The sequence below is a fragment of the Erythranthe guttata genome, chromosome 11 (genome assembly GCF_056151865.1).
Source record: "Erythranthe guttata isolate IM_541 chromosome 11, IM_541, whole genome shotgun sequence".
Taxonomy (NCBI): domain Eukaryota; kingdom Viridiplantae; phylum Streptophyta; class Magnoliopsida; order Lamiales; family Phrymaceae; genus Erythranthe; species Erythranthe guttata.
Window position 1 is genome coordinate 5294554 of NC_142543.1, and position 72089 is coordinate 5366642.

At 33.9% G+C, this 72089-nt stretch overlaps 4 protein-coding genes and 1 long non-coding RNA gene across 5 annotated transcripts; 4 read left to right on the plus strand and 1 right to left on the minus strand.

Annotated features, from left to right (window-relative positions):
• The first annotated feature begins 672 nt into the window (after window positions 1-672).
• NAC083 (NAC domain containing protein 83) lies at window positions 673-2438 on the plus strand. The gene is made up of 3 exons (XM_012992345.2): window positions 673-1254; window positions 1350-1627; window positions 1861-2438. The coding sequence occupies exons 1-3, from the start codon at window positions 1071-1073 to the stop codon at window positions 2107-2109; spliced, it is 711 nt and encodes a 236-aa protein (XP_012847799.1). The 5' UTR covers window positions 673-1070; the 3' UTR covers window positions 2110-2438.
• Window positions 2439-6847: 4409 nt separating this feature from the next.
• Window positions 6848-9285, minus strand: LOC105967730 (uncharacterized). Its single transcript, XM_012992346.2, has 2 exons — window positions 9058-9285; window positions 6848-7101 (listed from the first exon to the last, which is right to left on the minus strand). Exons 1-2 carry the CDS (start codon window positions 9202-9204, stop codon window positions 7012-7014), a joined length of 237 nt encoding a protein of 78 aa, XP_012847800.1. The 5' UTR covers window positions 9205-9285; the 3' UTR covers window positions 6848-7011.
• An 18223-nt stretch (window positions 9286-27508) lies between these two features.
• LOC105967722 (pyruvate dehydrogenase E1 component subunit beta-1, mitochondrial) lies at window positions 27509-36715 on the plus strand. The gene is made up of 14 exons (XM_088825634.1): window positions 27509-27691; window positions 27874-27927; window positions 28633-28713; window positions 28817-28843; window positions 28974-29036; window positions 29465-29551; window positions 29676-29801; window positions 29898-30031; window positions 35447-35519; window positions 35629-35694; window positions 35794-35832; window positions 35908-36032; window positions 36177-36291; window positions 36493-36715. Exons 1-14 carry the CDS (start codon window positions 27653-27655, stop codon window positions 36559-36561), a joined length of 1098 nt encoding a protein of 365 aa, XP_088681760.1. The 5' UTR covers window positions 27509-27652; the 3' UTR covers window positions 36562-36715.
• A 2160-nt stretch (window positions 36716-38875) lies between these two features.
• On the plus strand, window positions 38876-45622 carry LOC105967727 (hydroxyproline-rich glycoprotein family protein). The gene is made up of 10 exons (XM_012992344.2): window positions 38876-39319; window positions 39965-40037; window positions 41627-41701; window positions 42325-42386; window positions 42469-42537; window positions 42986-43014; window positions 43121-43328; window positions 43435-43707; window positions 43871-43912; window positions 44417-45622. Exons 1-10 carry the CDS (start codon window positions 39209-39211, stop codon window positions 45407-45409), a joined length of 1935 nt encoding a protein of 644 aa, XP_012847798.2. The 5' UTR covers window positions 38876-39208; the 3' UTR covers window positions 45410-45622.
• A 10495-nt stretch (window positions 45623-56117) lies between these two features.
• On the plus strand, window positions 56118-56856 carry LOC148766854 (uncharacterized). The gene is made up of 3 exons (XR_016034354.1): window positions 56118-56161; window positions 56270-56477; window positions 56584-56856. It is a non-coding gene; the product is annotated as an uncharacterized LOC148766854 (long non-coding RNA).
• The last annotated feature ends 15233 nt before the right edge of the window (window positions 56857-72089 follow it).

The window sequence follows — 72089 nt, forward strand, 5'->3', positions numbered from 1 at the left end:
ATATTATTTATTTCGAAAAAAACATACAAATATTTGGAACTAAAATCGGATCACAAATCGGATTTTCTAGTACCATTCCAATTCCGGTCTAAATAAATTCGGAAGAATTGGAAATCATAATGAAAAATACAATTTCCAAATTTGGATATATTGATATCGGAATTCCCAGAATTCGGAAATTCTATTCCGATTTACACCCCTACATGTGCATAAGTATTAAGATAACTAGCTAAATGCCCCCAAATTCTGAAACGCATACAAATAAGGACAAACATACTCTCATATTTTGCAATAGACCCTTACAACTAATTAATTCAACTCTAATTCTATTCACTCACACCTTAAGTATCTTAATCCAACTTTGAGTACAAAGCTTAATTAGTTAATAATTCAACTTAATTAGGTAATTCAACACCTGAATTTGCTAAACAATTCTATGATGGAAAAAAAACATACATACATACATAAAATTCATTAGTGTACCAAATTAAAGACAAAAAAAACAGAGCAACATAGTCCAACAATTCTAGAGAGAGAATAAGGCGTTGAGGATTGGTTTTTTAACAGCTACGGTTATTCCCATAAAAACCTATGCTCTTGAAAAAAAACACTAGGGGGTGGGGTGGGGGGTGGGGGAGCAATTTAAATATTATTATTTTATTAATAACATTTGCAAAAAAAAATGCGTCAAAGAAGGAGATTGAGTCTAGTTCACGCCAATTGTTTCTCTCTCTAGCTCCTCTCTCTCTCTCTCTAAAACATATTTTCCCAATTATTTTATTCCCACACCTCTCCTCCTATTACCTTCCTCATCAACATCTCGATTTACTATAAAACAAGTCTCACTTCTAATTTTCTTGTACTAGTGGTTTCTTGTTCTTGTACAATATCAAAAATACATACATAAATACATACATGTATGATGTATACATACACATGTGTGTCTCTATATATATACTTGTCCACTTTTTCTGATGGTTTATTATAAGAGCTAGTACTATAGTGCACGACTTTCACGAACTCATAACCACTTAGTTTTTTTTTTCTTTCTTTCTTTCTTTTTTTTTTAAATGGAGAAACTCAACCCTGTGAAAAATGGCGGTGCTCTGAGATTGCCACCTGGATTCAGATTCCACCCCACTGATGAAGAGCTCGTGGTACAATACTTGAAGCGCAAGGTCCAATCATCCCCCTTGCCTGCTTCTATTATCCCACATGTTAATGTCTGCAACTCTGATCCATGGGATTTGCCAGGTTTCTTTTTTTTTTTTTTTTTTTTTAATTAATTAATTTTTTTCCCAAATTTTTTTTTTGAGCAATTATAATAATAATAATTTGGTAAACAACAGGTGATTCAGAGCAAGAGAGGTATTTTTTCAGTAAAAGAGAGGTGAAATACCCGAATGGGAACCGGTCGAACCGGGCCACCGGGTCGGGTTACTGGAAGGCAACCGGGTTGGACAAGAAAATTGTGAGCTCCAAAAATAATGAAGAAATAATTGTAGGGATGAAAAAGACACTTGTTTTCTACAGAGGGAAGCCTCCAAAGGGCTGCAGAACTGACTGGGTTATGCATGAATTTCGCCTCACTACTCAACAAATACAACCCAATAATTTATCCCTCCAGGTAATCAATTTTTTTTTTTTTTTTTTTTCATAATTTTAATCCATAATATATAAATTAGTTGCACCTCGATAAATTAATACCCTCGTTTAAATAGTATTTTTGTCGGTTCTAATTTGGTGGGAACGTGGTAAATTATTAAGTCGATAATTTAATATTTCGCCGAATTAATATAATTTTTCTAGTCCCGACTGTATTAATTTATTGCAGTACTGAGTGAATGGGTTAAATTGCAGGAGAATTGGGTACTTTGCAGAATAGTATTGAAGAGGAGGAATAATAAGAAGAATGGTGATGACGTGGATGCGAGTAATTCGGGTCGGGTTTATTACGATTTTATGGGGAAGGAGAGGGATGCTGATTTGACGAATTCGAGTTCGGGTTCGAGTGGGATTACGGAGATTTCGAACCGAAATGAATCGGATGATAACGAAGAAAGCAGCAGCAGTTGCAGCACTACTTTTAGAAGGAAGGAATTTCCTTAAATGAAATGGATAAAAAAAAATTATCCACTAATTAAAATTTAGATTTTCTTCAGGCAATCAATCATCAATCCCTTTTTTTTAAGATTAATAACCTTTGAACACCTCTGTCACTTCTTGAGAAAATGGAAAGAACAAAAAGAAAAAAAAACAGAGGAGAAGGGGATTTAAATGGTAGTTTAAATTGTTTTTTTTTTTTTTTTTTTTTTAATGTGATGTTAGAAGGTGATTTGTGTGTTGTTTTCTTGCACTAATTCACCACCTGTTGTCCCCACAATCTTTTTACAGTTTCACTGTTTCGCAACCATAAAAAGGTAATTTTATTTTTCTGCTATTAAGTTGCATGCAAAAGCAATAAGATTGGAAGAAAAGTTGTGAGAAAAAGTTAAGTTAAAGAGGGAAAAAGAGGGTGACGACCATGTGCAAACATTCAATTCTAGTTTAATACATAGACTTTGATCTTTTGTCTAAAAGAAGGGTAAAAGGGGTAAATTGCAGCAGCGGATGAAGTCAAATTACGAAAAAACTACTTATGTTTGGATAATTACAGTCACTCATCAATTATGAATTTTCTTATACTTCCATCTTGGGGTATCAAATTCAGTGGAATTTTCTAGATTATGTGGAATATTCTCCACTTTGTTCCCGTTTTACCCCATTCGAGCTCCACGTTTTGAGAAAAGATTATCATAAGATGTGTGTCTCTCTTAGCTTGTAAATATCAGTGTATTTTTGCACAAAAACGAGTACAAACTAAAAAACATTCAACGAAATCTACTAGATTACGTTGAATTTCGCACCATAAAGGTGGACATTAAAGAAGACTCCTAGTTTGAGGGATGGTTGTAATTACTCAAACATGAGGGATGTTTTCGTAATTTGACCTTACCTCAAGGGGTGGCTGTAATTTACCCGAAAAAAGACATTCACCAAGAACAAAAATACAAACGGTCGTGTAGATATTACATCGATTGTAGTTAATGTGTAAAATACATATTTAATATAAACCCAAGGTAAACGAATGAAGTTTACTAGATAGTAAATCACCGTGGATCTGCATACAATCATACACATATATATACTATATATATACACGTGGATACGTGTAAAACATGTATTGGACGATGCATATACGAATAAACCAACAAGAACATAATCTTGGCAAAATCAGTGTATCGTTTTCGAATGAGGTTCACAAGAACCTCAAAAAGGCAAATTTTATAAGGAATCAAATTCCATGTCTCTCAATCACTGTACAATCTCAATTTTAAACCTCGAAATATTTTCGAAAATTGCCGAAGAAAGAAGCTTTTGAAAATACAGCAAAATTCTTGAAAACCAAACAATTTTTCTTTCTTGCAAAAATTAATTCTTGCAAGTAATTAAATTACTTCATTTTACAAACAAATTTGATTGGCTAAGGTAAGCTGGTTTATCAGTTTCCTCTGGGCCATGTTTGGTAGAAAAACAATAACAAGGATGAAGCCAAAAAATTCCTGAAAATCATCCAACTGCTATATTAAACTATGACTTGTTTTTTTTTTTTTTTTTTTTTATATAATATTATTAATTAATTAATACAAGAAAATTGACCTAATTAAGCACGACAAGGTATTTTTATAATCATTACTTAATTAATTAAAATGGTCTTTCATGTTACGTACAAGCATCATCTGACATGCAGAGGCATCGTATGTATAAGCACAGTAGTGGTTGACCTCACCTCCACCACGCTCCTCTTTAAAATTTACTATTCTTTTTTTTTTTTTAAGACAAAAAAAAAAAAAAACAATTATACTTTTGTCCTAAGTTCTTTTTTATTAAAATCTGACTGTATTAGATTCTGATCTAATGTTGCTATCTAGCAGGTTTTATTGATGATTTCAGGCTGTTTAAATTAAAAGACATTTTTATTTAGCTTAAATTACGACCATCCCTACTGAAAACTCTATTCTATTTGGATAATTACAACAATTTCCATCAACTGCGTATTATCTTGCACATACATTCTTAGTGTCAAAGTATAAATTTACATACTGAAAGATAAGTTTTTTCGTAAGAGAAGATTTTTTTTTTACAAACAAAAGAAGTATTTTTCGTAATTTGACATTACTTCATGGAGTTGGCCGTAATTGGGCCTAATAATAATATGTGATTGATGATATCATATTAAGTAAAAAAAAATTGTAGAGAAGGTGAAACACACAGGTCCTGCCACGTGGACGCAGGAGAGATTATGGGCGGCGTATAATAAGTAAAACACAATTAAGAGTGTGATTTGTCTATAATCATTAATTTAATTGACATGCCATTACAACAAGGAAAGAAACCCTTGTATCTATCTCTCTCTCTCTCTCTCTCTCTATATATATATATATATATATATATATATTGTATTCATTAAAAAAGCAAAAACATATAGATAGAAACAGAAGAAGAAGAAGAGGAAGAAGTATAAAAATTGCCGACCAGAGTTCCTTGTGACAGTGGTACAGAATTATATAAAGGCCTTGTTGAAGTTCTTCACGTCACCCATTCTATAAATACATATCACTCTCTCCACGCAACTCTTTTTTTTTCATGTCATTTTATCTTTTTAGTAAGATTGGCTATTTTCATACGCCTCTCTTTTTCATATCTCATTTCCTTTTCTCTTTTCCAATAATATTAATAAAAAAAAATTAAAAAATATATATGTAGTCACACCCCAAAGTTCATTAGACACAAGAAGAGCCCCTAAACTCAATTTACATCTCCAATCCGGTTTACAAACTATTACACGAAAGCGTAGATAAACAAAAAGCCTCTAAATGAAAAAAAAGTAGATCATATAGTTTTTTTATTATTTTGTAATGAAGGAACTGACAGACAACCGTATAGATTTAGGCCTCGTTTGGTTGCCAGAATAAGATTAGCCAAGATAAGATTGAATAATCTAATGAAACCCAAATTTATTATTGGACCTTTCGTGATCCAATAAAAACGTGCCTAGAAAGCAAGATAAGCCATGATAACATAATATTTGTGGGTCGCACTGTATAGATTTATGCCTCGTTTGGTTGTCAAAATAAGATTAGCCAAGATAAGATTAAATAATCTAATGAAACCCAATTATATTATTGGACCTTACGTGATCCAATAAAAACGTGCCTAGAAAGCAAGATAAACTATGATAATATAATATTTGCGAATCGACCTGACAAGTTATTGGGATACCAAATAGCAAACAAAGTCCTATTATTTAGTTAATCATGGCTAATCTCCCTAATCAAACGGGCCTTACTGGATTAACCTGCATTCTCGTATAATAGCTTGTAAAGTAGATTATATAATTGGGGTATGATCAGATTGACCAGAAGAGAAATAATTGATGCACATGAACACTTAATATAAGTTTTTTAAATTGTTTTGAGACAGCCCTTAGTGGTAGACCACACACACACACAAGGAAAGTTTATACTTTATAGCATCACCTGATTAGGTCAATCACTAATTGAAGAACCCCACCACTCTTGAAAAATGTATGGTATTGAGTACTCTGTAAAGATATGGGGGGAAGGGCATTTTGGGGTTTTCCACAATACAATGGGAGTTGCAGGCAGGGAGTTGTGAATAAATTTTGCTAATTATGTAAGTTGAACAATATAAATAGGAAGGGCATTTTGGGGTTTTCCACAATACAATGGAGGTTGCAGTCAGGGAATTGTGAATAAATTTTGCTAATTATGTAAGTTTAACAATTTAAATAGCAACCCACTTGCAGTGTTTTTTTTCCGCAACAAAATAAAAATAAATGGCAAATTACGAAGGAAAAAAAAAACCATTATGTTTGTGTTATTACAACCATACCCTCAATTGCGTATTGTCTTACGAAAAATCCCATAATTCAATAGGTAAATTTGACTTCGTAAGATAATATATAATTGAGAGGGGTGGTTGTAATTTCCGAAACAGGAGTGGTTTTTTGTAATTTGACATTACTTCAGGGGTCTGGCCGTAATTTGCCCAAAAATAAATGAAAAATAAATAAAAGAAGGTTGCTTAGAATCTATGCAACAATGACACAAGATTTTGGGTTTGGAAACATTCAAATAATACGGCCCCTCATCAAATAAATACTAACAAGTCTACCCCAAAAACAAAGTGTAGGTGTTAAAGATGTGGGCCCCACCTTCAATTTTGAACTGAAGGATTTCACACGCTGCCTCCTTATATCAACCAAACTCATTTTGGATTCTAATTTCACAATCAATAATAATAATAGTATAATACCACTAGTTTTATTCTGTCACACAATCACACACATAATTCAACAGATATGATAAGTAATCCTCACCGTTCAAAAAAAAAAAAGAGACCCCTCGACTGCGATCGAATAGCAGCTCCAGTTTTCACAAACGAAAAACGTAGAACAATATGGCTTATCAAGTTCATTATTGCGCTGTATTTTCTAAAATCCTAATTCAAACTTTCTACACAGAAAGGGACTGACATGGAATTTCAGACTTTGCCATATCCGTAATGGACCACATATTAAATACGAAGATTCAGTATCATCCTTAATACGATTTATGACCCGCGAAAAAAAAGAAAAAAAGAAAAAATCGCTTTCATAATCTAAATACAAACTTGCTTCCAACCATATATGTATAGACAAAGCCAATCAACAATAAAAGGATCACGTAATTCTGAAAATAGGGAACACACAATTAAAAAATATAAAATAAAAATAAACCGCATATGCAAAGCTAAATTTTCTTTATCGTGCATGAAAGCGAATGGAAAAGTCTACAAAGCAAGTCGAAAATTTCAAATAAAGATAGCAGTACACTTTACGCATAATGTTTTCGCAATTTCTTTGTGCCTAGTCGGAAAGTCTAACAGAGGGTTGATTTATTTGCTTACTCATTTCTCGCTGGCAGCAATTTTTTCAGCTTGAGCATGCAACGTTTCTGTGGGCGACGGCTCGGAGCAGGCCCTCAAAACAGCCTCGTTCTGTAACGAAAAATATTATCAGACATTCGTTCAAGATACTGATGCATAAGTCACCAAAACCGAATAAATAGTAAACACTTAACAAAAAAAGGTCAATTAAAACTCAAATTCATCGCCCAACACAAATAGTGGACGCTCTCCAATGAATTATGGAGTTTTTACGATGGGATTCGAACTTCAATAATACTTGGGTGAATTTCAAATTGAGATTACTCGACTTAGCTAAGTTTAAAATAATTGGAAGTAGTTCCTTTACTTGTTTATTTGTATTCCCTCAAAGTACATAAACATATCTTGGATCGGTATGTGCCATTCGAGACAATTACTAAAAAGGCGTACACTTAGAAGAATATCACATTAATTAACACATAACTAGCTGAAGAATAAAAGTTTCAGTGTAGTAGTATTCTGATGAAACAGGAATATTTCTATTAAACAGGCTATTTTCACAGCATAGAAATTTCTAGTGAACTTCAGATCGGCAAGCCTAAAATATCAAATGAAGACTCAATCTGGTGGAACCAATGTAGTCAAAATCGAGATCTAAATCGTAAAATCGTAAGACTTTAAGATTTTACACACCTTGGGTGGAACCGATGTAACCGATTTTGACTACCTTGGGTGGAACCGATGTTTCATCCAAGTAAATGCTATAAGTCAATCGGAATTTACTGAATTTTGGCTGTATGGCACTTTACTTCAAATGATGGAAGGCGGAATGAAAAATCGAGAAGAAAAACATTAACACTAGTGAGTAACTAAAGATGATCCTCATGCTTTCGTCATCACTATTGTCATCGCTAGAGTTAGTATCAATAATTCATTATTATTAATCTATATAGCACGGAAATTTCAACTTCCTAACGTTTCCACGTTTCGTACACATTTTGTGTTCAACAATCGAGGACACCTGTCGGAAACCTTTATGGGCCATTTTGCAATTTCTAAAAAGTTGAAAACATGTTTGAATAGCAAATTTTCAGATATTTTTGCTACTTCCCTAATTAATTACATGATTTATTGATCAACTACAAATTTATAAATGTTTATGTAGCATATTTATAAATATACCTCTATACTTTTAATATTTATACGTTTCCCCCAAGTTCCCGCACCCTCTTTTTTCGAACATGTCGTTTCCCCGTGCCTGTTACCCTAGTTTCCCGTATCGTCGTTTCTGTGTCCGTGTGACATAGTTATTAATACTATGTATGGATTGAAAAAAAAATCTAAAATATGGCAGTTTTCCTTATTTTTAAGGTGCACATATTTTATGATGTATTCCTAACATGTACGTAAACAATATATTTCAACCATCCGCGAATCCCCAAAAGCATTGTACAGTAGTAACCTCAGTAAAGGACTAAACTTGTGTCATTGAATACCCAACTCGGAATCCAATTCCACTTCCACAATGTAGTTTTCACCAACGAAACACGAGCATAATTTCTGCCGTTTGCAATGACAACTCTAAGATTACATCAAACCGTTGCAAGAGAAAAGATCCTTCCACTAGACCAGATTTAATATTCAAATGAAGTATCTATATCCGAACGATTAAGAAAGAAAAGTGGCAAAAAAGAAGCAGAAGAACAAGACTTGCAGAAAATGAATAGAATAGATCAAATGAAATCGTTATAATATCAACACACATAATCTCCCAATGAAACTATGACTTCAACAGATGGCATTGTACCCAGAGGTAAAAAGCTAAAACCTTTTCATAAAATATCTGTTCAGGACTTACATCAAACAGGTGGTGTGCACCCATTTAAATCATTTTACTGTACACCTAAAACCCTAGAGAGAAAAAAAACATTTGTTTCTTCTAGAAAACACCTAATTCACGAAAACCCATTACCAGGAGACTAATTATTTCACAAGAGACGATTTCAAGATCGATATTTTTGAATTTAAATGCTAAAAAAAAGTAAACAGATAGAACAAAATTAGTACCTGCCAAACGCGACGGAGGCGTTTCTTGGCATTGGCTTTGCGGGTAGGGGTGAGCTTAATTCTTTTCCAGACAAGACCACCGGAATCGTGTTTCTTCACTATCTCCATTACCCTGGTTCCCCAGAACGCACCCCATGCCGTCGACATTATTTTCTTTGTTACCAACAAATGAAAATTTTGGTCGGGGAGCTTTTGCTGGGTTTTGTATGGGCTGTTTGTTTGGGTTTGGGATCTGAATTTTGGGCCGAGTCCAACTTTGCTTCTTATAATTTCAATTCGGCAAAATGAGTTTTTTAGTCACGTAAGAGTGCTAGTTGGGAGTTTTAGTCCATTATGTTTTAAAATTAGAATTTTAGTCCTGTAAATTTCAAAAGTTGAGAATTTTGGTCCTATGACCTGCTATAACAGGTTAGACAATGGTTGGTTGAATGAGTTGGCATTAAATTTATAAAAAAAATATAAATTAAAAATAAACTAGATGATGTGGCTGATGAGTTGGACGATTTTGGAGGGAAATAAAATATACCATCAAATTATTATTTTATTTGATGAATGAAAAAAGCATTTTTGTAGTAACTATTTTTTTATTTAATATTTCATAGTTTTCAATGATAAAAATAGTAATTAACTATATTTTATTACTCGTTATGTTTATTTGTTACTCTTCTAATGATAAGGTATTTTATGTTTGGATGCTCTAGAATGTTTTTTTGGTACATTTAATTTAATAGAATTTTGAATGTATTTTATTATTATTTTTTTTAATTCGTAAATGTGTTTTTGGTTTTTTTATACTAATTATGAATGTGCATATCATTTAACTTTACAACAAGTTTTAATGTAAGGTTTTTTTTTCTCGTATTTTTGTTGAATTTGATTGTTGGTTCAATTTTATTGTGATCACTAAGTATAGATTTGAAGTGAAATATTTAAATAAATATGAATTTAATTACTATTTTTACCAAATAAAAACTAAGAAATATTAATTAAACATTAGTTATACTTATTTATTTCATAAAAAATATAATGGTATTGGGGCAGAAAAAAAAATTGTTCGAAAAAAAAGGTCAAAACATTTTTTTGTGATCGGAATTGATGAAATTGGGGTTGAATTATGATTACAATTAGGGTTTAAGAGATTAAAAATAATTTTTTCATAAACATTAAATTTACTTTTGAAATAATATATGTTAAAGGATGCAAAAAAGAGATAAAACAGTAAAGGTAGATTAAAGATTGTTGATCAATTAGTACCTTGTCAAAAAAACTCCAATATTTAAAGGGTTTTCAATTTTTTTTTTTTCAATTAATTCAACCTTACCTCAATGATAAGTTACGTACCCTAATATATATATATATATATATATATATATATATCTTACTATAGAAGAAAGAGAAGCCAATAATATGAATTGGATAAATGTGCCGAGTTATGGATAAATTCCACGTGGACTTTCTAAGTTGGCAATTGCCATTTGGCAGGGCCGGCCGCAAAAAACGTCGGCTTCTCGTGGGCTTACCAATTATTAATGATGTATTTCACATGGCTTTTTCTCTGGACCTATTCTCCTTCATCATTTATTAAATCAATAATATAATTAAGTCCAATTTATTAATATTTTTTTTCTTTCTGTATATCAACTTGAAGAAATATATTATAAATTAAATTCCAGCATTCCAAGGCTGAAGTTTGCATTTCCAACGTTATCTCAACCCCACAATTTTCTGTGTTCCAGTTTTCCTTTAGAATGTGCATGCACTTATACATTGTACTATAATTAGTATAATCCTATATATGCAGCTCTCTGTGACTTCTTCATAGTGTGTACGTTCTAAATTGTAATAGAATTGAGAGAGAGAGAGAGAGAGAGAGAGAGAGAGAGTATATTCCATATTGCATGATGGTTGAAGGAGATATAGTTGAGTGAGAGGGGAAGGCGTTTTGGGCGTGCAAAGCGTGGCACTATCAATAAGTTATGCCAATATTTGTTTTTCCTAATTTTCCTATATACTACTTTGCAACTTGTCACACACACACAAATCATTATAATCAATATTTGTATAACATGGTGTTTATATAATTGATAGTGCCACGCTGTGTGCGACCGAAACTCTTTCTCTATGTAAGTCTTAACATATTCAGCTCTCTTATATTACTTTTGTGTTCCGATCCTTTCACCAGTTTACTTATATATATATGATGTCGGATCGGGCGACGACGACGGTAGTACTTGTTGTATTCTTACAGAGGCTCTTAAGATTTTTAATTATTTATAATTAATCATTGTTGTTTCCGTATAGTTATCGTCCGTATAATTTTTTTCTATATATAATTAATGAGATTAAGAACTAATAGAAAAAATTGGGGGTTCAGGACGACGATGCCCTAGTTATGTTATTGTTAGAGGTATTCACACATTATTTTGTTAAAGGGAGAGCATTTTGATTTTCGACTTTCTTCTTTAATTTGTTGTTTTCTTTCTACGGGGGAGGCCACCGCTGCATCTACATAGATTCGGCATGGTAAGTCTAATTTTTGTTTGTTAGTCCACGATTATATTAAATATCAGTAGATTCTAAATAATGATAGTTTCAGCTTCTTCATGTGGTTCATATTGTACAAAATAGAGGTTATTTTTATACTACATCCGGTAAAGATTGCATTGGGTGGATTTTTACCATTGATCTACACATTAATATGGATGTGTGGGTATTTATGTGAATATGAATGTCAAAGATCTACTCGATGTTTTTGATCCGGTGTAGCATACAGAATGAAAGTGCTAATATGAAGGTTTTTAGGTGTTTGTCATTGTCACCATCGATAAGAATTTTATCTGTTTTAAGAGACGTGCTATTTCCACCAAATATCTTATTTCACCACCAAATTAAATATGTTTCTCATTTTACCCCTTTCTTCTTCTTTCACCTATATTTTTTTACAAGTTTATAAATCATCTACCACTAAACTAATTTATAAAAAAAAACCCACCATTTTCATTGGAAATCTGACCCTCTCCACCTTAAGTGAGTAATACTTTCGTCAGAGAAAAATATTTTCAAAGGTCAAAAAGAGCAGGAATTCACGTTTTTTGAGAAATAAATTAAGATTGTTTGTACGAAAGGTTCTGAACATCCTCCAGAATTGGCCAGTTTCGCTTAATATAATTTCGTTTCCAAAAGAAAAATTACATAATTTGTAGATCATCTGGTATGGAAGTTTAAATATTTTGTAATAAATATTTTATTGTAAAAAATAAAATAAAATAATTAAAAAAATAAAATAAAATAGAAATAACTTAGAATACACGAGGATTAAGTGAATATAACGAAGCGTGGTGGATTATAAATTAGAGGGGTATTTAAGACATTTTATATTTAGTGGTGAATTGAGATACTTTGCAGGTGGAAATAGCACCACTCTCTTTTAATTGTAGTTTTTTTTAGGGGATCTTTAAGAAAACCCCCTCATTACTTCTTTTAATGGAAAGGGCCCCAAAATATTTCTCTTCATTTGAGAAAAGCCTACACCCATTTCGAGGTATTATTTTTTTCAATTTTGTCCCCGCCTACCACATCATCATTGCGTCACACGTTGGTCAACAGCGATTTTTTTTTTTTATTTTTTTTCTCCCTTTTTTTCCCCTTTTTTTGTTATGTATCAGTTTTATTAATCGACTATGACGCATAGTCGATTAACCTTAATCGACTATGCTTCATAGTTGATTAAGGAAATTCTTTTTTTTTTCAATTTTTATTTCTATATAAGGTATATTAATCCACTATGATGAAGCATAGTCGATTAAGAATCTGTTACTAAAAATAACAAATCACAACTGCAAAAAAATGCAAACAACTATATTTTAGAAAAACAAAAAATATAAAAACATTATAATTAATTTATACAATTGGAATACATAAACGAAAAATTCAAAACAAAAATTAAAAAAATTGGAGTCGATCAACCTTAATCGACTACCAGAGAATAGTCGATTAGCTTAATCGACTATTGTGAAGCATAGTCGATTAAGAATCTGCTACTAAAAATAACAAATCACAACTGCAAAAAAATGCAATCAACTATATTTTACAAAAACAAAAAATATACAAACATTATAATTGATTTATACAACTGAAATCAATAAACAAAAAATCCAAAATAAAAATAAAAAATTGGAGTGGATCAACCTTAATCGACTACCAGAGCATAGTCGATTAGCTTAATCGACTATTGAACATGTACATAGTCGATTAAGGTTCCAGCCTGCGCGAATTTCTCTATACACGCCGTCCTCCGCCCGATCCACCCAAAAACCCTTAATATGCCTCCCCATCGTCACCATACCGCCGTCACACCACACTATTCAACCAATCCCTAACAAGAATAAAATAAATAAAATAAATAATTCATACAAATAAAACACAAATTAGAATTTCAATGTCCACAAAAAAAAATAGAAACGATTCACGGTATTTGTCAACCATTGCTGGTCACTCCATAAACAATTTCTGAACACATGACCAAACCAACACTAGAAAAATAATAAATAAAAAAACAAAAAGAAAAAAAAAACAAAAAAACAAAAACAAATATATTCATCAACATCAATCGCAACAGTGATTTTCTCATACCTCATCCTCGTAGCCGTCAACCCACTGTGTCCTCGACGACGAGCGCCACTCATCAGCTTCGACGTCGTTGGTGGAAACCACCACCGTCAACTGCAGATCCGTCACCACCCTTCACGCGGCGGCGGGAGGCGACGACAAACTCTTCCACCATCACCACCATCGGTCGCCGTCAATTTCCAGAGTGGCTGTCTGATCTCCTTCTCCGACAACGTCTTGCTTTTCCTCCGAGTTTCAGTCGAGAAGAGAAGTGACAAGAGAGAAGATGAGAAGATGAGAAGATGAGAAAAGGAGAAGAGAGAAACGGCAAATGAAATGGGTTAGGATTTTGAAACGTGAAAATGAGATTTAATATTAATAAGGGTGGTTTGGAAATTATTAAAATAGCATTTGAGAGGGATATTTGATAAGGGGGTTTTCTCTAATTTTTTTTGGGAAGGGGTGTTTCCTTAACTCATTTTTTCTAGATGAGGGGATACGGTTCTTGCTAATTTCCCCCCTTTTTTATGTAATACGTATTTATATACAAAATGAAGTACATATTTATATAAAATAGTATTTAAAAAAATATTTGGACAAATATAAAATAAAAATAACAAGAACTAAAACTAATAAAATACGATAAAAAAATAGAAAATAAATAATTTAAAATTGTAAGGGGATGAGTCCTAAAAAAAAAGAATTAAATTGAACACTATAACTTTAGGGTTTATTAGGAACACCCCCTCAAAACACAATTGTCAATAGTGCAGGCTCAAACTATGTTTACCATTTTTGTAATATTCCTCATATAGTTTTTTTAACTTAACATAACCCATAAATCTATAACAAACTCAATTATGCCCTTATTGGATAAATTGTCAAACCCGATCAGGGTTTCTCTCACTCTCACTCTCTATCTCTCGATCTCTCATTCTCTCATTCTCGATCTCTCTCTATCTCTCTCTACCTCTATCTTTTTTCTCTCCTCCACCACCGTCCTTCGCCACCGCTCCTCCATCGTCGCCGACGCCCTTATATCCGCTCCTTACAAAAAAACTAGAGCGATCATTCGTTGTGGGCCTAGTATGATTTGATGGAGAATTTCAGTTCATAAATTGGTTTTATGTAACTTCAGTCAAAGGTAAGAATATAATCCCACCATTGTTGGAGTTTCGAATTTCGTTGATTCAAATCGTTGAATATTTTGTGGATAAAAGTTGGACATTGAAGATACATGTGATTCAACAAAATATTGGTTCCGGCAACGATGATTTCGCGTAACGGCTCTAGGATTTGGTATTGGTTGCTATCTAGGGTTTGGTTGTGGCCATTCTCTTAAGATTTAGTCGCGCGTTACAAGATACAATTATTCTTTTGTAGTTGATTTCGGTGATTGTAGTTGATTTCGCTATTTTCGTAGTAGATTTCGATAATACTGTAGTTGATATTTGATATATCGTAGATGGTTTTGATGAATTTGTAATTGTTTTCGATAAATTGTAGTGGACTATTATAAATTGTAGCATGTAGTTGGTTGCTAAAATTTGTAGTTGGATTGATATGTTTTTATAATTGTTTATGTTATAAATTGTAGTAGTGTCATAATTTTGTAGTTGATTACTGAAATTAGTAGTCGATTACTGTAATTTGTAGTTGATTCTGAATTTAATAAATAAAGAAAAATAATGGTAATTGATTATTGTAATTTGTATTTGTTTACGACGTGGTAAAACTGCCACAAAAAAAATGGCATATTTATTAAAAAAATTAATTTTATTAGAAAGAAAAAAAAAGGGGTAGAAAATAGAACCAAAGCTATGCTTGATCAGGGGTGATAGGTTGTATATTATCAATTATCCCATGTTTGCTTGTAATTTGCTCAATGTGGACTAATTGTGGGTCCCACACACCAATCTCACAAGGCTATGATAATGCTGTTCCAGGGGAGGTGAGATTCTCCAATCCCCTCATAAATCTCGGTAGCCCACATTGAATTAAGACAAGAAACCCCCCAATTTAATAGATGATAAGAAGATAAAATCCTCCAATTTCTTTCTATTTACTACCACCCACATATATAAAGATTGTTTTCCATTTTATCAAATCTGAAACCCTAGCAGCTGAAATTCAGGGTAAATTCTTTAAATCTTGTATCTTTCCTTATCACGCGTTTTCTTTAATTTTTGATAACCGATTCTCACTCTTAAATTCTTGTCACATTCTGTAAACATAGATCGAATAACAATTTTTCTGCAAGTGGATTTCTGCGTTTTCTGGCGTTCGTTTTTTGAAGAAGTTGGTAAGTATGGTTATTTGGTCTCTGTGATGAATGCCCGAATGTTTGTTGTTTGTGTAAAAAAATCGATTAAATTTTTGAATCATTGTGCAGTTGAGTTTATTATTTGGGTTTTATCGATTTCGGGTTTTCCTATACATTATTTTGGAAAAAAATGTAGCGTCGATTTTATTGAAGTTTTTTTTAAAGATAATTTTATTTGGGTTTCCGATTAAATATTTTTCAAGTAAACTCATATATGAATGGTATTATGTGGTTAGAATGTATTTGCTCAACTATGTGTAAATTCATTCTGGTAAATAAATTGTCGTTTACTATTTATTGTGGTTTTAAGGTAATTTTATTAGATTTTTTGATTGCATTTTGTTCAAGAAATTACGAGCTTAAATTAATTTTTAGTGCGATTTATACAGTTTCTGATTTCCAACCTATGGACACTGTCACCGATGAGGGAGAGGTTATTGTTGTGTTGGATCAAATTTTGGACGACATGAACTTACGCTTACTGTTGTTACTTCGTATTTATATGTCTGTTGGGCGTCGTCGTTTAACTAATACAACGAACAATGGGAGAACATTTTGGATGACATCAAGTTACGATTACTATTGTTTCTTTGTATTTATATGTCATTTGAGCGTCGTCGTTTAACTAATACACCGAACAATGGAAGAACATACAACTTAATAGCAAAGATAGCTAAACAACTAGAAAAATTGCATGGTCTGGTGAGTATTGACGATGTCACGTGTAGGGATAATCTTAGAATGAATATGGACACTTTCAAACGCTTATGTTATCTACTTAAACATATGGGTGGGCTTTAACCAACCAAAAATGTTCAAATACTCGAACAAGTAGCAATGTTTTTGAGTATTTTGGCTCACCATACAAAAAATGTTGTTATTCGTTCTTCCTTCAAACGATCTGGATTCACTGTTAGAAAACACTTTAATAGAGTTTTAGCCGCACTTCTTAAGTTGCATTCTATATTATTGGTCACCCCCCAACCAGTTTCAGACGATCCCAATAACCAAAGGTGGAAGTTTTTCAAGGTATAATTTAATATTCATATTGTGTTTTCTTGACAACTATATTTGAAGATAAAATAACTATATTAATAAATCATTGTATAATTTTTCCACTAAGGGTTACCTTGGTGCACTAGATGGAACATACATTAATGTTAGGGTGTCTCGAGCTGATAAGTCAATGTATAGGAATCGAAAGGGTGACATAGCCGTCAATGTCGCTGATGTTTGTGATGTTAACATGAATTTTGTATATCTCTTGACTGAATGGGAGGGGTCCGCTGCGGACAGTCGAGTCATTCGTAATGCTATTACTAGGTCTAATGGTTTAAAAATTCCGACGAGTATGAATCTTTGTTATTGTTGGAAATACCTCCACATTCATGATACCTTAAAATTAGAATACCTAAAACTTATTTGATTTGTACGTACAAGTCATTACTATCTTGTCGACAATGGTTATACCGATGGAGATGGTTTCTTATCACTTTATCAGGGAAAAATATATCATCTTCAATATTATGGTCAAGGTACTGATGCACCTAAAAATTAAATGGAATATTTTAGCATGACAGATGCAAAGGCACGTAATGTGATAGAAAGGGCATTTGGTATTTTAAAGTCCAGATTTGCGATCCTTAGAAGTTCTGCATATTATCCTATCAAAGCTCAAAATCGAATTGTAATGGCATGTAGTCTTCTTCATAACTTCATAAGGACTACGAACGATTTTGATCCCGAAGAAGCCGTAGTTCCGGAAGACCTAGAAGAATCTGATGATGAAGAAGATGACAATATCAATGATGTCATTGACGTTGAATACATCAATGTTGTTGAACCATCACAAAAATGGACTAATTGGAGAAACAACCTAACTCAAAACATGTATAATAAATGGCGTAACGGCCATTAGTTTCTTGTTGATTTGTTATGTTTGATTAATATTGTACTTGATTATCTTTTTGAATTTGTGTACTTTTTCGTGCTTCTGTGTTTGTTGTACTTTTCTATTGGTTGAACAAATTTAATTCGGTTGAAGTCTATGTATTGTTGTACTGAAACTGCCGGTTTATTTATGAGTGTATTAAAAGTTATATTCGTACTTATGAAAATGTTTTGGATCCTAAATATATGCAACAGTTTGTTTTGAATTGTAGCATCATGGATCAAACTGGTTCATCGTCTAAGGTTGCCCAATCAAAAGGGAAGTCTACTAACACACGAAGGGCATGGATTGCTTCAGGCACTGAAGGACATTGTTACACGCGGGTGGAAGTGCGATAACGGTTTCATAACGTGATACCTTGCCACACTTGAGAGGGCTATGTCGGTGGCATTTTCGGGCACGGATTTGAAAGCCGAACCACACATACATTAAAAAATACACGTGAGGAAGAAATACTACAGTTCCTTAAGTACTATGTTTTCACGGTGAGGCTTCGGTTGGAATGATTCATCGTGCACTATTGACGTGCACAATGACCAAGTTTGGGCAGACTACATTAAGGTAAGCTATTATTTCTATGAAATTTATTTATTTTCATTCACATATGCTTGATTGAATACGTTTACATAATATAGTCAGACACCCACGCACGGACCATGCGTTTCAAAGCATGGCCATACTACAAAGATTGGGCAATTATATTCGACAAGGATCGTGCTATTGGAGAACATGCTGAGGCATTCACTGAAGCTGTCAACGACTTGGTGCATCCTACGAAGGGGAATGAGCACACTGGTCTTGGAGGTGACGATTATTCCTTTGTTGATGCATCGAATGATGAGTTCAGCAACGAGTTTATGTCAATTGCCGGGGCAGACAGTGCATCTAGTTCGAAGAGTAAGCCTAAATCTAAAAACAAACGAGGCCAGAACAATGACATCGATGCCCGCTTGGTTGACATGATGTCCACTTTCTTTTACAAAGCAGATGACAAGTTGGGCCGTATAATGAATAAAATTGGATTCGAGATTGTTTTGCAACATCCTTTTTCCTTTCAAAGATAGAAAATCGTAATTCTTATGAAAAGAAATACTGCAACATGTGAATTTACCACCGAAAAAACCACAAATAAACATTAATAATTAGCATGACCTAACACATAGGGATAGACAAAACACCCGAAAGGAAAATAAGTCTAAATTAAAACAACATATAAACTAATAACAATAGAATGGGAAAATGAATACAACAAAAACTAGTTTATATAAGATGAACCCATCATTTGTTTGACGATTTACACCCAAAATCCGGGTGGTTAGATCCAGACGAGCTCAACAACTCGCCATCCAGATTGATTTTTTTCGTGTAGGCGATCCTTTTGTTCAAATGAGAACGGTACCCGGCTTCACGATCGTTTTTGCGGGTCGAATTTGTTGTGCTAAATTTTATGCATCTAGAACCCTCTGAATCAGAAAAGTTTGCCAAGTATTCTGCCACGTTAAATTCTACACTAATTGATTTTCCAGACGAAATGTTTACAACAAAAGTTGACGGGGTTGGGTTGAGGGGCGCGGTGGGCAGTGTTGTTGGGTCGTCCTCACCATCCGATGATACAACAATTAGTTCGGTAGTGACTAGGGCTGTTTCAAAAAGGTGTTTCAGATCCTGGTATTTGGGCTCCCCCTTCATTGTGTATGCAACTGCGAATTTTTTATGTTGCATAACACATAAATATCACATATAATGTTTATATCTAATGACTTACATTTATTTTGGAACATTAAAATTACATTAATTTACTTATACATAATACGGGAACCTTCAAAATGGATTCCATCGTCTCTTTCAAGGCTGAGATGCGGTTAGTCGTTGCATCATAAACAACTCCGTTGATTAATAACATTCATTGGAAGGTTTTGAACCTTTTCTCAAGAAAGCAACACATTTTAGCTATGTATGCCAAAGATAAAAAAAGCCCAATTTTTTTGTGGATTGCTCCTTGAGCAGAAAATAATGCCATAGTATTTTTAGCACCACTTTTAAAATTTTCCAACCGAGATTCAAACAACAAAACTTCAATGAAGTAGTTATCAATTTTTTCATTCCAACCTAATTGAAACTGAAAGTCTTCTGGTCAGACAATGGGTTTCATTGTCGGTGGCATATTTTTTTAGTGTATATGCAATTGCAACCAATGGATGTTTAATATAAACACCAATAATACTTATATAGATGCAATTGGTAATGTACAACGATCATAGCTGCATTGATTTTTTACTTGTACTCAACCTACTAAGCACATATGGTAGTGAATGCGATGGGCATGTTTGATTGACCACTCAAGAATATCCATCAAATTAAAAAAAAAAAAGTTTTTTTTTTTTTTTTTTTTTTTTTGCAATTTTAGCAGTACAGATTTGATTTTAATTGAATTTACCATTAATAACATTATTTTACAGGTACACAGATGATTTTTTTGTATAGTCATCGGTGCATTGGAACTACACAAATTTAGTAATTGTTACTTGTGTGAGGTTATTAAAGGCTGAAATAATGACATTGAACTACCATAGTTGGATAAATGTCTCATCATGCACATCAATACTCTATTAATGCATGAGTATAGTCTCATCAGTTTTGAAATACCAACAGCCATAATTATTATCATAAAACGTGTAATACTAAACTTACATAATACCCCATTTAATAAACCTCAACTACTAGTTTCATGCTATTTATACATGGTTTCTCATTCAAATAATCCAACACACATCATATCTTCCATATTCTATATTTTCAAAGTGCAAAAATAATGCCTCGTACCAGAAATCAATGCATCAGTGACCTTTCAATGGTATGGATTGGGTAGTATGCTACGATCAAGTACTAATACGGTCAATCTATGTCCATACCAAGAAGATGGAGAACCTCGAATCTTTTGAGGTGTTCAATGGAGTGCTTGTGAGTGTTACAAAGGTCCTACAGGAAAGGATATCAAAGAAGATAACTCTTGAGGAGGTCAAACTACGTGTTCATGCTCTTCGAAAGCGATTTTATGCATTTCTAAAGTACATTTCAAGCAATGATGTCAAATTTAACCCGTGCTCAAAAGAGCTTAAAGTTGATATGCCACTATTCACCAAGGACAAGGCTGTAAGTTTCTAAATTATAATTATTTACTATTTACATTACATCTTATTGAACAAAAGAAATTGAAATGGTTTATACTAAAATGGCAGGAGACAATGAAAGAACGTTGGTTTTGTGTTAATGGTTTCCCTCTCTACGACACATGCATGGTCGTATATCACTTCAAGAACATTGCCCCCGTTGATTTTAGTGGAATGCCAGGATATCACATTGACGAATCACTGGTTATCGATGATGGTGAAGACAAAGAAGAAGACGTAAACATTGGTGCACAAGAGGCAAAAAAAATAAGGCAATTGAGGCTACTGTGAACGAAGTTGGTTGCTCGGTGGGAGCAGATGTAGGTGGCTCGGTGGGGGCAGATGTGGGTGGCTCGGTTGAGGAAGATGTGGGTGACTCAGAGGAGGAAAATATGGGCGGTTCGGTTGAGGAAGATGTGGGTGACTTGGAGGAGGAAGGGTCTACCAACAACAACAACTCGTTTATCATATAACGGGATCGTAACGTTTCTACAGCAAGCCTTAGTATCTAGAATGAAGACGTGTTGTTTTTTAAGTTTATCTACATAAGTTATTAGTGGTTCTACCTAAGTACATTCCATGGACTGTTTGCATTAAGATAATCTAGCGGCCATTAAAGACAAATTTTGAAGGTTGGTTCGTAAGATATTATGTCAACCCTTAATCTAGTAGTAAAATATTCTAAGTTTAATTAACATTAGCTATTTTAAATGCATATTTACTGTTAAGTGAAACATTATGTTCAACATGAAGCAATGTTTTGCTTCACAACGTCAACATAATTGATGAAACGCCTCACATGATCCCAAAAAACAAAAACCACGTCAGACGCAATCAACAACCAAACAAAACACAACACACAAACAATATTGTTGAAACCATGAATGTAATTTTAATATAGCATAAGATTGATGCGTTACCAACATGGTTAGGTGTACTGTGATTTGCTTCGGAAAGCTCTCTTCTTGCCATTTCCGCAATCTCTCTTTTTGTTGCTTCCGGAAGCTCTCTCATTGCAACTTCCAATTATGTTTCTAAAGTTTCGATTTTTTCGCAGCAAACCAGGTATTATTTTCTTTGCTCGTTCACAAATAGCTGGATCACACCATACAAATAGTCCACAACTTTGTTTCTGCAATCAAATAAATATCATTACCAATTACATAAATTTAAGACACTAACGTAGACCAATATGCCATAAAATATGAAAATGTATAACTTTTGTAATTACACCAGAAAAAATTCGAATCTGGAATAGCAGGCCCATCACTTTTTGTCAACAATTCCAAAATCAAGTTTTTATTTATACCAAAAATATTTTTCTAAGGAGGAAAAAATAGAGGATTCAATAAATTTACACCTCGTTGTGGGCAGGCAATAAAACGCCGACCATGGTTGTTCGTCGTCCAGGACGTTTGCACCCGCAGTTTCAGTTGGCATTTGCAAAACTCTGTATCAGTCGACACTTCATGAAATCTACCAAAATTGTTGCGATTATAGTCCCGTTCACCTCTGTTGTTTCTAGAACTCGTAGACATGACTTCACATGAGCGAGGATGAGTGGGTGTTTACCGTGTGAGAACAATGGACGAAACCCTAGTTGATAATTTGGGGGAACATTGAACGCAATTTCTAGGTGGGGAAGCAAATAATAATATGTAATGAAGTGTGAGGGTATTTTTGGCCTTTAATGTTCAATCCATGTGAGTCAACGAAATCAAACACGGAATTCACTATCACTCATATTGTCTTCGTCAAAACCAAACATGAGGTTCAAATAATTATATAGTACTATCTATCCCAAAATTGTGTAATCAACATTTTTTTGGCAATAATTTCATACAAAACAAAAGAGGCCTAAGGGTAAAATGAGGTTATGAGAAGTTAGGAGTTCTCTCAAATGAAGTGGATTTAGTTCAATTAAAATAAGGGTTAATGAGGCGTAACCCTCTCATTAGCAAAAATATTAGAACTAGGTACCAAACATTTTTTTTAATATGGTGCAACCCCCTCCACTTTACATATTCCCATACTGTCCCTACATTTTTCTTTTGAACTAGATCCCCTCCCTTTTAATATAGGATCGATCAACCAATTTGTGCGCTCTCTCTCTCTCTCTCTCCTTTAATTATTTTAATTTTATTTTTTATTATATTTTGATTATTTTTTACTTTTACCTTTTTTTTTGTTTGGAAAGATTTGCGAAATTGTAGTGAACAACTAAATTAATAAATTTAACTACTGACTTTAGTAGTCAACTATAATATTCTACTAGTTTGCTGTAAAATTGTGTCAGTCAACTATAAAAATAGTGAAAGTCAACTATAAAATTGGGTCAGTCAACTTTGATGCCGCCATAAATAGCCCTGAAGGTATTATTGGTTTTGGATTAGTTGCGAGAAGTCACACTGGTAGTGTGGTGGGATGGTCTACGAGTTGTCTATACCAATATCTTGACTCCAATTCAGCAGAGGCCAAAGCGGCTCTCATGGCAGTAGAATTTGCGCAAAGAATGGCTGGAGGAAGATAGTAATCGAAGGCGATTCTAGTACTGTTATAGCGGCAATAGTTGGAGGTAAAGAGGATAAATCCATGTATGGTTCAGTTGTGAGAGATATCCAAAGAGCAGCAAGCTCCTTTCAATCATTCTTTGTTCGCCATGTTCGTAAAAATGGGAATCAAGTCGCGCATGAAGTGGCTCGACTCTCTTTCAGAGGTTTGTGTATTTTAACCGAGCTACCTTCACCAATTCGAGATACTGTAATATCTGATATAGGTTCTCTTGGCTTGTCATGAATATAATTTTATTTTTCAAAAAAAAAAAGCTATAAATTGTGATAGTTAACTACTAAATTATAGTAGTCAGTGATCATTTATATACCATAATTTTATGACCAAAGCTCACCACCGTCAAATTATTCAACCATCGGCAAGTAATTCCAACACTTCCACAAGTACGCCCAAAGTCCCAAACGATCTCAACTATAATATTCTACTAGTTTGCTATAAAATTGTGTCAGTCATCTACAAAATAGTGAAAATTAACTATGAAATTTTAATAGTTAGTTATAAATTGTGATAGTTAACTACTAAATTATAGTAGTTAATGATTATTTATGTACCATGATTTTATGACCAAAATTCAACACCGTTAAATTATTCAACCATCGGTAAGTAATTCCAACACTTTCACAATTACGCCCAAAGTCCCAAATGATCTCAATAGTCTGAAGCATATGAATGAATACCTTCCATCTAAATTCAATTTTCCTAAAATAGGAATTTCCACAATACAACTATCACTAGCCTTAATTTTGCTTGAAAAATTAGATCTGAACCAATGAAATGAGTATAAGGATTCGAGACAATAACGCGAGACTCCGGCGACGGAGATTTTTGAGTTGGAAAATCAGCGATGGGGGATGCGTTAAGAAAAAGCGGCGGCGGATGCTGCTTCGTCCGAAAACAGATCTGAATGTTTCCTTGTTACTAGACCGGGTGAACCAATGGTAGCCATGAAGATGCGGCGGCTATGGATCCGTCAATTTTGGTAGAGAAGATATACAAGTCGATTTTAGTAGAGGAGAGAGAGAGAGAGAGAGAGAGAGAGAGAGAGAGAGAGAGAGAGAGAGAGAGAGAGAGAGAGAGAGAGAGAGAGAGAGAGAGAGAGAGAGAGAGATGATTCGAGAGAAAGAAAAGAAAAGAGAAACATAAAGAGATGTATCAGGAAAGAGAGAGGGGGGGGGGGGGAGAAAGTGAACGAGAGAAAATAGGAAAAAAAAAGATACGTTAAAAATATAAAAGGAGGGGGAGAGAAGAGAGAAATAAAATGATGGTTGAGAAGAGGGGAAGAGAGAGAAAGAGTGGGAGAAGAAAGGACAAGACTAGGATAATAAACACGTGAGGGGAGTCTTACAATTCCTAATATTAATTTTAAATTTCTTTACAAATGACTAATATTAAAATGGGTCTAAACGCTATTATTTTGTGTATTGAAGGGGTTATCCCTCATTTTCCCTTAAAATAAATATTGAGGGGGTCTTGCTAAGAGACTCGTAACTTTACCCAAATAATTTATTGTAAAATGGAAATTAGTTGTAGAATAAATAAAAAGTTAAATTGGCTTTATGGAATATATGAAAACTAGTGGTGGAAACTGGAAATTAGAATTTTTGTTGATCCCAATAAAAATATAAGTAAATACATACGATTTTGGAACAATATTTTCCAACTCCGAATTTAAAAAAGTTTTGGTTTTCAACTTTGGTCAGATTTTCCGTTGAAACAAAATTAAAATACATATTAGCTAGCTATTTACGATACGATGTTTAAGTACAAAAAAATCGATTTCGTTACGAAGATGTACTTAAATTTTACGAATTCCTTAAATTTTAATTCGAAAATTTCACACTCTTAACTTTTTCAAAAATAAGTAATGACAAGGAATATACATAGGGCACGGCTAAAACAAATATCATTTATTTATCACTTCAATACCACCAACAGAAAAAAAAAAAAAAAGGTAATAACGTCAATACCCTTAATAAAATCAACACCACACAATTTTATGTATGATATTGATTTTCCTTAATAGTAATAATATCATTACCTATTTATTATCTTTTTTTTTTTTTATGTTGATAATATTGAAGTGAGAAAAAAACAGTATTTATTTTACGCGGTGACTATATGCAATCGCAAAATTTACTTAGGGCAAAACCATATTAAATTTTATACCAAATTAAGTGTAAAGAGACTATAATGACCTTAGTAAAATATAAACAAAATAAAACTTAATTCTATCAATTACTCTTGCAAGACCAAATTAAAAAGAAAATGAAAACACAATTGAAAACCGGGAGGGAAGAAAGAAGAGGACCACTTGCACATTCGCCGCTGCGCCGTCGCCGATAAAGTCGACCACAACCTTGTAAAAATTTGACACACTGGTGTCAAATTTTTCACTAAATTTCAACAATAAGTTGTTGTCGATTATTTGCAATTTTTTCGACATATGTGTGTCGATATTTTGTTCAAATTTCGACATCAATGTGTCGATTTTTAGCAATAAAAAAGAAATATTGGCGTCGATTTTTTCAGAAACTGAAAAATTCGACTCTATATTTGTCGTTTTTGTAGCTAAATATCGACCTGTAAACGTCGAATTTTTGTGTACATGAAATTATTTTTGAAAAACGAGAAAAACGATCACAAAGCTTAAAAAGGTACAACATTTTCTTATCTCATTGTGTTCTTCGACCTTAGAATCATCCATATTGATGTCTTGTGTGTCCAGGGGCGGAACCAAGATTAAAATGTAGGGGGGGCTAACTAAAATTTTGGGGTTCGGGGCACGATCTCATCACAAAAAAAATTCTAAATCAATTCAAATTATTCTAATAATAGCTGCACTTAATATTTCGGAGATTCATGGCACGATCTCATCTTTTATTTTTAAGGCGTTAGATAAAAAAAAATTCAAAAATAAGTAATATTCATAAATTTTATTTAAAATAATACAAGTTTTAACCATCTTATTTTATATTTTATATTAAATATAATTATTTATCTATAATTTATATAAGATTTTGGAGAAAAAACAAAAAAAATAATGGGTCAAGATAAATATTTACAAAAACTTTGGGGGTCAAAATTAATATTCAAAAAAATTAGTACCAAATATCTAAAAAAAAATTCTTGGGGGGTCTACGGCCGCCCCATGCCCCTTACATGTTCCGCTAGTGTTTGTGTCCATAATGTCCTCATTTGTAAGTGTTAGTAAAATTTGAGGGTTTTTATTTGATGAGGATTTTTGGAGAATATGAAAGAGACTTTTTTTGGAGAATATGTGTCGAATGAGTGTGAAGAAGATGTTGGGTTTTATTGGTGAAGAAGAATGATCAATTTTTCATATATCTTTTTTAAATTTTGTTTTGGTCTTGCAATAGCAGTTAGGTCTTTTTTGAATTAATAATATCAAAATTAATATTAAATTATATTTATAATTTTCAGTCTTACTCTTAATAAATTTATTTATATTTCGCTATTGCATGAAGTAAGGTCTTGCAAAATTTTGAGATTGGAAATAGATATGGCCCTTATTTTAGGCGCTCCCTTATACATATTCACTCTCCTAATTATGACCGGAGGATTTTCTTCATCAACTTTCTAACACGTTGCACCAAAGAGGATTTGCTTTACTACATTACATAAACGTGTGTCTTAATTCTGGCGCATACACGTGTCCTAGTCTTACGTCATCACCTCTTCTCCTGAAAGCAGTACTCAAAAATGTAAATTAAATATTCTTAACAAAGGGTTTTTTTCCCACTATACGCTCACTACGTACCGTGATTATCTGGTAATTGTTTTGATCGTGATAGTTTTGGCAATATTTAATTTAAATTATATGAATATTCATTTTGTATGCATGTATTTGTTTTGTCTTATATGTATATTTAATGTATTAAAATTTTATTTTATTTTTTTAGTACAAGAGAAGAGAGTTGATGTTAAATTAAAGTTGAAGAACAAGAAGGAAAGATGTTGAAGAATCTAAGACGAGCAGTTGGTGCTATGTCGGTATATTTCCAACATATATATATATATATATATATATATATATATATATATATATATATATATATATATATATTTCCTTTTTATCCTTTTGTACTAATTCTTATTAATTATTAATTGCTGAAAGGTGAACATGTAATTAATGTATAAGAGATTAATTAACTAATAATGATGTTTATTTTCAGTTTATGAGGAATCCAGCATTGGCATCCAGAAGTTACTCTGTTTCAGTGAAGCAAGTACTTTCTTTTAATGTCTAATTACTCCCTCCATTCCATTTTATATGTCGTTTTCTGTTGTTTGCGTATATATATCAAGAAAATCAATAAATGTGCACAGGTTGTTTTCTATTGTTGCGTATATATATTAAGAAAATCAATAAATGTGCACAAGTTGTAATAAAAAAACATAATAAATCACTAAAATATTCTTGTGATTAATTATTTTACTCTTTATTAATTAAGAAATGTAATTAATGTTTTATTGGAACTGTAAAGTGAAAAAAACTCTTGAAGGAGACAAATAATATGGGACAGAGAGAGTATATTAGAAGGCCTAAAATAATAGTAATATATTAATTTGGTTATTTTATTTTTAGTGTCCTATATAATTATTGTGGTTGAAAATAATGAAATACTCCTCCCATTCCTAATTAGAAATGTGGTTTTTCAACTCTGGCATGTATTAAGAACTCAATAAATGTATTTTTAGTTAGGAAAAACACATTAAAGGATTAAAATAACCTTGGTTATCATTATTTAATCATGAGATAAAAGAGTTAATATTTAGAGTTGAATTAATAAGGTTAAAACAGTAAAAAGATATACATTTAATTCAGCATTGGAAATTTAAAAATATTTTTAAAAAATACAGTTATTATGGAACAGAAAGAAAGAGTAGCATGTAGGCGAGAAAATGAAAGTTAAAAGTAAAAATAAATGCAGATGATGGTAAGAGAGGCTTTGAATTCTGCACTTGATGAAGAAATGTCTGCTGATCCAACTGTTTTCTTGATGGGCGAAGAGGTATTGTTCTTCATTAATATATACATATGTGTTATATATTGTTCTTCATTAATATTTCTCATTTTAATTTTGTACTCGTTATTCTCTTTTTTTGAATTCCCAGGTTGGGGAATATCAAGGTGCATACAAGGTCTCTCTCTCTCTCTCTCTCTCTCTCTCTCTCTCTCTCTCTCTCTCTCTCTCTCTCTCTCTCTCTCTCTCTCTCTCTCTCTCTCTCTCTCTCTCTCTCTGTGTTTGTGTATTTATGTATTTCGTTATAGGTTACGAAAGGACTGTTGCAAAAGTATGGTCCCGAAAGAGTTGTTGATACTCCAATTACAGAGGTACGAAATATAATTTCATATTTCTGTTTTGTTGAGCTAATAATTTTGAGTTTGTTGTTCGGATTTAAGAATATACTCTCTCCGTTTCTTTTTGTAGCCATAATTTTATTTTTCATATTAAGTGTCACTTTAAAATTTCAAGATAGGACAATATTTTTTTGTTTAATGTTACCTACAATTAATGAAAGATTAATGAACTAATAAAGAGAGATTTAAAGTCAGGGTTAATTTTGTCAAATATGAACTATTTTTCCTAAAATCAAGAGTATTTATGAACTTTCTTCGTTGATAGTGTGCATTAACCTTAAACAACACTTATTTTGAAACAGATGGAGTAATTACTAGCTACCATATTGTTTTAGAAATTAATTTCCGCAAAATTTCTCTCTCTACACGTACTTTAAACAATTTTCTCGTTTCATATATAGGCTGGCTTCACAGGGCTTGGAGTTGGTGCAGCTTACTATGGACTCAAACCCGTGATTGAATTTATGACTTTTAATTTCGCAATGCAGGTAAATCATTCTTGCATGCATCCATCTTTTAGTTCGGTAATATAATTAATAAATTCTGTTTTTCGAATTTTGAAGGAATTTCTTTTGAATTTATCTGATTAAACGCCATGATATTTGAATGCAGGGAGTTGATCATATAATTAACTCCGCTGCAAAAACAAATTACATGTCATCTGGTAATATAAACGTACCAATCGTTTTTAGAGGACCGAATGGGCCAGCTGCCGGCGTCGGTGCTCAGCATTCTCAGGTGTTCAAAACAATAAAATAAAAACTCATGATATTTCGCTTTAATTTACAAAATTGATTTTGCGTCAAAATGTAATTTATTTATTTCAATGCAAAGTGCTATGCATCGTGGTATGGTGCAATCCCGGGCTTAAAAGTGGTGTCGCCGTATTCATCCGAAGATGCTCGTGGACTTCTTAAGGCCGCTATCAGGGACCCTGACCCTGTCGTCTTCCTTGAAAATGAGTTATTGTGAGTGTATTGTTGGTCGAAAACCTACACGCAAGTGCACGTATCGTACAAGTAATATAGTGGACTAAAAGTCCGGATATCGAACCCACAGGGAATATTTAATTATCTAATCCTAGACGCTAAATTCTACCAATTATTATCAAGCCCACCCTACACAGTCGAGTTTTGAGAGAATTTACTAAAATAAATTAAAAAGCAAATTAAAACGACAAAGCAAGAAAGCAAATTAAACACGAAGATTTATCAGAGTAAACGAGCCTAGGATTTTATTCTTCCCCCTATGTGATTATTACTCCCCCAATTCCTTCAATTATGCAAGCAATTAACCCGGATTATTAACCTGAGATGCTAAAATAATCATAACCCGCTTCCGCGTGTATTACGATTTTAATACTCTAGATTCAATTACTATATTCCTATGCAATTAATTCTAGAACACAGCATTAAGCACAAATCTCAATAATGGCTACCTAAGAGATTAACTATATTCCTATGTTAATACCACAAAGGCTCTTCTACCACAGTTCTAATTATTAACCCGATCTTCCGATTCATGCGATTAACAATAACATAAAAGCGCATAAAGTGGCCAGTTTCATGAACTTAATAAAACAAGTAGAAGAAATAATTCGGAATTAAAACTTGCATAAAATCATAGAATTGGGTTCATAAATCCCACATAGGGTTCCAAATAAAATCCTAGAAATAAAGACTTAGCTACTCGTGATTCTTATGATAAAGAAAATAAAATAAATAAATAAGAAAAACTATGCTTGAGTCTTCGTTGATCTTCTATGCTCTTGAATTTGCGTCCCAAGATTGATCCCCAATTGTGTGCTTGGATTGGTCTTATATAGGGTGAAGAACTTGGGGAAGAAGGCAGTTTCCTTGTGCAATTAAAATCCCTTTACTGCGCAACTTCGGGGTATGGGACGGGGGTCCCATAATTTGCACTAAAACTGGGACGGGGGTCCGAGCCTTGTTTCTTCAGAATTTTGATATTTTCACTTTTGACCCATATTTTCGCCAAAATTGCAGTTTTGACCCCATACTTTTCCAATTCTTCAATTTGTACCTAAAATACAATAAATCAACTTTTTAAGCACCAATTATCGTTAAAACACACCAAAAGCTCAAATAAAAAGATACGATAAAGTGTAAAAATATACACTTAACACACCCCCAAACTTGAACTTTTGCTTGTCCTCAAGCAAATTCTACCAATAAGCAAATAACTCAACTATAACATCTCATCACATAGATCAATGATCAACTTCACGTTTTCAGAACTTGTAATTATAATGACAATTCTTAGGCATTCGCAAGCTCAAAATTCAACAACACTTAGTCACTCACCATTACCAAAAACCACAAATCATACAATTGCTTCAAGTATCCAATATTTGCAAGTTAAAAATAGAGAAAATTTATACTTACATGCATATGCTTGACTCCAAATACTCACCAAATTATTCTACTCTACTAATATCGAACATTAAGCTATTGGGATCATTGGGGCTTTGTGACTTTCAATTGTTAGGCTCTTTGGTTCGAGGTAGGAAATATGGGTATATGTGGCTATTCTTCTTGAATTTAGGTGATTACGCCAAAATTTGAAAGATAGGCGCTTGAAACAATGAATTCACCTCAACGGACTCTAATAAACTCGATTCTCAAAAGTTCAAAAGTCTCCACTTTTGCTTTTGAGGCAATGGATCGAGTTTTCAAAAATAATTCAACAACTAGTCCTTATTTCTCCCTTCTAGTCTCTTCTTCTTCTTTTTCTTTTTTTTTTTTCTTTTTTTTTTTCTTTTTATTTTTTTTTTTTTTTTATATATATATATAGAAGCATAGATATTTGTCTTCTTTTTTTTTTTTTTTTTTTTTTTTTTTTTTTTTTTTTTTCCGAAGAAGAAGAAGGACCTTATAAAAATTTTCGACCGAACTCCAAGGGGTAATTTTCAAGAATCTCCACCTATTCTACCTTACACATTGGCTACAAGAAAGAACACCTTTTCTCCGAGGCTCAAATCAAGGTTCTATGGAATTTTTCGATAAAAAGGTCGGCTTGAAAGGCTCAAACGGTTCAAAGAAGGCCCAAATCATATCCCAAATCACTCACTACTCAATACTTCGTATCATAAATTTCCTAAGGTGAGTTCTAAAACCGAACATAGCATGATCTAGCACAAATTAATTCCAAATTTAAAATACAAAACATTCAACAAAAGCAATGCACAAAATGTGATTCCTAGCAATAATTCACTTCTAAGTCCCGTTGAATCGAAAGCTAAACAAACATCAAATCCTTATCACATAAAACAAGCAATTTCATCATCAAACATTGATCATCTCTCATCATCATAAATCATAGATGCATTCGACTCAAGCAATTTTTTTTTTTTTTATATTCCGGAAAAACGAGAAAAACAATAAAAACGAATAAAACCTAATGCATGCAAACTAAAACAAAAAATAAGCACAAAAATAACATGTTTTTCACCCCCAAACTTAAAATTTTCGTTGCCCTCAACGAAATTAGCACAAAGTTTAAGGATAGAAAACACCTGATTTAGTCGGAGTCGATGTGATCGGGGTGTTCCTCCCTAGCTATCTCATGCTCCTCATCATCGGAAAGCTCTCTCGCTCCATCTTCATTCGGAATCGTCGATCGGTACGGGAGCTTGAGGCTTCGGGGTCGTCTCGGGCTTGAGGAGCGGCTTTGGAAGAGGAATCGTCGTTTTGGTGGCACTTTTCTTGCCTTTTCCTTTGCATTTAGAAGATGAAGCTTCTCTCGTGCGGCTTCTTTTGTTGGACAAGAAAGTTGGGAGAGAGGTTGGAATAGATTCGTTAAGAATTGGTTGACAATCGAACTCAAAATTTGGTTGGAGCAAATTATCGAACACCTTGTGGGCGTGTTTTGAAAGAGTAGATTTTGAAGATTTTGGTTCGATTCTCTTGCCTCCATTTGTGTGTGGGAGTTTGAGAGAAGGAATGAGGAGGGTTTAGGAAATAATGGGGGAGAAAATATGATTTTTAAACATTTAAAACGCCCCAAATAGGTTCGGACGGCCGTCCCGGTTTTTGTGCTAAATTTCGGACGGCCGTCCGAAATTTTTTCTCCTTACTGGTTGTGGGACGGGGGTCCCACATTTACACCTATTTGTGGGACGGCCGTCCCACAGGCAGTGGTGCAATTTTTTTTTTTTTTTTTTTTTTTTTTTTTTTTTTTTTTTTTTTTTTTTTTTTTTTTCGGACGGCCGACTCGACCCTCGATCACGTTTTCGACCCTGAAAAGTAAAATTCAAATAGTGAATTAGAATGCATGCTTATGACAATAAAAAAAAAAAAAAAAAAAACGAAACGAAAAAATTAACGAAAACTACGAAAAACAATAAAGCTCGGGTTGCCTCCCGAGAAGCGCTAAATTTTAAGTCTTCAGCCGGACTTTGCTTCTTGAAATTGTTATGTCCAATCCAAAGCCTTGTAGATTGCGCATCCATCCATGAGCTTTGTCACTTCAATTGCAACCGATACAGGGATAGGATTGCAATATGTCAGGGTCCACCTTAGCTTGTAGTCTTTCTTAGTTGTAATCAATCGGTACGAAGCCAAGTAGGGATCTTCATCATCCGCTCCCTTAAATCGGTAAACAAAAACCTCACGTCCGCGTATAACCTCCACTTCAAACACATTCGCCTTCTTATCAACCTCTATTGATGCCTTCAAAGCCACGTCAGGAATAATAATAAGATCATCAATTTGAATATTTGCATTAACCACATCCATCTCCTTCTGCTCGTACGTGTTGGTGTATGTGTTCCAGTAACCTCTGTTGGTATTATCTATGAAATTATTCGCATTCGGTGCATACCAACATTGGTTAGCGTAATGTTCTCCACCACATATTGAACAAAGCAACGGCATATTATAGGTATTTTGGAGGTATTCGCCAGACGGAAGCCATTCATATCCCGTTTGAGTTGCGCGAAAATTGTAACCTGACATGTAACCAAAGAAAAAAAATATATTAAAACGAAAAAATAAAAAAATAATTTGGGTGAATCGTGAAAATTGTTCAAATTTAGAGCTAGAATAAAATAAATAATTAAAATATTCCCCGGCAACGGCGCCAAAAACTTGTTGGTCGAAAACCTACACGCAAGTGCACGTATCGTACAAGTAATATAGTGGACTAAAAGTCCGGATATCGAACCCACAGGGAATATTTAATTATCTAATCCTAGACGCTAAATTCTACCAATTATTATCAAGCCCACCCTACGCAGTCGAGTTTTGAGAGAATTTACTAAAATAAATTAAAAAGCAAATTAAAACGACAAAGCAAGAAAGCAAATTAAACACGAAGATTTATCAGAGTAAACGAGCCTAGGATTTTATTCTTCCCCCTATGTGATTATTACTCCCCCAATTCCTTCAATTATGCAAGCAATTAACCCGGATTATTAACCTGAGATGCTAAAATAATCATAACCCGCTTCCGCGTGTATTACGATTTTAATACTCTAGATTCAATTACTATATTCCTATGCAATTAATTCTAGAACACAGCATTAAGCACAAATCTCAATAATGGCTACCTAAGAGATTAACTATATTCCTATGTTAATACCACAAAGGCTCTTCTACCACAGTTCTAATTATTAACCCGATCTTCCGATTCATGCGATTAACAATAACATAAAAGCGCATAAAGTGGCCAGTTTCATGAACTTAATAAAACAAGTAGAAGAAATAATTCGGAATTAAAACTTGCATAAAATCATAGAATTGGGTTCATAAATCCCACATAGGGTTCCAAATAAAATCCTAGAAATAAAGACTTAGCTACTCGTGATTCTTATGATAAAGAAAATAAAATAAATAAATAAGAAAAACTATGCTTGAGTCTTCGTTGATCTTCTATGCTCTTGAATTTGCGTCCCAAGATTGATCCCCAATTGTGTGCTTGGATTGGTCTTATATAGGGTGAAGAACTTGGGGAAGAAGGCAGTTTCCTTGTGCAATTAAAATCCCTATACTGCGCAACTTCGGGGTATGGGACGGGGGTCCCATAATTTGCACTAAAACTGGGACGGGGGTCCGAGCCTTGTTTCTTCAGAATTTTGATATTTTCACTTTTGACCCATATTTTCGCCAAAATTGCAGTTTTGACCCCATACTTTTCCAATTCTTCAATTTGTACCTAAAATACAATAAATCAACTTTTTAAGCACCAATTATCGTTAAAACACACCAAAAGCTCAAATAAAAAGATACGATAAAGTGTAAAAATATACACTTAACATGTATGTATTACCATTTCGTAATTAATTATTTTATCATTTTTTAAGTCATTAGTAATTACCACTTAATTTCAATTAAGCGCTTTATAATATTGTGTACACTCATCAGGTATGGCGAATCTTTCCCTGTTTCTAAGCAAGTTCTTGATTCGGATTTTACCATCCCTATTGGAAAAGCCAAGGTAACGCGGTTGCACTCGTTTTTTTTCTTCTTTTCCATTTGCGGATCATAAATTAGAGAATATTCGATTTAATTTATTTATCCACACCGTTCAATTGTTCATAGTATAGATTGAAAAAGAAGGAAACGATGTTTCGATTGTGTCTTTTTCGAGGATGGTGGGATTTTCTCTCAAGGTTCGCCCCGCTTTTACTCGGTTTATAATGAATGTATAGATTCAAATACATAGATCATTTTTTTGCGAGATGATCTCATTTTCTCAGTTTCTTATCCAGGCTGCTGAGATACTTGCAAAGGATGGGATAGATGCTGAGGTATATATATGTTAGCCGATGATTGAATTATTTTGAATATAATTATAAGTTTGTCATGGTCGAGTTTTTGTGCAGGTGATAAATCTACGGTCGATAAGGCCACTGGACAGATCAACGGTTAATGCTTCAGTCAGAAAAACAAACAGGCTTGTTACTGTTGAAGAAGGGTTTCCTCAACATGGTGTTGGTGCTGAAATTTGGTTAGCTCTTAATTCTCCCATTACTCGATGGTTTACATATATTCTCAAAAGTTTTATTTAATTAGAACATATATATATACATATATACACATATGTATGTATTTTGACCGGTGCGTGTTTTTTTTTTTTTTTTTTATTGTTCAGTGCATCAGTAGTCGAGGATAGTTTCGGATACCTTGATGCACCGGTGGAGAGAATAGCAGGAGCAGATGTTCCCATGCCTTATGCTGCTAACCTTGAAATAATTGCTCTTCCTCAGGTTTTCTTTTGCTATACATAATAGTCTTTTTGTTCTTTTTTTTCATTTTTAATTTCAATTTGTGTTCGCGCCGTTCATAATTGTGCGTCTTGGAGCTTTATATTTTCTCAAATTAAATGATTGATTTCTTGATCTTGGCTTGGTTGTTGTTGTGTTTTTTTTTTTTTTCCGACTGTCATGGAATTATAATTGGTGTGACAGGTTGATGATATTGTTCGAGCAGCTAAGAGGGCATGCTACAGAAGTGTTCCGTTATCCGCAACTCGTTAAGACAACCTTTGGCTATTTTTAGGGCGTTGTATTAATGAACAATTTTCTCACTATGTGGTGTTGAGTATATGTAGCAAGAAACTCTCATAGTTTGTAATATAAGAGAAACTGAGCTGTAAATTTCTAACAATAAGTGATAATTAAGTTAACGGAAGTTCTTAGGTCTACCATTTATCTATGGGTTAACGACAGTTTGCCGCTCAAACTATTGCCCGTTTTTGTACCGTACCCTTGAACTACAAATTGGGCAAATTTTTACCTGGACTCGTTAAATTGTTGCACGGTGCCTTAATTTTGCCAATGCCGTTCATTTCTCGCCGGGATCGTCTGCATGTGCGTCGCATGTGAGTTTTTTGATGGTATACATGTCTATTCACTTCAAATTTATCCGTACCATCTGCACTTCTACTTTTCCCTTGTTTTTTGCTTCTTTTTCCCCTCATTTTTTGGCTGACAAAAATGCTCTGTCTCCTCCACTTCTATCCTTTCTTCCCAGCATCCTTCCTCTCTCCCCCCTTGGCCCCCATCCCGAAAACCCAATCCATATATGAATTTGTTTTTTTCGCCACAACAACATCCAACGTTTCTCATACATGTTCACCATCTACCAAGTATGTTCCACCTAATACCTCAACAAAAAATATATTTTAACGTGTCATCGATTTTTTTCCTTTTTTTTGATGTGTTCCGTGAACACAGTAATATTTGGGCCTCGCCAGGGGCGGAACCAGGATTAGAAAGTAGGGGGGGGTAACTAAAATTTCGGGGTTCGGGGCAGCGCCCCGAAAAAAATTTTAGGTTCACAAGACATTAAAAAAATAGGTTTATACTGCGAATTTTTAATTAAAATAATATATATATATATATATATATATATATATATATATATATATATATATATATATATATAATTTTATCATATTTCAAGTATGACAAAAAAATCTAAATTATTCTAATAATATATTGCACTTAATGGGATTTATGGCACGTCTCGTATTATTTTTTAGAGACATTGATATAAAAAATTAAAGATCGATAAGTAAATATTCATAAATTTTATTTAAAATAGTACAAGTTTTAACCATTTTATTTTATATTTTTATATTAAATATAATATATATCTATAATTTATATAAAATTGTGGAGAATAAACAAAAAAAATTAAGGGTTAAGATACATATTTACAAAACCTTTGGGGGGGCCAAAAGTAATATTAAAAAATTATTATGCCAAAACAGCAAAATTTTTTTTTTTATTTTTTTTCTTGGGGGGTCAACTGCCCCCCCTGCCCCTATGAAGTACCGCCGCTGGGCCTCGCTATGCTAAGAATTTCAGGAATGGAGACGAAAAAGAAAAAAATAAAGAGATTTTGATCTTTCATCTTTAAGATGTGTAGTAAGAAAGATGAGAAAACACTTGAAGTCTCCAGTTCAATTTATAAAGTTGTTGTGGGTTTGTAAGCTTCTTGAGTAAGATACTAAGAATAGTAAAAGGTTGTTCTTGCAATTTCGATGAACTTGAAAAAATATCTTAGGGGCTTCATTTTCAAATTCATTTAAATTCCCTTAAGATAAATAGTAAATGAAAAACCCAATGCATGAGAAAATATTAGGGGTGAAAATCGGAATGGAATTTTCAAATTCCGCCAATCTGATTCGAAAATATCCGAATTTGGAACTGTATTTTTCATTTCGATTTTCAAAGTTTCTATTTCCGATTCTTTCAAATTTATTTGGAACGAAATTGGAATGGTATATAAAATTACCAGACATTCCGATTTCCGATCCGATTTTAAATCCGAATATTTCTATGCTTTTTTGAAATATATAACATAATTTTATGATATAATTTGTAATTTGATTATATAACTTATGTTATATTTTATATGAAAAATATAAATATCGAATGCTCAAGTAAATTAAAGCTGTAGAAAAGATAAATCGGTATCAGAAACTTTATGTTGCATTTTTTTCCTTATAAGAAAATCGATGTTTCAATTTGTTGTTTCGACATATGTTTTTAATTATTGCGTTTTGTCGAATTATCGTTTAGATTTTCTTACATTTTCATGCAAATTTTTAAAAAGATAGAAAAATATTGTGAAAGTTTCCATTATATCCGAATCTGGAACAAAATATTATAAAATAATATAATTTCCGAAATTCCGCCAATTTCGAGGCATTCCGAAATCGGAATGAATTTTTGCATTCCGAATTTTTTGAAACAGAAATTGGAACCCACATTTTACTTATGAAAAAATTGAAAATTTTCCAAAAAAGTTATTTCCCATCCATTGCGTCCAATTTCCACTCCTAGAAAAAATAAAAGAAATGGGTTGTTAAACGGGTGGGGTACCCGTGGGTACAAAACGGGGCGGGTATGGACCTTATAATTTCAACCCGCAACGAGGCGCGGGCCATCCATATTTGACGCAAGGAAAATAAACAATGGCGACCTACTTCAGTTTCCGTGGAAAATTGAATTCCACATTCTTCATTCTCATTTGTAACAGTCAATTTGATCTAGGGTTTCATTATCACTCATCAATTCTACTCTCACACCTTTCAATTTTTTCCTTTCCAAATTAAGATGTGATGCGTCGATAGATATTTCGATTGGTGTATTATTTAGAGAGAGAAAAAAAAAGATGAAGACATCGCTGAAGAAATTGCAGAAATTTGCCGCGCATAGGCACGATAGAAGAGCGGAGAAGCTGCACCAATCTCTGGCTCAAGATGAACTCGCTCGAGCCACACAGGTATATTTCTGTGAATTATTGATTTTAAGAATTTCGCCATTTTTTTTTGTTTATTAATTTATTTTTTAGTGGGAAATTTAGGGTATAGTTAGCTAATTTATTTGCAGAACTTAGGAATGGAGAATTTTTTGTTTGTGATTGAAATTTTTCCTCGAACAAGGTGTATATGTAGCTTTGGCTGGTCAATTATCTCTCATGAAGTATGTATAGATGTTGTGATTAATATTTTATATGGTGTTTAAATTGGATTGGTAGACTTGCAGTTTTTTTGTTTGTACTTGAAGTGGTTTGTTTGGTGCCTTGCCATCTTAAGGTAATGAACTTTATGGTTCACAATTATTCAATCGGAGAATCGAAAAAATGTTGAATAGAAAAAGTAAAGAAAGTATAAATATGAATTCGGTTTTTGAAATTTTGTACTTTTAGAAGGAAAAAGAAGAGGGAAGGAAACATTTACATTCAGTATTTTGAGTTGTAATAAATAAAGTCGACATTTGCCATTGATGGTTAACACCTGTACTTCGTAGAATTTTATAGTATGTAATTATTTGCCAGAACTTTATTGATTTCACTTTCTATGCTTTAGTTTTTCTGATATATATATGTTTTTTTTTTTTTTTTTTTTTTTTTTTTTGTGTCAATCAGGATATGAATGACATGAGAGATTGCTACGATAGGTTACTTTCTGCTGCAGCCGCGACTGCGAACAGTGTATATGGTATCTAGCTTATACCGAGAAATCTTTATATCTTTCACTTTCTCCTTATGTGAAATTATGCAATAAGTTGGCATTACTAATGAAGTTTCAATTTTAAAATTGAATATATCTTGATAACGACATTGAAATCTTCAGTTTCTGACTTGTTTTTGCTTTGATTTGTGTTGATATTGAGTTATTCACTAGTATATATTGAGTAGTGGCCGGTAAGTTTCGTTTGCATTTTATTGTCTCTTAGCCACTAGGCATATGAAAAGCACTTTTAGAGTTCTCTTTCGGAGTTCATTTCTTAGTTAAATTTTACGCAGACCAAGATAAAAGAAAGCATGCATCAGTTTTTAGAGCATAAATTTGAAAATTAAATTGCTCAAATTGACACTACCTGCATATCTGATAAATTTTAGACTTTGAAAGGCTTTAAAAACTTCCTGTATAGGGACAAGAGAATATTCTTTGAAATTCATTAAATAGAGTTATATTTAAGTTTTATGCTTCTCTGAAGTCGGAGTTACTGTTTATGTAAATTGATAACTTGGAGACAGGCCTATTTGTTTTATGGTGAAAATGTCTAATTTGACAGTCTCTTGATTATCGTGTCTCATGTTCTGAAAGCACATCAAGAAACAAATGTGCCGATAGGGTCTAACAAAATCAAATACAGAAAAAGAACATCATTGTGAAGGCTTTCATATATGCCAAACATTATGGAAAAAAATTGACTTTGAAAACTGGGATGCATGTAACTGGAGAAAACAAAACATAAATGGTTCTGCATTTCAAGACCATCTAGCAATGTTTTTCAAACATGTCACCATTTCTTAAATGCGCTTCAACCTTCAAGCTTCTTAAGAAGTCACGTTGGTCGAGGGCATATGCTATTCTTCTAAAAAAAATTGTATTTTATTATTCTTATTTATGCAACCCCTTCGTTATATAATCAATTTTAATTTTTCGGGGACACTTAGTAAAACAATTTATTCTTCCACGTTTTCCCCAATGCAGTTTCTAGTTTTGGGAAATATATATGAATGTTCTTTGATTCTTGTGCTCAGCCTTTGAGAAGTCTTTGTTTAACATGTCCTTTTTTTTGCTGTTCTCATTGAATCAATGGAAGATTACATCTCATTGGGTCTTAGGACGCAATTTAATAAATATATATATATATATATATATATATATATATATATATATATATATATATATATATATATATATATATATATATATATATTTTAATACGAAATAGTGGGAATTTTAAATTATTGAAAAGGAATTTGATTAAAATTGACAGGAATGGGGTATTAATTCCTAGCTAGGCTTGTGGGTTGTGTTACTGTTTTTAGTGTATTTGATAATTCCAAGATATTCATTAATTGCTTAAAGTATATATTGGATACTTACAGGAATAAATGTGTTATTGATTCCAGAATTTAGCTGTTTTTGTTATGACAGCTGTACGTGAGTATATTTTGCATGGGGATGGTTATATTTATATAATCTTGTGTCCTCAGATCAATATATACTAATTATTTTAATATTAATTTGCTTTATTTCATTAATCTACTTCTAATCAAGCCTCCATTTTTCAGAATTTTCAGAGTCGTTAAGGGAAATGGGTGATTGTCTTCTTGAAAAAACAGCCCTGAATGACGATGAAGAAAGTGGTAAGCAAAATCTCTCCCATGCATATACACATGTTATTCATTGGAAGAAACGGTAGATGGTTTTCGACAATTGTTTAAATGTATGATTATTTGAGATTTGTATCGATTTTTTGCATTTGTATGCGGCAGCCGTTAATCCAGCGCATCATGATTTGTCTTTTCGGACAAAAGTTGAGGACCTTTATCACTCATTTTATTATTATTTTATTTTTATATTTTTTTTCCCACTTCAGCTCTGCTGTAGTGAATATGATTACAATCTCTTAGACATTAATAACATCATCTGCCTTACCATTTCTTTCTTGTGAACTTCTAAATATTTTCTTGAGAAAACGTTGCATTTATTCTCGCCATGCACACGATTTAAGTTTTCGCCCATGCTTCAAAAGTTCTTACGTATGTATTCTCATATATGATACGTAAGCCTCTTATTTCCCAACAATTTACATGGCAAACGGTCCCGACAAACAAAAAAATAAAAAAGCACAATAGTACACTTATTAGCATACGCTTTTAATTTTCTCTTTCATTGATTTCTGTTTATAATCTCTGGCTATTTGCTTTGGACTTAATTATAAGCATACTTTTCCTCTTTCGAAAGAACTAATAGCTTTTATTCGCAGGGAAGGTTTTATTAATGCTGGGCAAAGTACAGTTTGAACTTCAAAAACTTGTTGATGGTTACGTGAGTGTTAACTGATTTGTATGTGTTAATTTCTATTTCATGCCTTAAGTTCTTTCTCTGAACTATTTATCTTGTATTTCAGCGCTCTCATATATTCCAGACAATAACAATCCCATCCGAGTCTCTTCTGAATGAACTTCGAATAGTAGAGGTCAGCTCTCACAGATTATACTGTGTGTGTGTGTGTGTGTTTTTTTTTTCAGAAATTTCTTTGGAATAGCCCAGGGTAACTGCATTGCTCGTGTTTTGAACATGGGGACGGCTAAAACAAATATCGTTTTTTTCTCACTTCAATACCACCAACATAAAAAATATATAAAATACGTAATAACATTAATACCTTTAATAAAATCAATTCCACACACAAATTTTGTGTGGGGTATTGATTTTATTAAGGGTAATAATGTCATTACCTATTTATTATCTATTTATTTTTTATTTTTTATGTTGGTGGTATTGAAGTGAGAAAAAAACGGTATTTGTTTTAGCCGCTCCCTTTGAACATATTGACATTACACGAAGAAAAATAATCCAGAGAAAATCTCTACCTCTTGTTTCTTTGTCCGCAATATATGCTTATAGCTTTTTACCTCGTGCAGGAGATGAAGAAGCGGTGTGATGGAAAAAGGTCTAAGATTGTTTTAAACCCTCCAATTACGAAACTGTTACTCTCGTTTAGTGTTTTTCTCTTACATCATACCATTTAACAAATTGTCATTTTAAATAACTTCCAGAGAAATATTTGAAGAACTGATGAAGAAACAGAAAGAAAAAGTGAGGTTAAGAAACAGTAAAGGCGAATGTTTTCCTGGACCTCCGCTGAAAGAAGCCCACGATGAATATGACGAGGAGGCAAACGTATTCGTCTTCCGCATGAAATCTCTAAAACAAGGACAATCCCGTAGTTTTCTAACACAGGCATCTCGACACCATGCTGCACAGGTTTATTTTTTTTTATTTTTTTTATTTTCTGCAAAACATTAAATACGTGATTATGTCATTTCTTGTTATATCTTCATTGATGAGGTGGAGCTTTAATTTTAAACAGTTGTACTTCTTCAAGAAGGCAGTTGGATCGTTAGAGGCAATTGAGCCGCATGTCAGATTACTTGCTGAACAACATCATATTGATTACCAGTTTAGTGGATTACATGATATGGGCGAAAATTATGATGAAGATGACGAAAGTTATGATGATGATGATGACGAGGATGATGATACTGAAGATAGTTTCGGAACACCTGAAGAAGGAGAATTAAGTTTCGACTATGGGCAAAATGGTCCAGTGGAAGAAGTCTCTACAATAAAGAACTCGATGGAGGTACAAATTTAGCATGTGTTGATACTCAACTGGAATCTTTAAGTTGATACTTATGTCATCCCTTTTGTTTGACTTGCTCACTTGAATCTATTTAAATTTAAATATTTTTTGAGCTAATGTATCCATGCATGGTTACTCAGACGAATATGTTTATTTTCTACAGTTGGACAATACCGATGCGACATTCTCCCCTGAACTAAAGCTGGTAAGCTTCGTCTCCTGTGTTGTTGTCAATAGTTCTTTCTCTTGTTTGGGTAATTACAACAACCCCCCTCCTTTTAAATATTTTTACATAAAATTTATGTAATTCGGTTATTTACCGAACCAAAACGTATATTCAGTTCGGTAAACGGTATGAAATGTTGGCGTACCGAACTTTCGGTTCGGTTTTACCGAAATAACATCCCTAAATTTACCTCTGGAGGGGTCTTTTTGTAAGATAATACATAGTTGAGGGGTGGCTGTAATTACCCAAACAGGAGGGGGTTTTTCGTAATTTGACCATAACTCAGGGGTGGCCGTAATTTGCCCTAAGTTTTTATACATGCTGCTTTCGAGTTCTTGGTTTAAATTTGGTTCTCCAGCTTCTGCTCTCCCTTTTACTCTCCTCTTTGAACTTGTGTCTTGGATAAGAATTGTTTTTGGAAGAAGTTGAAACATGATTAGATAGTTATGGGAATAAATTGCTGAATTTTAAATGGTTTTGCAGGAAAATTTACAAAGTCCTGCTCGAAATTCCTTTTCATTCCAAAAAGGGGCCAGAGTAATCAGCAAATCAGCGCCTCTTTTTCCCGAGAAAAGAACCGATTCAACCGAGCGAATGACACCGATCGGGCCTTCACCGTCACGCAAGTTCACTTCCTACGTCTTACCTACACCAGACGAGACAAAGATCCCGAGTTCTGGAAAGTTATTTAACGAAGTTCCTCAAACAAGGCAGCAACCTGTCCTAAACCTTCGGCACTCGTCCCCCTTAGATCAGAACAAGTACGAGAAATTCCATCAGACGAGCGACAAATTATCCGGACCAATCATCTTAGACACACAATCGCTACTTAAAGAGAGCAACAACCCCACCACAAAAGCAACCCCTTTGCCCCCTCCATTTTCAGAAGGCCTTACATTCAAACAGCTCGATCCAAACGTCGCATCCTATGCCAAGAAAGCCAAACGCCAAGCTTTCTCCGGTCCATTATCAGCGAAGCCATGGTCGAGCAATCCGAATCTCACAGCCAGTGGGCCCATCGCCACGTCACCATTCCCACCTCCGTTCTCCGGGTCCCTACTGCGGACCCCACTACCACGTCCAACATCAACTCCGAAGCTGTCTTCGCGCCTTTCGCCTACTTTTGTGTCGTCGCCTAAAATAAGCGAACTGCACGAGCTGCCTCGCCCGCCAGCTCATCTAATAGCTTCTAGAAGACCCTCTCATTCGGGTCCTTTAATATCGAAAAGAAATGAAATGTCAACTGCATCTGTATCAACATCGACTATGAGTACGACGACATCGGCACTCCCAGCGCCACCTCAGGGTCTGCCCCGAAGCTATTCGATTCCAGCTGGCGGTGGTCTGATGGAAGTAGGGTTACGTGTTCCTCTAGAAGGTTCTCAGAATATGAAGATGGCGGAAGATATTGCTTCGCCTCCTTTGACACCAATTTCGTTGACTAATGTTCAACCAACATCATCCCCTAATAGATGAAATGAAGTAGATGCAGCGAAAATTTGAAATCCCTTATACAGTAAGTACTCCCTCCATTTCTTTTTAAGTGTCGTTTATGATCGATTAATGCACAATAATTAAGAAAGTTGTTAAATAGCCTTAATTGTAGAAGTAAAAACTGTATTTTCGAACTTCTCTTTATTACTTCATTAATCTGTAATTAATACTAGGGTAAAGCTGGAGAAGGAAAAAGTTGTCATACATTAAAATTCTGAAGTGATACTTAATATGCGAAAATAAAATTGGCTAGTATACATAAAAATACGGAGGGAGTAATACAATTTCATCGCAAGCGTCTCTTTTCCACCGAACAAATTTGATTGGCAAATCAGAGAAAAATTATATTCTTTAATTCTTTCAACTTAAAAAATAGAAAAAAGAAATACATGGGAAAACCATATCATGTAAAGCTCAGCACCTTGATTCCAAATTGCGGAACACACCAATAAAAGCATTATTGCGTTCTTTTCTTTAGAAGAATTCAATTAAAAAAAAAACAAATATTTAAAATGATAAATGGGTTGTAAAATATTTATTCCTGTTTATGAACGAAAATCTTAATAATTTATGCCACATAGGGACCAAATAAAATCATAGAACAAACTTATGTTTAAATTCAACTAATACAAATTTGGGAGAAACTTGGGGAAAAAAAGAATAATATTGTAAATATATGGCTTTAAGCTATAATATTTTTTTTAATTGATTGTTAGATAAAGTAATAAATGCAGTACTATTAGAGCACCGTGAATCAAAAGAAGGCGGCCAATAATTGTAGGCATGGATGGACAATGAAGAACGACGCTGTTTTGGTTGAGGATTTTGAAGGGATAATTTGACAAAAATCCTTTCATTACACAAGTATTATTACAATGAACCCAATTTTATTTTAAATTTTTAATGATACCCCTAATTTTAATCGTACGGCAAACTCAAGATTTAATAACACCAACCCACCATGGAAAACACAAAAACAAGCAAACAAAGAAGAACCCTTTAATTTTTTTAGGGGTGTTACTGTTTGTTTACCTATTAACAATGATCTCTCATTTTCTCTCTCTACATATTTTTTTCTCTCACTTTTCTCCATTGGGAGCTTCAAAAAATCCAATATAATTGCAGAGATATAATATATGTTTGTGTTTTTATTCAATATTTTTATTTATTTTATTTTAATGATTGTTGGTCGTGGAAATTTGTAATTATACGGAGTGGTTTTCATGTTTACATAGCTATTATACATAGTGGTTTTCATGTATGACATAGTTGTTATAGAGAGTGGTTTTCGTGTTTATATAACTGTTTATACAAAGTGGTTTTTATGTTGACATAGTTGTTATATAGAGTGGTTTTCAAGTTTACATAGTTGTTATACAGAGTGGTTTTCATGTTATATAGTTGTTAACTTGTTATACATAGTGGTTTTCATGTGTTATATAGTTGTTTATATAAAGTGATTTTCATGTTTATATAGAGTGGTTTTTATTTAAAAAAAACTGGAAATAAAATAATTTTTAAAAAAAAAAAAAAATCGAAATTAAGAAAAAAGAAAAAGCATGAAAAAATGAAAATAAAAATAAAACCATTTTTTTAAATTAAAATAAAAAAAAGGAAAAATATAAATAAGAAAAAGAATAATTTAAAATAAAAACCGAAAAAATAAATAAATAAAATAATTACAAAAAATTTCTTTTAATTCGAAATAAAGAAAACTATTAAACAAAATAAAAAAAAAGAAAAGGAAAAAAAACTAAATTAGCGTGCTGAGGGGAATAATTTTTTGAAAAGATTTGGGTGTAGATTATGGGTATAATTTTCTTAAATTGAATAATTATACCAACTAATAATTAGTAAAATTTCAATGGGGTTGTTTGTAATATAACCCGATTTTGAAACTCACCTTGCGCACTCATTGCATCATAACTTAAACTAGTATTTTTATATTTATACTTACATTTAATCATAACTTAAACTAGTATATTTATATTTATACTTACATTTATATTTATAGGGTTCTAATAATAGCATCTCTACTAATTCATGTAGATAAGGGTGGTTATATATGCAGACGCCATTTTAGTGTACATACATTTTTTTATGATAACTTTTTACCTTTTTACTTTAAGTTTTTTCATTTTTACAATTTTTTTTTACCAAATCCTATAGTTATTTAAAAATCGAATTTGAATATTCAATTAAAAAAAATTAGATATTCAACAATTTCTGAAATGGATCCAACGAGTATAGACCCAAAAGTAATATTTTTGTTTTTTTCTCGAATCTTCAAGTACTCGTGTGATATTACGCGAGCACATGGCATGTACTCGCGTAATATCACACGAGTACTTGGATATATTTTTTTCTTGTGGTCGTGTGATTTTGCGCGACCACATGTCATGTGTTCGCGCAAAATCACACGAGGAGATGATTTTTTTTTTGTTCGTGTTATTTTACGCGAGCACCTTCTCAGTGGTCGTGTGAATATACGCGAGACCTGAGTTGGTGCTCGTGTTAAATCACACGAGCACAATTTTTTTTTTAATTATTTTTTTTAAATTAACTCGTACAAAAAATAAATTAAAAAAAAATTAAAAATTGTACTCGCGTAGTTTTACGCGAACAGAGAGCTTTTGCTCGCGTAGAATTACACGAGTACATGTTCTTTGTTCGCGTAAAACTAAGCGAGTACATTTTTTTATTTTTTGGTTTCAACATATTTAAAATAAAAAATAGAACACAAAGTAATTTTTTGACACAATAAAAATAGAAAATCGAGTAATCGTCCAACACAATCAAAATAGAAAATTGAGTAATCGTTCAAAACAATAAAAATAGAAAAACGAGTAATTGTTCAACTCAATCAAAATAGAAAAACGAGAAACAATCATCCTAATACAGAACCAATGAAAATGGAAAACAATAGTCAAAACGGAAAACAAATGTCATAACCATCCTACTGTCTAACCCTCGAACCCCTACCCCTAGGCCTTGGTCCCCCACGACCCCCTTCCCGTCCGGGTACAAGATGGAGATATTGAGCACGGGGCATCATCAAATCAAGTACTTGTGGCTGGATTGACATAAATTGTTCTGCCGCATCACGCCCATTCTGTCCGTACACGGTCGGAAATAGGAGACGAACTATCTCGTTCGCAAACGGCTGATCTGGTGGGGGGAGCAACAACGGGCTGAACTGAACTGACGCTCTTGTGGGGTTGCACAAATACTGGTGCGTACATTTCACATACCACTTCATATAGTTCGGATGAACTGTTTCAGAACTCCCCGATCTCCAATACGATCCGGATTGTTCGACTTCCGACCCAAAGCTTTCATTAAACTCTTACCTTTTCCCACAACTTGACTCATTAAACTTTTCCCTCTACATCCGCCATCTACAATTTAACAGAAAAACGAAATTAGTATTTAATTTAAAAAAATAAAAAAAATATAAAAAAAAAATAAAAAAAGAAAAAAATAGAACTCGTGTGATTTTAGGCGAGCTCGATCATCTGAGCTCGCGTGGTTTGACACGAGCACAAACCCCCTGTTCGCATAATAACACACGACTTCCATTTTTTTTTTTAAATATTTTTCAATCAATAACATACGTATTTTAAAAAAAATAATAAAATAATAAAAAAAATATATTCATCTACTCGCGTGGTTTTACACGAGTAACTCCACTATACTCGTGTAGAATCATGCGAGTAATACCAAATGCTCCGTTTAAAAAAAAATCCAATAATCGTAATCTACGTAACAAAACAATCAAAACAAGGTAAGAATTACCTCCGATCTGTTATCGTCTCGGTGGGGATCTGAAATCGAAGTCCAAAAGCCTGAGAGAGTTTTTGAGGATATTTACCTTTTGATTTTTCAAGAATGGTAAAAAAAAGTGTCTGTATGATTAAATGGCGCATGCACAAATTCGTACTTATTTTTCTATACAAGCATTTTTCTTTGTTTCTTTTCTCCTATTCTGACCTAATTAAAGGAAGCAGATATTCGTTCGTTATAAACCACAATTTTTCTGCGTTTGTTATGATGGTGGTACAAAGAACTTTGTCTGGTGCCAACGACGAACTTTAAACCGAATTAATTTCAAGCCCTAATTCCTAAATGTTGTGTACGTGTTCAAATATTACTATCTGCTAAATCTATTATACACACACCTATCTCTCAAATGAAACAAAATTAGAGTACATTTTGTGAGGGTAAAAAATAAATATAATTTACAGATACATGTATAAATTTTTGGCGAAAAATTATGGGCGAAATTCAAGAGAAGAGAAAGAAAATTGTATGAAATTCGAACCTGGACCTCTACTTTAACAGTATACCTCTACTTTAACAGTATAGACTAGGTACCAACTCCTATGTATAATAATAAAATAAACAGTTCATACGTATGATTGAGTGAAATAATTACTAACTTACGTATACAAATACAATACTTGTCTTATTAATAGATCCGACGAAAATTAAATAAAAAGATAGATAAGAATAACGGCTACTTGATTGGTTCTGAAGGCCCACGGCCCGACCCCTATTTGCAATAGGGAAACGATGATTCCAACTGCATACAGTATCTGCAAAACAAAATATTCAAATTGAGAAAATTTGACAAAAATCTCCCATCACACAAGTGCAGTTACAACTGACCCAAATTTATTTCACATTCTTAAGATAAATTCAAAGCCACTTTTATTAATAAAAATTAATTAAGTATCACCATTATACCCTTAGTTAAAAATAAGGTATATTTACCAACCCTCATTAGGAGAGTTGGTACCTAGCCTTTACCAATAGGGTAACGGTCTAGGGTTCGAGTCCCCCCCTCCCCTACTTCCCCTTGTAATAGACTTGAATTTACTCAAAAAAAAAAAAAAAATAAGGTATATTTTAAATTTAAGATTGAAAATAAAAGATTCTCTTCCATGTATATATATATATATATATATATATATATATATATATATATATATATATATATATATATATATATACCATGTTTAAACTTTAAACAAATCCACGAATCCCGTTCCTTGATTGTAGATTACCGTTTTTATCGTAGTGAGAATTATAATTCTCAGAAATTCTTCCACGATTGTATGAGCAGGAAAGCAGCGTTACAAATATACAGACTAGTTTTCGTAGTTTTTGTAATTTGTGTAAGTTTCATATTATCTACCTTGATAAACAAATTGTAGATGTATGAACATATTTGTTTTGCTTGAATGTTATGTTGTTGTTTATTCGAGAAAGAAAGCGGCTTTGTAATTTATTGAAATAGTTGGGGAATATAAGGTATTTTGAGTTGATTGGATTTACAGCAAATATCAATTAAAAAAATGGATTTACCAGGAGTCAAAATCGAATGCTTTTTTTTTTTTTTTTTTTGTTTTGTTATTTTTTTTTTCTTTTTTTTTTTTTTTTTTTTTTTTTTTATCAAATAGCTCCATTCAAATTAGATATATATATTTTTAAGCAACAATTTAATTTAGTGTGATTTACTATTATTGGCATTTGATTTGTCGCCAACCCATATCCGAGCCTCACATAATTTAGTGTGCATATCATTTGGATGGGCACAAACTCATTGCTACCTGTCTGAAAAGCTTCAATCTGTCAATACATATTTACAAAATACAAAAATAAATAAATTAATATTTATAATTACACATAACGTAATATTTAATTTTTGAAATTCAAACGCATACCACATTCTTTATAGGCGCGCCAAATACAATCAAGGAGGAAAATGTTGACACCCACCCAACAATTTTAATTCGGTATATTATAATATCATTTTGCATTGTTGAGTACGTGACAATAATTGTCACAAATACTATAACATTGCCTACAGCCAACGATTTCTCAACTTTCATCCACAAAGTAGAGACAAGGCGACCCCCTTTCTCCGTATCTCTTTATTTGTTGTGCAGAGACCCTTATAGCGATGGTCCACTGGGCGGTGGTGGAAGGTGAATTGCACGGATACAGATAGCCCCTATGGCGCCCACCATCTCGAATCTTTGTTTCGCTGACGACACTCTCCTTTTCTGTCGAGCCGACTACGGCTGAGGACTCTACCATCCTAAAAGTGATTCTAGACCGCTATGCTAGGGTGTCATGATAGGAGATAATCATCGATAAATCAACCATGTGTTTCAACTCTTGGACTCCAATAGTCATGAAAGATACTATTCATTCTCTATTTTAAATTGAATAGTTCAAACTTAAATCATAATTTATTTTATGAACCTATTTTACTAAACAAGTATTTATTTAATTTACCAATAACCTGAAAGTGCGTAGGCTTATATATATGCTCATTGTCTATTTACTTTATATTAAATTTGATGAATGCAGTATTTTGATCTACATAAACACCTTTGCCAATGTATTTTTACATGCTCTTCTTTCTGTTATTAAAGTAAGTTGTTAACGCAAAAATAAGAGCTCATAAAAATATAATAATTCAATAACTTTACCCTTAGCCAATTCACGTGCAAATCACGGGCAATCAAGTGCAAACCGCGTGCAAGTATCGTTCATGTTACGTGATTATGTGTTAGACATGCAAATTCATACTTATTTTTCTGAACGAGCGTTTTCAAGAATAAATACTAATTCAAAATAAAAAGAAATATGATTTTGTTTAATGCTAATTCTTTAATGTTATGTATAGAGAAATAAACTGAAATATACAGTATGATAAACGTTCTTGAGCCGGATCGGCACGTTCCGATTGTGCCTCTATAAACTGAAATATATAGTATGACTCACTATTATTACTATTTTTTTTGGCTAACCCATATCCGAGCCATGCAAGCCCGGTCAGGATGGGCACAAATTCATTGTTGCGGGTCTTAAATACTTCAATCTTTCAATATATAATTATCAAAAAATAAAAATATGTCAATATATATAAATAAAACAAGAAACTAAAAAAATAGTTAATATTTATAATAAACAAAACATAATATTTTCTAAAATTTAAATGCATAGCACATTCTTAATTGGTGCCCCAAATACAATCAGTGAGAAAAAAGTTGCCACCCATCCAACAATCTTAATTCGGAATATAATTTTATTTTGCAGTGTTAAGTACGTGACAATAATTGTCACAAATACAATAACAATGCCTAGGCCCAAAATTTTCCCAACTTTCATCTACAAAAAGTAAATATTTCAAATTATTAATAGTTACAATTAAGTGTATTTTGAAGAAAAAATAAATAAATAAATAATAGTTACTCTAATTGTTTTAGATGCGTAATACATGTACATAAATATATAGATGTACTCTATAATACATCCGAGTATATTAATGTAAATAATATGCTTTGTTGAGCCTAATAAACCGTAGTACATCCATAACATGGACGAGAAAAATGCAACAATGTAAGACATGAATGTATGCTCTACAGTTGATTTTTCCTTATATATTTTTCTAAATGTAAATCTGCAAAACAAAACACACGTATTAGAATTTCTTAACGAAAATTAAATATATTTTAACACAATATAAAAGTTAAATACACTTACATTGGAGCAAGGTAGACCATCAGTGACATAAAATTTCCTAGATATCCAAATACTAGAACGGATGTTTGACTGAAAAACCCCATGTAAGAGAGAGAGAGAGAGAGAGAGAGAGAGAGAGAGAGAGAGAGAGAGAGAGAGAGAGAGAGGGAGGCAATGGTGCATAGCACCCAAAGAGATTTATGGATATTATTAGACCATTACGGTCTAATAATCCATAATAAACCCAAAGGGTAGAAGAGAAAATCGCAACCAGGTAGGGCATAAATGTATGCCCTCCGGATGATTTTTCTCTCCAAATTTTTTGGAATGTATATCTGCAAAAGAAAATATATGTATATTAGCCTTTATCAATAAATATTAATTTTGTTAAAAAAAATACAAATCAGATATAAAACCTTACATAGGAACGAGATAAACGATGAATGACATTATGTTCCCTGTAAAAAAAATGTAAATATTCATTCATATTCAAAAAATAAATAAATACAAACAAAGATAATTAACAAAATTTTGTACCTAATATCCCGAAAGTCAATATTTTCTTATTGTTGTAAATTGCCATCGAGAGAGTGTGTGTGTTAGCGAGAGAGTGAGTTGTAATTAATGGACAATTTGAGAGGGAGAGGGAGAGAGAGAGAGAGAGAGAGAGAGAGAGAGAGAGAGAGAGAGAGAGAGAGAGAGAGAGAGAGAGAGAGAGAGAGAGAGAGAGAGAGAGAGAGAGAGAGAGAGAGAGAGAGAGAGAGAGAGAGAGAGAGAGAGAGAGAGAGAGAGAGAGAGAGAGAGAGAGAGTTGTGATTAATATGTTGGCAATTATATTAGTCATTTATATAATCATGTGACATGGTGTTATTAGTAAATTTGATGAATACAATATTTTAATCTATATACACACCCTTGCAAACGTATTTTCACATGCTCTTCTTTCTGTTATTAAAATAAATTGTTAACGAGAAAATAAGAGCTGATAAAAATATGATAACTCAATAACTTTACCCCCAAGAAATTCACGTGCAAATCACGGGCAATCAAGTGCAAATCGCGTGTAAATTATGATTCGTGCACTGATCACTGATGCACATATCTTATAGTAAAATAATGCAACGATTGAAATAAAATTCATGTTTGATTAGTTTAAATACTATTTTTTTGTTAAGAAATCCTACAATATGACACTGTAATGTCTCCCTCGCGTAATATAACTTGGAAATTTCTTATATGAGGACAAAAAAAAACATATACCCATGTCAAAGCAGTACAAATTGTTATTTTGATTTAGTAAAAAAAAAATCAGCAATCAGAAAGAATTAGTCGAATTCTTTCTTCTTTCTTGTAAATAGGGGTCTTTTGTTTGGGGGTTAAAATATAGGGTGATTTAAGGGGAAAAAAAATACTTTATTTAAAGACTAAAAGTGGATACGGACCCGGGTAGGGGTTTTTTGTTTGAGGGCTAAAATATAAGGTTATTTAAGGGGAAAAAAAGTCGTTATTTATATGGACTAATAGTGGATAAAAATAAACTTTAAGGGGGTGACAGATGGTGCTAGATAAACATGGCCACGGACCAGGTTGGGTTCGGGTCCTACTTTTTTCGGGACTCGACACCGACCCGTGGGAAGGCGGATCAAGCCCGGGTCCGGATTTTTCATTTTTTGTTCAAAATATTTTAGTTGGGTTTTGAACTTTAAGTCCCTTGAAAATGAATCATAATCCTAACCAATGACAAATGTTAGATATTTGATAAATAACATGAAAAAACTCTATATAACAATGATACTTAAAGTGTAAAATGATTATAATAAATAACGTTAAATAGATTATTAATTATCATATTTATTATTATTAAACAATTTTAGTTAAATTTATTATAAAACATAATATAATAAAGAAAACAATAAACTGAAAGGACTTGAGCTTAATCCATTTAAATTTTACGATTCGATTCAAATTTTGAATAAAATGTAAATGTAAAAAAAATTAATTAAATAATATGATCTACGATTCGATTCTTACGATTTTTACAAATTAAACCAATTATTAAAAGAAAAATCACATCATAATATTTTGATTCTACTCATCATATATAGTTTTATTTTTAAAGTAGGAAAATTAATTGGAATGAGTTATAATCTAATTTTGTTAAAATATACATTCATGTTTTTGTTATAAATATGTTCTTGTAAATAATTGTATTTATGATAAAATAATCAATAATTTTAATAAGTTCTTGTCAATAATTAAGGTTAATCAATTTAAATTAATTGAAATGAGTTATAATCGATCTATTGTTTTAAATAAACATCTTATTTTATTTTTCATTCCTTTTATCACACTATCGATTTTAATAACTTAAGTGAGTTTGTATTAATTCAACGCATATGTTTATCTATTGACTTGATTCAATATTTTATATTTTTCAATAGTGAAAATTATATTGAATATAGTAATTAATAATAGATGTTTGATAGTATTGACCGCGATTCTATATTTATGTTTCCAAATTTCTTATATTGCATTTGTTAATAATTTAATTAAAATTATTTAATAATAATTAATATGAATATCAAGAATTTATTTAACATCTTTTTCTACCAATTAAATCATTTTACATTGAAGTTTTATATTATATACGTTTACTGTCAGATTTTTATCATATATCTCGTTTGGCCTAGTGGTAAGTATGTGCATTTCTTTTAATTGTCCCGAGTTTGAACTCCTCCTAAAGCATTTTTGGGCAAAAATGCTACAATTAACATCCGAGTCCCGAGTCTCGGGTCGAGTCCGCTGGGTCTCGGGTCTTGAAAAAGGGTGTCCGAAACCGACCCATACATTGGCTGGTCAATGGGGCGGGGCAATTGTCGGGTCGGGTCCGGGCCGGGCCTGTGTTGGACCCGGACCCGAGTTTGCATGGGTCGATTTCGGTTTTGTATATAAGGACCTGAGACCCGACAGGGTTACCCGACAGGTAGACCCAGACCTGGGGACCCGACCCAAGGACCCACCCAAATTTAATGTGAAACATCACAAAAAATGTTAAATTTGGAGCTTGATATCGTGTTCCAGAATGATTTGATAGAAATCTAACCATTTGGGCAAAGAAACTTGTTATAATAGCATTATGAACATGATTACAGCTCTTTACTTCGTGCAGGAGATGAAGAAGCGCTGTGATGGAAAAAGGTCTAAAAGATTGTTTGAACCCCTTCAATAACGAAACTGTTACTCTCGTTTAGTGTTTTTCTCTTACATCATACCATTTAACAAATTGTCGTTTTAAATAACTTTCAGAGAAATATTCGAAGATCTGATGAAGAAACAGAAAGAAAAAGTGAGGTTAAGAAACAGTAAAGGCGAATGTTTTCCTGGACCTCCGCTGAAAGAAGCCCACGATGAATACGACGAGGAAGCAAACGTATTCTTCTTCCGCATGAAATCTCTAAAACAAGGACAATCCCGTAGTTTTCTAACATAGGCATCTCGACACCATGCTGCACAGGTTTATTTATTTTTATTTTTTTTATTTTCTGCAAAACATTAAATACGAGATTATGTCATTTCTTGTTATATCTTCACTGATGCGGTGGAGCTTTAATTTTAAACAGTTGTACTTCTTCAAGAAGGCAGTTGGATCGTTAGAGGCAATTGAGCCACATGTCAGATTACTTGCTGAACAACATCATATTGATTACCAGTTTAGTGGACTACATGATGATATGGGTGAAAATTATGACGACGAAGATGACGAAAGTTATGATGATGATGACGACGAGGATGATGACACTGAAGATAGTTTCGGAACACCTGAAGAGGGAGAATTAAGTTTCGACTATGGGCAAAATGGTCCGATGGAAGAAGTCTCTACAATAAAGAACTCGATGGAGGTACAAATTTAGCATGTGTCGATACTCAACTGAACTCTTTTTAAATATTTTTTTAGTATTCTTTATTTTTTGAGCTAATGTATCCATGCATGGTTACTCAGACGAATATTTTTATTTTCTACAGCTGGACAATAGTGATGCGACATTCTCCCCGTTAAGTGTATATTTTTACACTTTATCGTACCTTTTTATTTGAGCTTTTGGTGTGATTTAACGATAATGGTGCTTAAAAAGTTGATTTATTGTATTTTAGGTATAAATTGAAAAATTGGAAAAGTTTGGGGTCAAAACTGTAATTTTGGGGAAAATATGGGCCAAAACTGAAATAATCAAAAATCTGAAGAATTGGCCCGGAACGGCCGTCCCAGATTTACACCTAAAAATGGGACGCCCGTGCCAACTGCAGAACTTGGGCAGAAGGTTTCGGAGATTCTCGCGCGGCCGTGTGAGAATTGCACTGATTTTCGCGCGGCCGTGCCAAAACACGCTGGAGACAATTTTGGACTTTTAATCACACATGGAAACCTAAAATCATCTACCAAGTTGGGACATCTATTTAGCCCAAACCAAGCACGAATTAGAGGACTTTTTACACAACCTTGGATCGCGAGGAGCGAGAGAACGAAAAATCGAAGCCGGAGAATTGACAATTCTTCATCGCAATTCTTCCTTTATCTATCTTTTCTTAATCTATGTCTTTTTATATTTTTATTATGTTTTTCGTAGAGAACATGAGTAGCTAAGTTTTTAATCTAGGATTTTGTTGGAACCCTATGTGGGGATGGTGAACCCGTTTTCATGAGATTATGCAATTATGATTTTGTGATTATTTCTTATACTTGTTATGATTGTTAGTGCATGAACTTGATCAATTTATGTGCTTTATCTGTGATTATTGAGATTGACTCGACAGAGCTATTTTGATAATTAGACGGTAAGTATAAGAGCCTTCGAGTAGTTTTCACCGGATGAGTGTGTCAACTGCATGTGGTGTCGTAGACATACATATATCACCTTAGGTAGCCATTTACGAGACTTGTTAGTTAATGCTTTATTCATAATTTGTTTGCATAGACATATAGTGAACCGTTTATGAATAATAGACTCATAATACACGCGACAGCGGGTTACGAGTAAATTAGTGTCTCGGGTTATTAATCATGAATCATATATTTCATAATTGAGGAGTTTTGGGTGAGCAATTCTTGCATAGGGGGAAGATAAAATCCTAGGTCCGTTTTTATTGATATTTTCTCGTGTTTAATTGCTTTTATAATTAGTTTAATTATTTAGTTGATTAAATTTGACAACTTTGCGTAGGCTAGATAAAAATCATAATTGTTAGAATTTGGTACTTAGGATTAGATAATTTGAGTATTCCCTGTGGGATCGACATCCGACTCTCACGAGTCCACTTTTACTACTTGTTTGCGATACGTGCACTTGCGTGTTAGGTATTTAGCCCCAACAAGTTTTTGGCGCCGTTGCCGGGGAATACGGCTGAATTATCTATTTATTCTAATATTAAATTTGAGCAATTTTTCTTACTTCAGCCGTTTTATTTATTGTATTTAATTATTTTATTTTATTATTTTTTTTAGGTACTTTTTATGCGACAATGGAAGAAGATAATAATCGTAGGGGAGATGACCAAGGGCGCCTACCGAATGCGGCAGGAAATATCGTCAACGAGCAAGAGCAACTTAAGCTAATTAATCCACCACCTCGTCAACAAGCATTGCATGAGTACACCGTTCCAACACTCAATGGGTTTCAATCAAGCATCCAGCAGCCCCCCATTGAAGCCAACAATTTCGAAATTCTAGCGGGACTCCTTACTATGCTCCAAAACAATGGGTTGTTCAGCGGATTAGCTCACGAAGATGCGCATCTCCACTTGGTCAATTTTCTCGAGACGTGCGACTCGCATAAGATGAACGGAGTTTCACCAGAAGCACTGCAACTCCGCCTGTTCAAGCACTCTTTACAAGGTGCAGCCCGAGAATGGTTACAAACTCGTGCACCGCACTCCATCTCGTCTTGGCCCCACCTAGCACAACTCTTCATGAACACATATAACTCCCCAACAAAAACTGAAAGAATCCGGAGAGAATTACAAAATTTCATACAAGAAGCCGGTGAAGCGCTATTCGAGACGTGGGAGCGGTTCAAACAATTAATTCGGAGATGCCCGAATCATGGACTTCAAGAGTGGCGGCAACTTCAAATATTTTATGATGGATTGCAAGATAATTCGAGAACGGTGCTCGATTCAGCAGCTGGTGGTATGTTCATGAGCTTGACCTATGACGAAGCGTACGAACTTTTGGAGCGAATCGCAAGGAACAAATACATGCGGGCATCGGACCGGTCAATTAGCGGAGCCGCCAAGACGGGAGGAATTTTGGAGTTAGACGGGGTCACCGCAATCACCGCCCAGTTAGAAAAGCTATCAAAGCAAGTAGCAGCTTTGCAGACTCAGCAAGTCCATGCAATCAACGGTCCCAACCAGTGCTTAGAAGAAACGGAGTCTCTAAATTACGTGAATGACACCAACCGACAACAGAGGAACCCGTACTCCAACACCTATAATACGGGATGGAAAGATCACCCCAACTTTGGATGGGGAGGAAATCAGCAAGGACAAAGGCAAGCACCACCTCAAGCTCAACCTCAAGGTGGAGATCTCGCAAATATCTTGGCGCAATTTATGACAACCACCCAAGCTTCCATCCGAAATTTGGGAACACAGATGGGTCAACTTGCAACCCAGCTAACCGCGAGGCCATCGGCAGCACTACCGTCGAATACGGAAGATCCTCGAAAGAGCAACATCGAGCAGTGCAATGCTGTAAGTTTAAAGAATGGGAGACAATTGGAGGAAGACCCACGAAAAGAGAAGAGAAGTACCGTAATCGAGAAGACGAGTGTGATTGGGGAAAAAAGGAGCAACTCATGAAGAATCACTATCATCACCAGTGAAATCACGAGCCCCTCCAATTCCATATCCTCAAACGTTTCTCAAGAAGAAGCTCGATGCCGAATACCAAGGGTTTTTGGACAAGTTGAAGGAGATTCACATAAACATCCCTTTTATCGAAGCTCTTCAAAAGATGCCAAAGTGGGTGAAATTCCTCAAGGATCTCGTGACAAAGAGGAAGAAATTGCAAGGGAACGAGATGATCCAACTCACGGAGCAATGCAGTGCAATTCTTACACGCCCCCTTCCACAAAAACTCGGCGATCCAGGTAAGTTCACTATTCCTTGTACTATAGGAGGTAAAAATTTTAGATCGCTCATTGATTAAGGCGCTAGCATTAATCTTATGCCTTATTCGACTTATAAAAATCTTGGGTTAGGTGAGATTGAACCGACGGCTATAACTCTTCAATTAGCCGATAGGTCTTTAGTTTACCCAAAAGGTATTTTAGAGAATGTGCTAGTAAAAGTGAACAAATTTATCTTCCCTGTTGATTTCGTTATACTTGATATAGATGAAGATAGGGAGATACCTCTTATTTTAGGGAGACCGTTTTTAGCCACGTCGAAAACTCTAATTGATTGTGCTAGTGGTGATCTTACAATGACGGTGCATGATCAAACGATCAAATTTAATGTTTTTAGTGCTAATAAAAATCCATGTGATAATAACGATTGTTTTGCTATTGATCTTATGGATTTTACAACTCATGAAAAAATTGACGTTTCGATCTTGGACCATGGGAAAGCATCTTTGAGTGCAGGAGATGATGGCGGAAACGGTAGTCGGAAGGAGCAAGTTTATTTTATGAACTCGAGTTGGGGTTTTAAAGACGATGTGGGCAAGCCTCATGACATCAAGAATAATAAATTCAAGGGCATTCCTATGCGAACCAGTCGAAAAAAGAATCGGATCAACCCATTTATTCAAGACTTTCTCCAAAAGGAAGTGAGGAGATGGGTTCAAAAGCTAAGGTATTGAAGAGAATGAACAAAGTCTGGCTGAAGACTATAAACTTAGCGCTTCTCGGGAGGCAACCCGAGATTTTTGTTTTTTTATTATTTATGTTTCTTGTTTTATTTTATTTATTTATTTTATAAGCATGCAAGCTAATGAAATAAGCAATTTTTTTTATTTTTTATTTTTAGGGGTCAAAGTGCAATTTTGCACTTCACACGGCCGCACCAAAAAAGGTTTGAATCAAGCACGACCATGTGGAAAATCGGGGAAGCTACTGTCTGATTTTGGCTCGGGGCGCGGCCGCGTGAAAAAAACACTTTAATCTCACACGGCCGTGCGAGAAACAGAAGGCTACTGCCCCAACTTTGCAATTCGCACGGCCGTGCGGAAATCAGTTCAAAAACTGACACGGCCGTGCCAGATGGACAGAAGCACAATAAACATCGAAAATTTCAGCAGCCCGGAGATGGCCATGACGACTAATTCAGGTGTATTCTATCCTTAAACTTCGTGCTAATTACATTGAGGGCAATGTAAATTTTAAGTTTGGGGGTGGAAAATAACTTGCTTTTATGTGCTTTAAATTTTTAGTTTGCATGCCTTAGTTTTTTTTTATTTGAGTTATTTTATTTTAGTTATTTCTTTCGAAAAAAAAAAATGTTTGAGATAAATGCTTCGATGAATCATGATGATGAAAGATGGCCGATGTTTAATGATGAAATTGCTTGCTTTATCTTGATTTTGATGGAATTTTGGTGAGCTTTTGATTCAAAGTGTCGTAAGAAGGAGTCATTGTTAGGAATCTCGAATTATGCGTTGCTTTGGTTGAAAGTTTTGTGTTTTAAAATTTGAGTTAATTTATGTTATATCATATGCTATTCGGTTTTAGAACTTGTCTTATGAATTTACAAAGTGAAATATTAAATTGTTGAGCAATTTGGGAAGTGATTTGGGCCATCTTTGAACCGTTTGAGCCTTTCAAGCCTGTGACACCCCTCTCTCGATTACCCTTATTATATGTAATCTCAGCGGAAGACTTTCGAAAACATGATTTTTGTGGATATAAATTTACGTGAAAATTTTTCTTTTTAAATCAGAGGGAGAGAGGGCACAGCTTGCTAAACCCTAATTGATCAATTAACACCAATGCATGCTAAATGCAAGACTAGAAAGTAACTAGGCATGATGGACTTAATGCAAATGCGGACAGATTCAATGCAGAAGCTTTAAAAATTAATTCCTCTTAAACTACTCATGAAAATGACCCTAAAATCATACCATACCATCTAACACGGGTCTAGATCACTCAGTTAAAACAGTTTTGAAAGATGCATGGCCATTTAGGAGAAATAAATAAAATGGCACAGTCACTTGGTTTAAAATCCAGAACAGAGGAGGGGGTTTTGAAAATTCATAATAAATTCCTCACTGACCCAAAAACTACCAAATGCTACCCCAAGGTATAAAAATAAGTTAAAACATTTTCCAAGTGGAAACAAGGCATTTGGGTGAGAAAAACTCCAGATAGACCAGAAAACACCCGAATGGCCCTGTTTCAATGCAATAGTGAGAATTAAATCATAACTAAATGAATACTTACCCAAATCATGCACAAGACCTATCAAACTGATTCGGACAGAGAGATGCAGAGACTCCTAAAATTTCATGATTTTCTAAGAAGAGAACCTATATGAAAATAATTTTAGAACATGGAGACAAAACATGAAGAAATCACTAGCCGAAAGCATGCATGCATTTAAATAGTGAAAATTTGCTTTCGCTTACAAAAGACTACGGATTACCGATTAATTATCCAAAATAGGGTAATCCTAATTACTATTACACATATCGTCTTTTAATAATTTCCACCGATCGGAGGAAGCGAACGGTAGAAAATACCTAAAACCGTATCAAAAGTTTTTATAAGCATATTATACAAATAAAACCACATAACTAGATTAAGAGCCAACACTATCCACAACCCCTCCATACGATCTCCTTCCGATTCTCGAGCTCGATTCCCAACTTCACCCCTCGGGCCCTAAATCGGGTATACCTACAAACATACAACACCTATATGAGTCTTTGATGACTCAATGAGAATCTTGAAGTAATATCGAATACACATAGCACATAGAGCATACATATATATATATATATATATATATATATATATATATATATATATATATATATATATATATATAAATATATATATATATATATATATATATATATATATATATATATATATATATATATATATATATATATATAAATATATATATATATATATATATAAATATATATATATATACGTACATATATCTTATACATGAACATACAACATGAAGTAAAACAATCATATATTTCCCTTTTTCGTCGGCGTTCTTCATTCACATAATTGCCACACGTATAGAGTGAGATAATTCCCACCTTTATAACCCTACGCCATGACACGTATTGAAGATTATAGAAGGAATTTCCCACCTTTATAACCCTACGGTCCCAAGACCATAGAGTGAGATTTTCCCCCTATATCATCAACACCATAATGCAACATGCATGACATGAAAAATTGTCGGGAATCCCTCAGAAGAGTCAATCTAAGTTACCGGTAAATAACCCCATATAATTCGAACCATGACTAACTACGTGGGATCAAACCAGCCCTAGGCCCTACGGTACCGGCTCGCCGTACCCGAGAAATTTACCGTAACCTCGAAAGACTTTCCAACATAGTTTTATCTTTTTAAAAATTCATGACACTTAATGCACCCACCCATGCACCCTTTCTACTTACCTTTCTCTCATCCTCACACCCAATGATTCACATAAGCAAGCAAGAGCACATAGGAGCACATAGAAAATACACATAAAGTTTCACAAAGTCATTTAGTCATAAAAACATAGAAATAACCGAAATCTTAACATGCAAAAACAATCTAACAACAAAGTTCACTAGATCTAGCATTTTACAAGAATAAAATTCAAGACTTCAATCTTTACATTTATTCAAGCAAATACACTAGATCTTCACATGCAAGAGTATTTTAAATCAAATTAGCACAAACTCTTAGTTCTTAAACCATTTTTCATAGAAAACACTAGATCTTAACATGCAAGACTTTAGATCAACCATTAATCACTAGATCTTAACATGCAAGACCTTAGATCAACAATCAATCACCAATCTTAACATGCAAGGCCTTAAAACAACAATCAACACAAGATCAACACATGCAAAACACAAAGTAAACCACATAAGCAATTTCAAGCATTTTACCTCAAAAATTCGACGTTCCTTAGTTAAGTCAAAAATTCATTTTCTTTTCACAAATCAACAATCAAACACTAGATTAACACATGCAAGGCACTAATTAAACCAAATAAGCTATTTAAAACATTTTTCCCCAAATTTTCGAAAGTTTCATGGCTAGGCCAAATTTCATTTTCTTTCCAAAATTCAACAATCAAACACTAGATCAACACATGCAAGGCACTAATTAAACCAAATAAGCCATTTAAAACATTTTTCCCCAAATTTTCGAAAAATCATAGAATTTCAAGAACAAGGTTATCTTTTCAAAACACTAACATGCAATCATCATCTAAACCATATAATCAAATAATATGCAAGAATCAACAAATAAATCACATAAAAACCGAAAATACTAGTGGTGTTGTAGGTTTGAGCAAGAATTCAAGAATTCTCACCTATACTCTTTAGGGGAAGGATTTGTTAGCTCTTTTCTCTCTAATACAAGAAGAGATAAAGAATTAGATTACAAAACAATATGAAGAAGGAAGAGAGGAAATTTTCGAATAAGAGAGGAGATGAAGCTCTTACATTCAAATTCAAGAATCTCTTGAAGAAAATATTTTGAGCTTCTTCTACTACTAATTTCGAAAATGGAAGAAGAAAGAAGAGAAGAGAGATTTCTTAGGATTGTAGTGGGGAGATGAGAAAACACTTGGTAATGGGTTCTATTTATAGAGTGGGGAGGCTTGCAACCTTAATGGGTAAGTATTGAGGAGGGGCTTCTTGGCAATTAAATCTTTAGGTGGGTTGGGGGTGATTTTGCAATTTTCGAAAATGGGAGTGGTGGTGGTTCTTGGGTGGTTCAAGCTTGAGAAAATGGTGGCTATGGTGGTGGTGGTGTGGCTGCCGAAATGAAGAGGAAGAAGGGAGAAGAAGAAAGACCTTTGGTCTTACTTAAAGTGGAGTGAAAAGCATGCCTAGTCTATAAAGTAGGGAACTAGGCTTGGGTATTTCTTTCTATGCTCAAAGTACAACCACACTAATGCATGTTTTTCTACCAATTAATATGCAAAATTTAAAAATCATGTGTGTGTGTGTGTGAGGTGTCCGAAAATTCAAGAAATGTGGGGAGGATTTTCAAAATTTCGACATTAATTAAAAATCCTAAAATGCATGATAAAAATTTATTTTCTAAAATTTTGTGCATGCATAAATATGATGAAATGCTCATTTAAATTACATGCAAGAATAAAATCCTAGTTTATGAAAAATAATTTATTTCGACATACTATTTCGAAATATTTCCTAAGCGCATAATTCACATAATCACATAATTCACATAATAATCACATAATTACCTAATTCACGTAAATACTAATCATGCAAGAATTATTATAAATTGTAATTTCACAAATATGCACATAAAGGTGGTAAAATTTATTTTACCGAAAATGCGGGGTGTTACAAAGCCTACCTTTAAATTTGTATCATTCGAACCTTGATTAAGCCTTGGAGAAACGGTGTTCTTTCTTTTAGCCAATGTGCATAAGGTAGAATAGATGGAGATTCTTGAAAAATTACCCCTTGGAGTTCGGTTGAAATTTTTTATAAGGTCCTTCTTCTTCCCCGAGAAAAAAAAAAAAAAAAAACCAGAGAGAGAGAAAATAAAAGAGAAAAAAGAAAAAAAAAAGAGAGAAAAAAAAAAGAGAAGAAGAAGAGACTAGAAGGGAGAAGTAAGGACTAGTTGTTGAATTGTTTTGAAAGCTCGATCCATTGTCTTAAGAGCAAAAGTGAGACTTTTGAACTCTTAAGAATCGAGTTTATTAAAAGTCCTTAGAGGTGAATTCATTGTTTCAAACGCCTATCTTTCAAAATTTGGCGTAATCACCTCAATTCAAGAAGCATAGCCACCTATACCCATATCTCCTACCTCGAACCAAAAAGCCCAACATTTGAAAGCCAAAAAGTCCCAATGATCCCAATAGCTCAATTATTTGATACTAGCCGAGTAAAGAAATTTGGTGAGTCTTTGGAGTTGAATATTAATATGTAAGTATAATTTTTCTTCATTTTTAATGTACAAATATGAGATACTTGAAGCGATAGCATGGTTTGTGGTTTTTAGCAATGGTGAGTGAATACGTATCTTTGAATTACGAGCTTGTAAATTTTTTAGAATTGTCATGATAATTGCAAGTTCTGAAAAAATTAAAGTTGACCATTAATCTATGTGATGAGAGGCATTTGTTGAGAGTGTTGCTGGGAAAGTTGCTAGTTTTTGCTTGAGGACAAACAAAAGATCAAGTTTGGGGGTGTGTTAAGTGTATATTTTTACACTTTATCGTACCTTTTTATTTGAGCTTTTGGTGTGATCTAACGATAATTGGTGCTTAAAAAGTTTTTAATTGATATTTTCTCGTGTTTAATTGCTTTTATAATTAGTTTAATTATTTAGTTGATTAAATTTGACAACTTTGCGTAGGCTAGATAAAAATCATAATTGTTAGAATTTGGTACTTAGGATTAGATAATTTGAGTATTCCCTGTGGGATCGACATCCGACTCTCACGAGTCCACTTTTACTACTTGTTTACGATACGTGCACTTGCGTGCTAGGTATTTAGCCCCAACACTCCCCTGAACTAAAGCTGGTAAGGTTCCTCTCCTGTGTTATTGCCAATAGTTGTTTCTCGTAATTGCCACCTGTTGGACCAGGACAAAATGAATAGTTTATCTGTATGAATAAGTTTTTGGGCAAATTACGGCAACCCCGCTGAGGTATGGCCAAATTACAAAAAAAAAAAAAACCCTCTTGTTTGGGTAATTGCATCAACCCCCTCATTTTAAATATTTTTACATAATATTTATGTAATTCGGTTATTTACCGAACCAAATCGTATATTCAGTTCGATAAACGGTATGAAATGTTGGCGTACCGAACTTTCGGTTCGATTTTACCGAAATAACATCCCTAAATTTACCTCTAGAGGGGTCTTTTTGTAAGATAATACATAGTTGAGGGGTGGCTGTAATTATCCAAACAGGAGGGGGGTTTCGTAATTTGACCACAACTCAGAGGGTGGCCGTAATTTGCCCCAAGTTTTTATACATGCTTCTTTCAGGTTCTTGGTTTAAATTTGGTTCTCCAGCTTCTGCTTTCCCTTTCAATTTTCCTCTTTAAACTTGTGTCTTGGATAAGAATTGTTTTCGAAAGAAGTTGAAACATGATTAAATTGCTGAATTTTAAATGGTTTTGCAGGAAAATTTACGAAGTCCTGCTCGAAATTCCTTTTCATTCCAAAAAGGGGCCAGAGTAATCAGCAAATCAGCGCCTCTTTTTCCCGAGAAAAGAACCGATTCAACCGAGCGAATGTCACCGATCGGGCCTTCACCGTCACGCAAGTTCACCTCTTACGTCTTACCTACACCAGACGAGACAAAGATCCCGAGTTCCGGAAAGTTATTTAACGAAGTTCCTCAAACAAGGCAGCAACCTGTCCTAAACCTTCGGCACTCGTCCCCCTTAGATCAGAACAAGTACGAGAAATTCCATCAGACGAGCGACAAATATAATTATCCGGACCAATCATCCTAGACACACAATCGCTACTTAAAGAGAGCAACAACCCCACCACAAAAGCCACCCCTTTGCCCCCTCCATTTTCAGAAGGCCTTACATTCAAACAGCTCGATCCAAACGTCGCATCCTATGCCAAGAACGCCAAACGCCAAGCTTTCTCTGGCCCATTATCAGCGAAGCTATGGTCGAGCAATCCGAATCTCACAGCCAGTGGGCCCATCGCCACGTCAGCATTCCCACCTCCGTTCTCCGGGTCCCTACTGCGGACCCCACTACCACGTCCAACATCAACTCCGAAGCTGTCTTCGCGCCTTTCATCTACTTTTGTGTCGTCGCCTAAAATAAGCGGACTGCACGAGCTGCCTCGCCCGCCAGCTCATCTAATAGCTTCTAGAAGACCCTCTCATTCGGGTCCTTTAATATCGAAAAGAAATGAAATGTCAACTGCATCTGTATCAACATCGACTATGAGTACGACGACATCGGCACTCCCAGCGCCACCTCAGGGTCTGCGACGAAGCTGTTCGATTCCAGCTGGCGGTGGTCTGATGGAAGTAGGGTTACGTGTTCCTCTAGAAGGTTCTCAGAATATGAAGATGGCGGAAGATATCGCGTCGCCTCCTTTGACACCAATTTCGTTGACTAATGTTCAACCAACATCATCCCCTCATAGATGAAATGAAGTAGATGCAGCGAAAATTTGAAATCCCTTATACAATAAGTACTCCCTCCATTTCTCTTTAAGTGTCGTTTGAGATTAATGCACAATACTTAAGAAAGTTGTTAAATAGCCTTAATTGTAGAAGAAAAAACTGTATTTTCGAACTTCTCTTATTACTTCATTAATCTGTAATTAATACTAGGGTAAAGCTGGAGAAAAAAAATTGTCATACATTAAAATTCTAAAGTGATACTTAATATGCGAAAATAAAATTGGCTAGTATACATAAAAATACGGAGGGAGTAATACAATTTCATCGCAAGCGTCCTTTTCCACCGAACAAATTTGATTGGCAAATCAGAGAAAAATTGTTAAGAACGGAACAATAATCGGAGATTATATTGAATGGGTAAATTGAATTGAAGATTTTACAGAGCATTAGTCCTAAGATGAGGATCAATTTCTACTTGCTCCTCGATTGAGTCAGATAACCGATGAGGATCTTTAGTATATGACCGCGGAAGCTTCAACTCGTGCTGCCACTGAAGCAGTGGCACAACTCGTGAGCAACCACTGCAGACCATAGGTCGCAAATATAACATCCCACCCCAAGGTTGGGCATCTCATCCCAAGGGTTAGTGATCGCCTCATCCTAAATTGGGGGGCTATCCCACCACAAGGTTGGACATCTCATCCCAATGGTTCGTGATCGCCTCATCCTAAGTTGGGGGCTATCCCACCCCAATGTTGGACATCTCATTCCAAGGGTTCGTGATCGCCTCATCCTATCTTACCCCAAGGTTGGGCATCTCATTCCAAGGGTTCGGGATCGCCTCATCCTAAGTTGGGAGGCTATCCCACCCTAAGGTTGGACATCTCATCCCAATAGTTGGACATTACCCTTACCTTTCAACTCCAAGAGGGTTCACATCCCATCTCAAGAGCCGGATATGATTTCTCTACTAAAAAAATAAAACATCATCCCCAAGGGAGGATATCAACCACCTAAAAAAAAAAAAGTTTCGCGCGTGTGCATTACGCCCAAGTAGGGGCCGTCGCGCATCCTACTAAACACGCACCTCGGTTGGCGCGCAGCCAAAAAAAAAGAGAAAAAAAATTAAAAGGCTGCTAGCGCGTGCATAGCACGCGCTCGAGGGCAACCGCGCATTGGGCCAAACGTGCGCCTCGATTCGCGCGCGGTATTTAAAAAAAATTGAAAAAGGAGTGCACAGCCTGCGCGCGTGGAAGCCATGCGCCTGCGCTTGACGCCCGCGTGGCGGCCACGCGCCTGCCAAAGCTGCGCACGTGTCAAATCAAGCTTTTCAATCCCTGCAACCCTATTTCTCTGACCTCGTCTCGGGCTCCGTCCGCGGCTCCTCTCACATACGAATTCACACGGCTTCAAGCCGTGCGGCTCCTCTCATGTAGAAATTCGCGCGGCTTCAAGCCGCGCAGTTCTAATTCGCGCGGCTTCCAAGGTTGTATAATCACGTGCGAATTTCAACGCGCTTCACCAAATCGCGCCCGGATTTCTACGCGCTTCACCAATAATAATAATAATAATAATAATAATAATAATAATTATAATAATAATAATAATAATAATAATAATAATAATAATAATAATAATAATAATAATAATAATAATAATAATAATAATAATAATAATAATAATAATAATAATAATAATAATAATAATAATAATAATAATAATAATAATAATAATAATAATAATAATAATAATAATAATTAAAGAGAGAGAGAGAGAGAGAGAGAGAGAGAGAGACACCACTGTGGGCCATGGAGATAGTTGGCTGATGGGTCATGTGGATATGTAAGGTGGAGGCCTCGAGGGACATAAATGGAAAAATGGGTGGCTGAAATTTGAAGTGAGTTTTTCTCAAATGGTGCAAAATAGTTTGGGCATTTCTCTATTAAAAGAAGTATTGAAGGGGTCATATCAAAGAACCCCAAATTATTTTAGCAAGATTTAAAATCGAAAAGGAAGAATCATTGCTAAATCATATATTTTATGGGTAAATTACAACCACCACGAGGTATGGTGAAATTACGAAAAGCCCCTCATGTTTGAGTAATTACAACCACCCCTCAACTATAAATTTTCTTACACGTCCACCCTTGCAGTTTCAAATTTAGTGGAATCTTTGAGATTACATGGAATTTTATCACTTTTGTACCCGTTTTACCCCATTCGAACTCCACATTTTGAAGAAAGATGATCATAATAGTGCTTTTTGGCTTGTATATATCAGATTGTGTGCATCAGAAACTGTATTTTTTCACAAAATGAGTACAAACTAGAGCACATTCCACGAAATCTAGATGATTATGTTGAATTTGACACCATATGGGTGGATGTGTAAAGAAAAATCTTAGTTGAGGTAGGTAGATGTAATTATCCAAATCAAGAAGGTTTTTTTCGTAAATTGACCATACCTGAGGGGTGGTTGTAATTTACCCTATTTTTTATTTTGTAAATATTGCCTCTTCATAAATGGCTGCTTTCTATTTCTAATCTTGAATGCTCTCCCAGGATTGTTGAAGAAAAACCAATCCCTCTTTCACGGTGAAATATAGTAAGATAAAAATTACAATTTCAACACCAAAGAAATTCAAATCAATCAAATTCGTAATATTAACATAACAAACACAAAAACCAAAGAAACAAACTACTTACCAGGTATACTATATGATTAGTGATACTCTCACATTCAGGTGAACTCTAAATAACCTGGTTTCTTTTCTTTAATACACTGGAGAAAGCTTGTCGCCTCTAAAATACCCATCTCCACCAACTTGTTGATGAGCGTTCAAACAACATAAAGCTAACTCAATGTGAGTAAACATATTTGCAGCCCGTTAACAAAAGTTGCATACAACAAATTACAGTTAAAAAAATTATGAATAAGTAAATATCTAAAAATATTATTTAGGGTAAATTACACCCACACCCCTGAGGTATGCTTAAATAACTGTAAGGTCCCTGTGGTATCGAAAATTACACTCACCCCCCCTGAAAGGTAGTTAAAAACTTTAACGGGATAATGCATTGGATACATTATTTCGATATGGTTCTAATGGACTATTACTTTTAGCTAGTTGTGGAGATAACATAGAGTTATGGGGTGACATGGCTCCCCCAATATTTTTTAAATCACCCATAGCTCGTTGTTGTCTTCACCACTTCCTGAAACCAATAGTCCATTAGAACCCTATCGGAATAATGTATCAAATGCATTATCCCGTTAGAGTTTTTAACTACCTTTCAGGGGGTGAGTGTAATTATTGATACCACAGGGACCTTGCAGTTATTTAAGCATACCTCAGGGGTGTGGATGTAATTTACCCTATTATTTATTCATTCATATATGTTATGAATTTTTTATCATATATGGAAAATTTAGATTAAGTTTAATTACCATGACAATATGTATACTTTTGGCTAGCGACGTTAGGTCCAACTTTTGGCTAAAATTCTTCGGCAAGTATTCCTATAATAGAGACAGGGTTGACATCCTTACAATCATATCTATTATTCTCACTTTGTGAAGATGAAATAAACATTCAAAAATCATTGGGAAATGAGTTTCAATTAATATCATCCCTGAACCTAGTTCTTAATACTTATAACTCAAATTTTATGATTATATTATAAAAGATCGAAAAATTAAGGTGGTCATGAACGCATACCTCTTGAATTGGTAATAAGTTTCTAAGAGTATCATTTAATTACGTTTTTTTTTATTTGATGTGTAGAGGCAG

Excerpts from the sequence above, each read along its gene's own strand:
- NAC083 (XM_012992345.2), top strand. The coding sequence starts at position 1,071 with ATGGAGAAACTCAACCCTGTGAAAAATGGCGGTGCTCTGAGATTGCCA. Across the intron at positions 1,255-1,349 it reads TGATCCATGGGATTTGCCAG|GTGATTCAGAGCAAGAGAGG; the intron begins GTTTCTTTTTTT and ends GGTAAACAACAG. Across the intron at positions 1,628-1,860 it reads CCAATAATTTATCCCTCCAG|GAGAATTGGGTACTTTGCAG; the intron begins GTAATCAATTTT and ends GTTAAATTGCAG.
- LOC105967730 (XM_012992346.2), bottom strand. The coding sequence starts at position 9,204 with ATGTCGACGGCATGGGGTGCGTTCTGGGGAACCAGGGTAATGGAGATA. Across the intron at positions 7,102-9,057 it reads GCCTCCGTCGCGTTTGGCAG|AACGAGGCTGTTTTGAGGGC; the intron begins GTACTAATTTTG and ends TTTTCGTTACAG.
- LOC105967722 (XM_088825634.1), top strand. The coding sequence starts at position 27,653 with ATGTTGAAGAATCTAAGACGAGCAGTTGGTGCTATGTCG. Across the intron at positions 30,032-35,446 it reads TTCCTTGAAAATGAGTTATT|GTATGGCGAATCTTTCCCTG; the intron begins GTGAGTGTATTG and ends TACACTCATCAG. Across the intron at positions 35,520-35,628 it reads TCCCTATTGGAAAAGCCAAG|ATTGAAAAAGAAGGAAACGA; the intron begins GTAACGCGGTTG and ends TTCATAGTATAG.
- LOC105967727 (XM_012992344.2), top strand. The coding sequence starts at position 39,209 with ATGAAGACATCGCTGAAGAAATTGCAGAAATTTGCCGCGCATAGGCAC. Across the intron at positions 39,320-39,964 it reads AACTCGCTCGAGCCACACAG|GATATGAATGACATGAGAGA; the intron begins GTATATTTCTGT and ends TGTGTCAATCAG. Across the intron at positions 42,538-42,985 it reads ATGAACTTCGAATAGTAGAG|GAGATGAAGAAGCGGTGTGA; the intron begins GTCAGCTCTCAC and ends TACCTCGTGCAG.